Source organism: Leucopleurus acutus (genome assembly GCF_964270905.1).
Source record: "Leucopleurus acutus genome assembly, chromosome: 4".
Taxonomy (NCBI): Eukaryota; Metazoa; Chordata; class Mammalia; order Artiodactyla; family Delphinidae; genus Leucopleurus; species Leucopleurus acutus.
In genome coordinates, this window is record NC_139146.1 from 8,875,717 (window position 1) to 8,947,805 (window position 72,089).

Consider the following 72,089-nt stretch of genomic DNA (forward strand, 5'->3'; position numbering starts at 1 on the left):
ACATTTATCACCATTTCAGGATAATTTTAATAACTGCCCAATATCCCTTACAATTTGATATTCCTGATTTCATTTTAACTATTTAACTATAACCTACAGACTGCTTTAAATTTTGGTATCATAAATAAGGCTATGATAAATTTTCATATATGTAAAGCTTTTAAATTGTTTTCATTATTTCTCTAGGAAAAAGGCACATTTGTAGCATTGCCACGACAGAAATATGAATGTGTTTAAAGCTATCACTTCATAATGGGCTATTGCTTTCTAGTTTCTATTGGTAGTAACAATATATCACAGTATCCATTCCTTTACACTATTTCTTAGAACTGAAAAAAATACAAGAATTTCTTGTTGAAAAGCTAATATGTCTATCAGTTTAAGGTATTATTTTGTATTTTATGATGAAAAATTTAAATATACTTATTCTAAAATTCTGAGAATTACTAGAGCATGTCCTTTAATATTTTTTAGGCATTATTATTTTCTTGCTTGTAGGAATTCGTTTTTTCAAATTTAATTTTTTATAAATTTTAAAGTTTATTTTGGAACATCTGAAAAATACAGAAAATTATTAAGTAAAATATAAAAAATCATCAATAATTCTATTACCCAGAGATAAACTGTTAAACTGTGGATGTATTTTCTTTCTATGCCTATAGTGTGTATGTATATATGTAAAATAATTTTTAATAGAATTATGCTATGCTATACATAGTCTCAGGGCCTTATTTACCCACAATATGTTATATATTTTGCCATGTCATCAAATGTTCTTTTTTTTTGGGGGGGGATTTAAACTTATTTCTGATTATTACTTTAAATTCTCTGACAACAGCTTTACATAGTTTATTGAAGTATATTTGATTTATAGTTTTATATTAGTTTCAGGTGTACAACACATTTATTCAGTATTTTTATAGATTACACTCCATTTAAAATTATTACAAAATGATGGCTATATTTCCCTGTGCTGTCCAATATATCCTTGTTGCTTGTAGGAATTTTTAAGTTAATAATATTTAACATGTTTGCCATATATATCATTTGTCTTTTCTTTTTCGTTATGGTATATTTTTAATATACAGTATTATTAATGACAATAACCTGGATATAATTTCTTGGAAGAAAGCAGATAGAAGGTACTGCTATAAACATTATCAGTTTGCTGACAGAATCTAGTTATAGACTTTGTCAGCATTCAGGGATGGAAGGACCCTTGAATAAAGTAAGCAGAAAAAGCTAATAAAATATTTAGACTTTGCATTTAGAAATAAAAAGCTCATGAACACATTGAAGGAATAAAGGAGTAAATGCCTGTCAGAATGAAACACATAAAATGTTGTAGATGAATGTGACATGTAAAGAGAAGCAAAGCAGGAATAGAGCCAACTCAAGGGAAAACATTTAAACAGGAAGAAGGCCACAGTAGAGAGGGCTAGTGAGTGAACTCAAAAGAGGTTATAATTAATAGTTGCTAATGAAATAAGGAATCCATGTAAATTTTTGACAGAGAAATTATTTGAAAAAGATATTTTATATAAATTTAAGTCTTCAGACACTAGGGGCAAGTAAACAGATCAAATAATCACACGTGTCGGATATGTAGACAGTCATAATTTCCTTTTATATGCTCTAATACTGAACAATACCGATTTAGTTGTATATGTAGGATCATCTAAGACTTTCAAATATGCCTTTGAAAGCAAAATAGTCTTTTGTGAAATGCTCTCTTCACACACTTTTTTTATTCATATTTTTAAGATATGTGGAAAAGAGATCTTAACAAACTAGTAAACTTACCTCTAGTTTTCACTCTTACAGACGGATGGGTGGACAGGAACACATTGTTGATCTCAACTTGTTTGGAGTATAATTGTTTTACATTGTTGTGTTACTTTCTGCGGCACAACAAAGTGAATCAGCTATACGTATACTTATATCCCCATATCCCCTCTGTCTTGCATCTCCCTCCCACCCTCCCTGTCCTACCCCTCTAGGCCATTGCAAAGCACCAAGCTGATCTCCCTGTGCTATGCGGCTGCTTCGCACTATCTTACATTTGGTAGCGTATATATGTCAATGCCACTCTCTCACTTCGTCCCAGCTTACCCTTCTCCCTCCCCATGTCCACCAGTCCATTCTCTGTGTCTGCATCTTTATTCCTGTCCTGCCCTACATTCTTCAGAACCATATTTTTTTTAGATTCCATAGATATGTGTTAGCCTACAGCGTTATTTTTCTCTTTCTGAATTACTTCACTCTGTATGACAGATTCTAGGTTGATCCACCTCAATACAAATAACTCAATTTCATTTCTTTTTATGGCTGAGTAATATTCCATTGTATGTATGTGCCACGTCTTCTTTACCCATTCATCTGTCAATAGACACTTAGGTTGCTTCCATGTCCTGGTTACTGTAAATAGAGCTGCAATGAACATTGTGGTACATGGCTCTTTTTTTTTATGGTTTTCTCAGGGTATATGCCCAGTAGTGGGATTGCTGGGTCATATGGTAGTTCTATTTTTAGTTTTTTAAGGAACCTCCATACTGTTCTCCACAGTGGCTGTATCAATTTACATTCCCACCAACAGTGCAAGAGGGCTCCCTTTTCTCCACACCCTCTGCAGCATTTATTGTTTGTAGATTTTTTGATGATGACCATTCTGACCGGTGTGAGGTGATACCTCATTGTAGTTTTGATTTGCATTTCTCTAATGATTAATGATGTTGAGCATCCTTTCATGTGTTTGTTGGCAATCTGTATATCTTTGGAGAAATGTCTATTAAGGTCTTCTGCCCATTTTTGGATTGGGATGTTTGTTTTTTTGATATTAAGCTGCATGAGCTGCTTGTATATTTTGGAGATTAATCCTTTGTCAGTTGCTTCATTGGCAACTATTTTCTCCCATTCTGAGGGTTGTCTTTTCGTCGTGTTCCAGCGGGTGAGCAGACAAGTCTCTCGGGCTGGTAAGTGCTGGTCGGCACCGATCCTCTGTGCTGGAATCTCTCCGCTTTGCCCTCCGCACCCCTGTTGCTGTGCTCTCCTCCGTGGCTCCGAAGCTTCCCCCACCCCCACCCCGCTTCTCCCACTGAAGGGGCTTCCTAGTGTTTGGAAAATTTTCCTCCTTCACGGCTTTCTCCCACTGGTGCAGGTCCCGTCCCTATTCTTTTGTCTCTATTTTTTCTTTTTTCTTTTGCCCTATCCAGGTGTGTGGGGAGTTTCTTGCCTTTTGGGAAGTCTGAGGTCTTCTGTCAGCCTTCAGTAGGTGTTCTGTAGGAGCTGTTCCACATGTAGATGTATTTGTGGGGAGGAAGGTGATCTCCACATCTTACTCCTCCACCATCTTGAAGGTCCTCCCGAATGAAGAGTTTTGAATTAACTTCTATCTACTGTATGTGTATTGCTTTCCATTCAAATTCTTTAATAGCTGTTCCTCAGAGAGTTTAATGGATGTATCCAAAGTCACACAGGAAGCCAGACTTGGAAGCCAGGTCAGCTTAGCTCAGGCCCCTTCTCACAAGTCCTCAGGTCTCCCACCCGAATGAAGTCCTTTCTCAATGCTCTCCATAGATCAAAACATGCCTCCATTCATTTCTCTTCTTCATTCAGCAGTTTTCTCCCATAATGCTGACAGGAGGTGGAACTCAGGTGGTAATGGAAGCGATGGGGATTGGCATGATCAACTGGGTTTTATTCCAGTGATGCAAGAATAGTCCAACATCCACAAATCAATCATTCAAACCGAGCCACAGCATTGGTAGTTGTATTAAAAAGTGCCAAGGAAGATGAACTTGGGTCTTGTAGCACTAAACCTAGTGCAATTATCCCTCAGTATCCACAGGAGATTGGTTCCAGTACCCCCCCTGCAGATCCTAACAGATCATTTTAATGTCAACGAAGAATGCACAGAATACAATTATGCTTTCACAGTATGGTTAAAGAGCTAACAAGATGGACTGCCTGCTTTTGTAAAAGTGCACAAATAACTCTGACATAATAGCATTCACAGAAAACTCACAGAATTTTAATGTTAATATTTTAAAATTCATTATTAATATCAAAAAATATGGAATATGATCCTCTTTTTAGTATCAGAAATTAAAGGTGTTTAATTTACAGAAAATATATAAAGTTAGAAGAAACATTTACCCATGGAGAAAAAAAAGGAGGAAGGACTTTTCAATTATTCTTTAATATATACCAACAACATATTTGATTAAATTTTCTCATTAATATTAAATTAATATATTGTTACACATATAACTTCTACATATGCATAAATTATAAAAATCTCTTTACTGATAACATTTTTGCTTGAAATTTTGAATATGCATCTATTACATGGGTGAAAAAATAGCATTTATATACACGCAGTTGTAAAATGATGAATTAAGAACAATGTAACGAAAGCACACAAAATCTAGTGAACTAGACAAAGGTATTTGATGATCACAAACACTAAATTTTACTTGCAGCTTTTTAAAATTGAAATATAATTAACATATTCTATTTTTTTCTCGTGTATGTCAAAATGATTTGATATTTGTATATATTGTGAAATTATCACAACAATAAATTTAGTTAACATCCATCATCACATAGTAGCAAATTTTTTTCTTATGATGAGAACTTTTAAGATTTATTCACATAGAAACTTTCAAATATTCAATGCAATATTGTTAACTATGTCACCATGCTGTACCTTCAATCCCATGACTTATTTATTTTATAACGGTAAGTTTCTACCTTTTTACTACCTTCACCCATTTCCCTCACCTCCGACCCCCTACCTCTGAGAACCACCAGTATGTCCTCTGTATCTATGAGCTCAGCTGTTTTGCTGTTGCTGTTGTTAGATTCCACATACTGTAAGAGATCATGCAGTATTTGTTTTTCTCTGACATTTCGCTTAGCATAATGCCCTCAAGATCCAAGTTCCAAGGTCAAGATCCATATTGTCACAAATAGCAATATTTCATTCATTTTTGTGGATGAATAATATTCCATTGTGTGTGTGTCTCCCACATTTTCTTTATCCATTCATCTATCTATGGACACTTAGTTTGCTTCCATGTCTTGGCTATTGTAAATAATGCTGCCATGAACATAGGGGTGCATATATCTTTCTGAGTTTGTGTTTTTGTTTTCTTTGGATAAATATCTAGAAGTGGAATTGCTGGATCATATGGTAGCTCTATTTTGAATTTTTTGAGGAACGTGCATACTATTTTCCACAGTGGCTTCACCAACTTACATTTCCACCAAGAGTGCACAAGTGTTCCCTTTTTTCCACTTTCTCATCAATGCATGTTATTTCTTGACTTTTTGATAATAGCCACTCTAAATGGCTTGAGGTGATAGCTCACTGGGGTTTTGATCTGCATTTCCTTGACAATCAATGGTGTTGATCACTTTTTCATATACCTGTTGACCATCTATATGTTTTCTCTGGAAAAATGTCTATTCAGATCCTCTGCCCATTTTTTAATCAAATTGTTTGTCTGTTTGTTTGCTGTTGAGTTGTGTAAGTTATTTATATATTTTTGATATTAACCCCTTATCAGATATGTGATTTGCAAATATTTTCTCCCATTCCATAGGTTTCCTTTTCATTTTTTTAATGGTTTCCCTTGCTGTGTAGGAGCTTTTTAGTTTAATGTAGCCCCACTTGTTTATTTTTGCTATTACTGCTTTTGCTTTCTGTGTCAAATTCAAAAAATAATTCCTAAGACCCATGTCAAGAGTTTGCTACCTATGTTTTCTTCTAGGAGTTTAATGGTTTTAGGTCTTATTCAAGTCTTTAATCCATTTCAAGTTAAACATTTGTAGCTTTTGATGACTCATAAAGTTTGCAAATCCAGCATTAAGATGGTTGACCACTTAAGCCACCAAACAGACCTGTAATTATTTTACTTTTATCTACTAGAAAATTTCAATTAAAGATTTCAAAATTTCTTGATTCAAATGAAGTCCACATTATACAGTCCATGTTACATACGGTAGTGTATCTCATTTCTAATCTCTTCTTTGCTCTCCTCCACACTGCCACCCTATTTTCTTCTAAATGTTTTCTCTGGCATTTTTTACAATATTTACTGTATACATATTTCCCATAACTATACCATTTGAGCTTCCTTAATGAAATAGGCTTTATATTTCCTTTTTTATATTTAATATTGTATAAATATTCTATGTTTGGAATAATTAAAAACTCCGCTATAAATCTGTAATTGTGAAAGTGTAAAAATTCTGAAATAAAATTTTATTAAGTGATTTTCTTCTAAAACCAATAACCTGTTATTCTGAAAAAGACAATCTTTTCCTCAGTGACAGATTTAAATTTGTTGCTCAAGGACAACACACCAGGAATGACGGTCATTTCATCACAGACAAATTATGGTTTGTCTCCCTTTAAACTAGATGCCCAAACCAATAAGGTTCTTTCCTGGGTACTGTTGCCATATTGTCAAACAGGTTATGACTTGGTAAAAAACTGAAGTGAAAAAAATTTATTTTTGACTTGTTATGTAGCTCAAGATCAGAAGACGTTCGGCAGCTTTCCAATGCTGACATTAGAGCGAGCATTCCCTTGATTCAGCACATCATTTTCAAGAGTCTGTACACCTTTAAGACATTTTGGTTTGAAGAAAATAAGTAATATATTTTTCCCCTATTACATAATATTTATTTCAACAATAAAAAAGAGCTTCCTTCAAACATTAGAAACAATCTGTATTTCATTTTAGTGCTTGTGTTTTATACTTACATTTCTTTTTGAGTTATTATTTGTGTGATTTTTCCTTTTAGTGTGTTTGGTTGTTATCACTTTCTCATATGTCTCATATGTTAACGAGGCTGAAACTAGTTAGTTATTTTCTGCTTTTCAGAACAGTAATTTGAATAATTAAATAATTAAATAAAATAATTTAAATAATTAAATAATCAAAGTGGTGGTAGACTATCATATATGTATCTATATCTGTATATGGAATACCTATCTATATCTGTATCTGCATATGGGTATCTACACACACATCTATATATGAGATCTTGCACTCTCTCTATATATACATTTATATAGATTATTTTACATACATCACTGGCAAAGAAATTATTACTTTTATAGCATTCAAGTCACATTTGGGGCATTTTTTAAAAAATCATTTGTTGACAGAGAGATTCAAATAGAAGAAATAGAAATAACTGAACGTAATATGATATGACTATATTGCCATTATGTTGATTGTTCCATAGCATATAATAATGCTTTATTTGTACCATGCTGTAATTGGCACTTATACATTCCTTTCTCTGAGAGGCCATTAGAAGTGCAATTATGCCAAAATATGATGATATATTTCAGCACATGGAATTGAACCTCTGCCTTTGGCAATAGTCCCATGAGGTAAACACAGCTCTGTGAGCAAAATATTTATCAAAGAAAAAAGTAAAAGCTCATTTTACTCTTGTACTGTATAGTATTTGCTTCGCAGCTTAGCCCAGTTTAAAAAAAAAAAAGGGAACAGGCTGATACTTCTCCCTAGAAAGTAATCAGTCAGTGACTGATAAGATCATATTAGCAACAGGGGCAGGCTTATGATATTAACCATCTTGTGATCTTATCTGCTCCAGATAATTATTTTGCAATGGAAAGCAAGCAGTAAGCAATACCATCAGCCATTACTCATGGTAGGTAGAGGTTGTGCATTCTGCACTCCTTATGATAAGCCATTCTCTTTGTGTTGTTTTAGTGTCAAAGACAATCCCTATGCCTGTCAAAGATAAGCCATGCATTTTGAAACTCTTCATAATACTGTTTCATTTATCTAAGCCACAACCAAAATGATTTACAAACATGAAAAACGGATATTGGAAAAAAGATTTAATGACTTTTAGTTTCTATAATCAGATGTTGATGAAAGTCAACATCATGTTTGTGAGAATATTCTAGAATTCTTATGTCTACCTTACAGTATCTTTACTATAATAATTCCATAAACTTAAAATATGCCAAGAAACTTATACACTTACTTCATATATTTTAAGAAAAAGACAGAAGCTATTGATCACTTTTAATATGAAGATATCAAGAGGTGGAAAGGCTATAGATTGCTGGAGGGAAACATAGCTAAACTAGAACCCAGGTTTAAACACCACATGAAGAATAAATTCCACCTAACCAAACTGTATGTATAAACAGCTTGCACTGGAAATACACATCTTGGACATTGTCATGTTATGTGGCAATAAATAAGGAGGAAATTGGCAAACACAGCATTTGAGAAAAAGAGTCAAAGAATGTTAGACTGTGTGAGAACTCTACAAAAGATTACTATGTTCTGTGAAAAGATTCTTAGCAGTGATATAAAAGATGATTTAATATGTTTTGTGATAAACAGAGAATTTTTTTCCTCTTTCCCAAGAATAGAACCTGAAGTTTTGGCAGTAATGCTTTAAGATAGATGTAGAGAAACCCTTTCTGACTATGGGTTGGATCTTCCTGCTGCAGACACTCAAGAGGAGGTGTGAAATGCTTCAAAGAATCTTTCATTTCTCTCTGGTTGGTATGGGTTACATTATTTAAAACACAGAATTACAAGTATAAAGAAATGGATTTCAAAAATTCCTTTTGGCCTCCTGGAAAACAGGTTGTAAAAACACCTTGTATTGATAGGAAAGGGAAATAAAAGTAAATTTAGAGTTTAGGACTGGTCTTTTTATAGCTAATTTGTAATGAATTAATACACATGAAAAGAAAGTTGATATTGCAAAACAATGTAATTATTTTGGATTAAAGCAATACGTACTTTTAAGAGTAGTTTATAGACAATTCTGTTATACTATGTATAATTCTTCCTCAAGATTCCCCTCTTTTCTTTCTTAAATAGAAACAGACTATTTGCATTAATTTTAATGGTTCAACTGCTTGATTTCTCCCTGCATGAGACTGCATGCTTCAGTACCTCATACCTGCTGATATAATAATTCATATACTCTCAAGAGGTGTCAAGAAGGGATTTAAAGTAGAAGCAAAAAAAACATGAACTAAAATTAATGATGATCCCCCACCACTTGCTGATGAATAGTAGAACAAGGTCATTCATTTCAACACAGAGGAACTGTCTTTTCTCTTAATCTTTTCTGGTGCCTCTGGCTCTGCGGGTGTGATTACAAGCTCCTTTGACACTGCTGGGCAGCACTGAGTAGAATAATACTAAACCCATCCATTAAGAAGTAATAAGGCCATACTATGAAATAATAACTTATTGCATTGTAGTAAACAATGGTACCCAAATACATTGAATATGTTGAATTAATTCATGCAGTATTCAAAAATGTACAGTTTATAGAAAAATTTATATTGATTGATTAGGAACATGGCTACAAATATCAGAAAAGACATACCAACTCACTCAAAGAACTAAAATTTTAGCATACTTTTAAATTTTCAAGGATTTAACAAAATACATTGCTTTTGTTTCTCCTCAATGAACATTTCCCCACCAAAATTATCCACCTAACAATGAACACAAATGTGTGAAGTGACTTTTTCATAATTTTAGAACAAGAGGTTTCCTTGAATGTCACAGAACAGTTCTGCCTGCATGTCTTAGATGCTTTTTATTATTTATGGAAATATGTCATAAAACTGCCAATAACATCTCCTGAATTTGTTTTTCTATTCCATTTCCCTAGGCGAAAGCCCATAGGTAACAGGATCCATCCTCACATCGCCATTATTGCTGCTTTTGTAAGTAATCTCAACAATAACAAAAAAATGACTGTAGAATATTCACTGTTTAACTTACATCCACTGGCCATTTTGTGATATTTAAAAAATAAAAGACATGCACTAGTTGATACAATATTCCCTGTACTTATTTCCAGAGTATTTGAATTTCTGAAGTGGCTAGTTGTCAAATTTGTGAGCATTAAAATCACTTTAAAAATCAAAAAGCAAGAAGTCATTATTTAAACTATAGAGAAATACTTCAACTGACCAAGGATTGGGCACTGTATCACCGTGACAAATGGATGAGAGTGTCACTCGTCCCCCCCAAGTGACATGTACATGTCAAGTAAGAATTCTAATGTCAGGATCAGAGAAAAGACCACTTCACTAGTGTCCCATTATGATGTGACACCCATACCAGGCTCAAACATGCCACAGACTATTATCAACCTATCAAATTGACTTTGAATTATTAAACAGATGTTGAGACTATGCAAATGAAAGGATAATCATATGTCTTTGATTCGCTGATAAAAACCGATAACATGAAACAGTATATTTTAAAAATCTATACCTTTCTTTTCATTTTAAATCTCTAGAAACCCCCATTTTGACAGTTTTCTCATTCTCAATTATTTGGCAAGTTAAGTAGTCAGCAGATATTCCAAAATGTCACACTGGTGAAATCTTTGGTACTTTAAACAAAAATGTCTACTTGCCAGCTTTCTCATTAAGTGGACTCAATGTGGGATTAAGGATGTTATTTTTCATTTTTGAAATAAGCACAATTCAATTGGCTACATGATTGCAATTCACATTATTCTTTCCTTTATCACATGTAAATGTATTCATTATACATTTTGGTGGAGTGAAAAAGAAAAAAGATAGAATGACATATCATTGTCAGTAAAATAAAATGGATCTTCTTAGCCAATTAATATTTTCTTTTGTTTCACATCTCAAATATAATTTTGGTTGGCATCTATGTCTGAGCATATATACATCTTACTACCGAATCATGACAAGGATCGCTATTGAACTAACTCAGAAACTCATCATAAGTCCTTATCAAGTCAATTTCTATGTGGTCACTTTTTATAGTTGTAATTTGTTGAAATCTCATGGGCCTTGCACATTTCCAAAGCTGGTAGATGACAATTAAACTTAGTTTCAAGCTCAAGTGTAGGAATTAGTTTTAAATCACTAAATCAGCCCTTACATTCACCATGGAATCTACTGTATGAGTTCCATAGGTTCAACATACTCATCAATCTACTGGAGGGAGGTTGTAGTAGCTTCAGGCACCTTCATTGCCCTGTCCAGTGTCAGTACAGCCCTCTGATCATATCTGTTTGTGAAACAGAATTGTAACAATACTGCTGTACACACTAAGAGACTTGGCAATTGGTAATACCTCTGTAAGGATTTCTTTATTTCTATTTTATCTGCCCTTTCTCTCCGTAAATGCATCATTCAAAATACCAAAACTTTTCTAAAATATTTCTTAATATTTATTTTGATAATTACTTTCCACATTAAAATTAACTGATACAAAGTATATTATTGTGATCAATTTCACTCCCAACTTCCCTACATTCATTCATTCAATCATTCAACAAAAAGTTTAAAAGTTATTTACTGCATAGAAGGTGAGGCATACTCATAGATAATTGGGAGGTATAGTGACCAAAAGAAAAATAAATATAGAAGTCATTTAATTTTTATTCTTTTTCATGATTTATTCCCATTGCAAATAAACTATATATGGAAATACCTTCTTACATGTAACAGCCATTTGTATTTCATTTATTATAAAATACGTCTTGCCCATCTTTCTGTTGAGTTGTGGTCTTTGTTTTTTCATTTGGTACTACTGCTTTATTTAATCAGAATTTATTTATTTAATGCTATCTGTTGTACACATTGCAATTTTTTCCAGTTTGTGTTTTTGAAATTGATTTTCTTTCCAGTAATATTACTGCTATTCAGATAACTTTACTTTAGAGTAGCCATCGGTACCAATTTTTATGTGTGGGGTTTGTGGTTTTGTCTCTTGCTAAACACAACCATCCACACGCTGGTATTTTTTCTAATAATTTGGTGAGTTCATTTTTATGTTTAAGTCTCTGATGCAACCAGAATTTTTGATGATGCAAAAATTTGACGTTAAGATAATTCTATATATTCACCAGGTTTTTAACCATTTTTTCTAGCAATGTTACTTTGCAATTTTCTCCCGAATGCTCTGAAATTCTACCTATATTTACTGCTATAATTCTGTTATGTATTTAGATAAATTTCTAACTATTCTTTTTTCCCCACTTTCCTGTCTGTCTACATATATGCATAGTAGAAAACAATTTTAATTATAGTAGCATTACAATGTAGCTTAATAATGTAGGAAAAAAGTCTCCACCCTCTCCCAATTTTTCTTTTACTGAAATTTGCTAGAAATTCTTGTATATTACATGACAAAATCAACTTTATTGGTTTATAATTTACACACAATAAAATGTACATCTTTTACATGCAGAGTTTGATGAATTTTGGCTAATTGATACAGTCATGTAACCACCATAAAAATCAAGTTAGATTATCCCCATTGTTCCCTGGTGTCCCTTCCTAGTCACCTTACCAGGGCATTGAACAACCACTAATCTGTGTTGTCATTATAAATTTTATTTGACTCTTCCAAAGTGTCATATAAATAACATTATACAGAGTACCTTCCAGCACCTGCGGGCTGGAAGGAACGCTGCTCACAGCTCTCTGTCAGCACGTCTTCGTGTGTCCTTACCCGCCTTATCCTGCACTCAGTCGCCCAGAGCAACCTTCCTCTGCGACCCCGCATCTGAGGCATGGCTGCAGGCTAGAGGCTGCCCTCGCGGTTCCTGTCTGGCCCTCGCCCCCAGCACCCGCCGCCCGCGGCCTCATTGGGACGATGCTGGAGTCCACTCGCGGAACGGAAAAGCTTCACTGGCCTGAGCAAGAACTTGCTAAGAAGTCTATTCTAAATGCAGAAGAGTCCTTGATCATTGACAGCAAAAGAAGCATGCCACATTTACCTCCTGGAATACTAAAGGATATTTTCACAACTGGAACCAGTAGTTACAATGTCCTACTACAGAGCAAAGAGGAGAAAGAGCATCATTCACAAAAACAGTCTTCCTCCACCTACTCCAAAAGATGTAGAAAACCCAGCAATCTCGCAGCTCTTCACGTAGTAAAGATCTTCACAAGATAAAAGCCCCAGTGCCTGTGATGAGCAGTGGTACTTGGTACTGCCTAGAAAGGCAGCCTGTTGTTTTTGTGACTAGTTCAGTGTCAAGTCCTGTAAAGTTTACACATGGTATCTCTGTCACAGGAAACAGTGTAGTACTGCCACCTACACCCCAAAATGAAAGAAAGGTCAAGCGACGCCATTTCCCTACTTTTCCAAAGCCAAAGCCGCAGCCTCAGCTGTCTAGAAGTTTTGAAAAAGGAGATGAATTTTCTGGAAGGAAATTTTGTATACTGACTGCTATAAAGCCCACCAACTTGAAGAAAGAAAAAGTGAGACTCTTAAGTCTGACTTCACCTACAATCCTGTTTGAATATGCTAATCCTTCTCTGCTAAGTGTCTTAACCAAGCACAACAAAGCAACTGACCAGTTTCTTAAGCAGGTAAAATGCTACTTCAGTAGTGGTATTTCATTTTATGTAATGAAAACAATTATTTGCCATCTTATAGAAAGCCAAAAAGAGTTGTTTTAAAATATTCCAATTATTTATAGTTAACTCCCATCCAGAACATGTAAATATGTGACAAGAAATCTCCAAGTGAGTGTCACAACTCATATGTAAACTACTTTGCACTAATCAAAATCTACAAAGAATCTATTATATAGACGTTGTGTCAGGAAGCAACTATATTAGGAAAAAGCTTCATATTCTGGTTCCAAGCTTTCATTTGGGAGTTACAAACTTATGGCCCATTCGTCAGCCCACAGACAAGTGTTTGTGTTTTCTTTTTGATTTTGAATGCCTTAGATGGAGCATGCAGTAACTTGGGTTCTCCCTGTTATATTACATTCTCAGCTTGCTTTGGCCCCTAAAAGCATTTTGGGGTCTAGGCTTGATACTTGCCAAGGAACTTTTTTTTTTTTGCAGTACGCGGGCCTCTCACTCTTGTGGCCTCTCCCGTTGTGGAGCACAGGTTCCGGACGTGCAGGCTCAGCGGCCATGGCTCACGGGCCCAGCTGCTCCGTGGCATGTGGGATCTTCCCACAATATTAGATAGATTGGTAGGCTAATATTGTAACATTATAAAATAAGTATCACATGTCACCCAGTATTAATATTCTTGTTAAAAGTAGGAATAAGAGGGCTTCCCTGGTGGTGCAGTGGTTGAGAGTCCGCCTGCCGATGCAGGGGACACAGCTTCGTGCCCCGGTCCGGGAAGATCCCACATGCCGTGGAGAGGATAGGCCCGTGAGCCATGGCCGCTGAGCCTGCACGTCCGGAGCCTGTGCTCCACAACAGGAGAGGCCACAACAGAGAGAGAGAGGCCTGCGTACCGCAAAAAAAAAAAAAAAACTGTATTTTGTTTAACTTTAAAAAAAAACACAGCTTTTAGTTTCATTGATCTTTTCTATTGTTTTTCTGCTCTCTATTTGTGCTCTAATCTTTGTTATTTCCTTCCTTTTGCTAATTTTGGGCTTAATTTGTTCTTCTTTTTCTAGTTCCTTGGGTTGTAATGCTAAGTTGTTTATTTGTAATCTTTCTTTTTTCTTGTTAGGCATTTATCACTGTAACTTTCCTCTTAGAACTGCTTTTGCTACATCCCATAATTCTTGTATGTTGTGTTTCCATTCTCATTTGTTTCAAGATGTTTTTTGATTTCCCTTTTGATTTCTTCTTTTACCCCTTGGTTGTTAAGGAGTGTGTTGCTTGATTTCCATATCTGGTCTGCAGGAACCAGTCTAGAGAATAGGTAGTGGGGGCCACCCTGGTGCTGTTCCAGCCAGGAAACTGGTTTGGCAGAGGCCACTCTTAATCGCGGTGCATGGGCCTCTCACTATCGTGGCTTCTTTTGTTGCGGAGCACAGACTCCAGACGTACAGTCTCAGTAGTTGTGGCTCACAGGCCTAGCTGTTCCACGGCATGTGGGATCCTCCCAGACCAGGGCTTGAACCCGTGTCCCCTGCATTAGCAGGCAGATTCTCAACCACTGCGCCACCAGGGAAGCCCAGCAGTTTTTCTTAAAATGAGAAGATTCTCTAAAAGTTTCATCACGTTTGAAAATATTTTCCTTTTGTTATTATATTTAAATATGGTTTCACTCAGTTTAAAATTCTTTGGTCACTCTTTCTTTCCCCGAAGATCCTACAGTCATCATTCATTTTCTTCTAGCTCTGAATTCCCAATTTTAATATCTGAATTCAGACTTTTTTTTTTTTTTTAAGTTAGGAGATAACTTTTACTCCCTGTACTTTCAAAGGATTTATTCTTCATTTTACAAACATGGCACAGTTTTCACTGGTATCCAGTATTTCTTATTTGGAATAGTATATGATACATTGTGTTATGTACATTTTTAATTGAAGTAGAGTTGATTTACACCGTTGTGCTAGTTTCAGGTGTACAGCAAAGTGATTTAGTTATATATATATATATGTATGTTATATTCTTAAGTCTTTGTATATTTTTGGAATATTTTGTCATATTTTTTACTTTTCTGTAACCACCTTATTTGTCTCTCTTCCTCAAAGATACCAATTATGGATATACTGTGAATACAGATATACGGAGTATACCTACAATGCACATGTAAGAAATGTCTCTGTAAACAACTTAACTTTTTGCTTATTCCCCTCTATTTTGCTCACTTACACTTGAGCTCATGTTTATTTTCATAAACTGTATTGAGCAAAAATCATTCACTTTTTTGAGGCCTTAAAATAAATCTTTATTTCTGCAATAGTTTTATAGTCTCTTCCTCTTCTTTTCTGAATTTTTCTAGCTTATATTCTATACTTTTAGAATTCTAAATTTTTTTCCTAAGAACTTTACAATATATTATGTAGTTTTATTGACTTATGTAATTTTTAAAAGAAATCTCTGTACATGAATTTATTTTTATTTTTATTTTTTGTTGGCGGTATGCGGGCCTCTCACTGTTATGGCCTCTCCTGTTGCGGAGCACAGGCTCTGGACGCACAGGCTCAGCGGCCATGGCTCACGGGCCTAGCTGCTCCGTGGCATGTGGGATCTTTCTGGACCGGGGCATGAACCCGTGTCCCCTGCATCGGCAGGCGGACTCTCAACCACTGCACCACCAGGGAAGCCCTCAACATTTACTTTTTAAAATCTATAAAAATGGCATCAAATGATTTCCTGATAATTTCATTATAATAATAAACTTCAGAATTGATGCCTGGACTATAAAGTTATTTTTTACTCATTGTTAGTCTGGTAAGTTTATTTTTTGTCTAGGAAGCTTACAGAGATTAATTTTATTGGTTCTCTCTCCCACACTCCCAGATTCATAATGATGGAAACTACAAGATTATTTTGAGCACATGTACTTAAATAACCATTTAAAGCTCAACACAGAACTAAATGGATACAAAGTATTTTCAGATTTGAGTGTGGACTTGGGTTATTTCTCTTCAAAGATCTAAATGCTTTCAGAAATTTAAACTATCAGATTTCCCTGCCCTAAAACTCAATGATAAAATTTCCAAAAAACTGAGCAGTCAGGAATCAATATTTTACTTTGGTCACTACAATTTCGTAATGTATTAAACATATGGATTCCACTTTACTAGAAAATAATCACAAATGTATTAACCAATATATTTTTGTGAATTTTAGCTCAAGAGTTATGTTTTAAAAATTCAAATATATGTGTTTTAGACAGGCCAAAATGTAATGTATCATGTGCTATCTTCAACTTCTATTTTGGCACTCAGTAATCTTGACAATATGGCAGAAAAAGAGGAAACAGAGATAACACTCTTGTTTAGAGTGTGACAATATTGATTATGGATTTTTTTCCTTAATCACATTATTATCATGAAATTAATATTGAACATATGATATATAGGAAGACCTTTGTCATCCCACCTTCTTAACATTGATTCAACAGTTACACTATGAATAAGAGTTGGAATGATGGTCTGAATTTTATAAATGATGTTGACAAATATATTGAGCCTTAACAAAATATAACAAGTTCTATATTTCATATTTACATATGCCTTTTTAATTGAGCTCTGAGAATTTTAAAAGCATATTTTCCATATTATTTTTCTCTGATAAATCAACTATTTTATTCACTAATAAAATTTTTTTTACATAGAGAGAGAAAGTATATTCTGGAAAAGTAACTGAACTCCTAATTTCTGCGCAAAATAAGCACATGATATAAATGTTAAAGATGTAAAAATCATGGGAAGTATATAGTATAAATACATTGAAACATCTTATAGAGGTTTTAAATTAAAGGTGAATACTTGACATTCTGTACTAGAAAAGAATATTAAGATATAAATGATTAATGTAAATACACTTTATTTATATAACCATTTCATAAATTTGAAAGAAATAAAATTTAAATCAAAGATCAAATATATTACACATAAAGTGATTAAATTAAATTTTTACAAAATTAGGGTAAATAGTGTACTGGTTAAATATGAAAGTATGAACAGGATCTAAAGGATACCTCTTCAATCAGGAAATTAAAACTTCCAGGTTTGATGAATAATATTTGCAATATAAAATTATATGAAATGTGAAAGCAGAAATTAGGAAACTTATGAAAATCATTACACATGAAGCAACCTTGAAATCTATTCCTCCTATATTCCTATCTTATTCTGACTTCCTTAATGAAAGCTCATAAAATTCTCATATTGGATAATAAATGGGATTGGCAGAGAGAAAAATGGATATAATGACAAAGGAAAGATTTATTAGAGCAAGTTGAGACTTATCTCTTTTGAATTCAGTTCAGTTAAACTAGTATACGCTGGGCTTGTGCTGTGTTATTTACTTTACCAGGTGCTAAGTAGTCAAAATAAAAATATTGATCCTATCCTCATGTTCAAGAACACTAGAGGTGAGATTCAGACAATATCGACTGAGCAGACAAAAAGAGAAATTTGTAAATGGTTAAGCTTCTTGAATTTTGACAAGAATTGCTTCCAAACGGTTAAATGTGCCTTAAATCCGTATACATTTGATGTGACTAACAGTAATGATATATAATTACAATGTATCCACTACCACCCCTTTCTACTGTGACAGTGAGAGTCAATCTTTTTCCTTACACTCTAAAAAAAAAAAATTAAAAACTAGCATGCATGAAAAGTTTTCAGACAGAGAACAGAGACAAAAATTTCAGATTATTATTATTTTGTTCACTTGCCTATCAGACCATATGTAAATTATATCTTCGAAGAGAGTGTCCATGACTCTATAGGACCAGGCTCTGGAAATAACAGAAGCAGGTTATTCACCCAGACTCTTTCCAGGTAACAGTAGAACGATGGCATGGAAAATATACAGAAGTCCATGTGGCTATCAAGATAATTTTTCAAGATTTCTGGAGGAAGACTGCACAGTGGCTTGTTACATTATTTGAATAATATACATGGAATGATCTTAGAAAAAGGCCTAGGACATGGTAAATAATGAATAAATATTACTTATTATTAATAATTATTATTAATTAAATACGATTAAAATTAATATTCATAATAATTTCTATTATTAAATTCTCAGGTTGTATTAATTTTTTTCACTCCAACATTTCATTTTGTACTGTCAGCCAGAGGAGTTCATTTTGAATTTATATAATCAGGGTTACTTCTTCTGGAACTGCAACCAGAATTTTCTACTGTAAGTATTATAAAATAACATGCATATCGATAACTACCTTAAATGTAAATGGACTAAATGCTCCCACAAAAAGACACAGATTGGCTGAATGGATAGAAAAACAAGACCCATATATTTGCTGTCTACAAGAGACCCACTTCAGACCTAGAGACACATACAGACTGAAAGTAAGGGGATGGAAAAAGATATTTCATGCAAATGGAAACCAAAAGAAAGCTGGAGTAGCAATTCTCATATCAGACAGAATAGACTTTAAAATAAAGACTATTAGAAAAGAAAAAGGAGGACACTACATAAGGATCAAGGGATCAATCCAAGAAGAAGATATAACAATTATAAATATTTATGCACCCAACAGAGGAGCACCTCAATAAATAAGGCAAATTACTAACAGCCATAAAAGGGGAAATCGACAGTAACACATTCATAGTAGGGGACTTTAACACCCCATTTTCACCAATGGACAGATCATCCAAAATGAAAACAAATAACGAAACACAAACTTTAAATGATACATTAAACAAGATGGACTTAATTGATATTTATATGACATTCCATCCAAAAACAACAGAATACACATTTTTCTGAAGTGCTCATGGAACATTCTCCAGGATAGATCATATCTTGGGTCACAAGTCAAGTCTTGGTAAATTTAAGAATATTGAAATTGTTTAAGTATCATTTCCGACCACTACGCTATAAGACTAGATATCAATTACATGAAAAGATCTGTAAAAAATACAAACACATGGAGGCTAAACAATACACTACTTAATAACAAAGTGATCACTGATGAAATCAAACAGGAAATAAAAAAATACCTAGAAACAAATGACAATGGAGACATGATGACCCAAAATCTATGGGATGCAGCAAAAGCAGTTCTAAGAGGGAAGTTTATAGCAATACAATCTTACCTTAAGAAACAGGAAACATCTCAAATAAACAACCTAACCTTGCACCTAAAGCAATTAGAGAAAGAAGAACAAAAAAACCCAAAAGTTAGCAGAAGGAAAGAAATCATGAAAATCAGATCAGAAATAAATGAAAAAGAAAGGAAAGAAACGATAGGAAAGATCAATAAAACTAAAAGCTGGTTCTTTGAGAAGATAAACAAAATGGATAAACCATTAGCCAGACTCATCAAGAAAAAAAGGGAGAAGACTCAAATCAATAGAATCAGAAATGAAAAAGGAGAAGTAACAACTGACACTGCAGAAATACAAAAGATCATGAGAGATTACTACAAACAACTCTATGCCAATAAAATGGGCAATCTGGAAGAAATGGACAAATTCTTAGAAATGCACAACTGCTAAGACTGAATCAGGAAGAAATAGAAAATATGAACAGACCAATCACAAGCACTGAAATTGAAACTGTGATTAAAAATCTTCCAACAAACAAAAGCCCAGGACCAGATGGCTTCACAGGCGAATTCTATCAAATATTTAGAGAAGAGCTAACACCTATCCTTCTCAAACTCTTCCAAAATATAGCAGAGGGAGGAACACTTCCAAACACATTCTACGAGGCCACCATCACCTTGATACCAAAACCAGACAAGGATGTCACAAAGAAAGAAAACTACAGGCCAATATCACTGATGAACATAGATGCAAAAATCCTCAACAAAATACAAGCAAACAGAATCCAACAGTACATTAAAAGGATCATACACGATGATCAAGTGGGTATTATTCCAGGAATGCAAGGATTCTTCAATATACACAAAACAATCAATGTGATAAACCATATTAACAAATTGAAAGACAAAAAACATATGATCATCTCAATAGATCCAGAGAAAGCTTTTGACAAAATTCAACACCGATTTATGATAAAAACCCTGCAGAAAGTAGGCATAGAGGGAACTCTCCTGAACATAATAAAGGCCATATATGACAAAACCACAGCCAACATCATCCTCAATGGTGAAAAACTGAAAGCATTTCCACTAAGATCAGGAACAAGACAAGTTTTCCCACTCTCACCACTCTTATTCAACATAGCTTTGGAAGTTTTAGCCACAGCAATCAGAAAAGAAAAGGAAATAAAAGGAATCCAAATCAGAAAAGAAGAAGTAAAGCTGTCACTGTTTGCAGATGACATGATACTATACATAGAGAATCCTAAGGATGCTACCAGAAAACTACTAGAGCTAATCAATGAATTTGGTAAAGTAGCAGGATACAAAATTAATGCACAGAAATCTCTGGCATTCCTATACACTAATGATGAAAAATTTGAAAGTGAAATCAAGAAAACATTTCCATTTACCATTGAAACAAAAATAATAAAATATCTAGGAATAAACCTACCTAAGGAGACAAAAGACCTGTATGCAGAAAATTATAAGACACTGATGAAAGAAATTAAAGATGATACAAATAGATGGAGAGATATACCATGTTCCTGGATTGGAAGAATCAACATTGTGAAAATGACTCTATTACCCTAAGCAATCTATAGATTCAATGCAATCCCTATCAAACTAACACTGGCATTTTTCACAGAACTAGAACAAAAGATTTCACAATTTGTATGGAAACACAAAACACTCCGAATAACAAAAGCAATCTTGAGAACGAAAATCGGAGCTGAAGGAATCAGGCTCCCTGACTTCAGACTATACTACAAAGCTACAGTAATCAAGACAGTACAGTACTGGCACAAAAACAGAAAGATAGATCAATGGAACAGGATAGAAAGCCCAGAGATAAACCCACGCACATATGGTCACCTTATCTTTGATAAAGGAGGCAGGAATGTACAGTGGAGAAAAGACAGCCACTTCAATAAGTGGTGCTGGGAAAACTGGACAAGTATACGTAAAAGTATGAGAATAGATCACTCCCTAACACCATACACAAAAATAAGCTCAAAATGGCTTAAAGACCTAAATGTAAGGCCAGAAACTATCAAACTCTTTCAGGAAAACATAGGCAGAACACTCTATGACATAAATCACAGCAAGATCCTTTTTGACCCATCTCCTAGAGAAATGGAAATAAAAACAAAAATAAACAAATGGGACCTAATGAAACTTCAAAGCTTTTGCACAGCAAAGGAAATCATAAACAAGACCAAAAGACAACTCTCAGAATGGGAGATAATATTTGCAAATGAAGCAACTGACAAAGGATTAATTTCCAAAATTTACAAGCAACTCATGCAGCTCAATAACAAAAAAACAAACAACCCAATCCAAAAATGGGCAGAAGACCTAAATAGACATTTCTCCAAAGAAGATATACAGACTGCCAACAAACACATGAAAGAATGCTCAACATCATTAATCATTAGAGAAATGCAAAACAAAACTACAATGAGATATCATCTCACACCAGTCAGAATGGCCATCATCAAAAAATCTAGAAACAATAAATGCTGGAGAGGGTGTGGAGAAAAGGGAACACTCTTACACTGCTGGTGGGAATGTGAATTGGTTCAGCCACTATGGAGAACAGTATGGAGGTTCCTTAAAAAACTACAAATAGAACTACCATATGACCCAGCAATCGCACTACTGGGCACATACCCTGAGAAAACCATAATTCAAAAAGAGTCATGTACCAAAATGTTCATTGCAGCTCTATTTACAATAGCCCGGAGACGGAAACAACCTAAGTGCCCATCATCGGATGAATGGATAAAGAAGATGTGGCACATATATACAATGGAATATTACTCAGCCATAAAAAGAAACGAAATTGAGCTATTTGTAATGAGGTGGATAGACCTAGAGTCTGTCATACAGAGTGAAGTAAGTCAGAAAGAGAGAGACAAATACCGTATGCTAACACATATATACGGAATTTAAGAAAAAAAAAGTCATGAAGAACCTAGGGGTAAGACAGGAATAAAGACACAGACATACTGGAGAATGGACTTGAGCATATGGGGAGGGGGAAGAGTAAGCTGTGACAAAGCGAGAGAGAGGCATGGACATATATACACTACCAAATGTAAGGTAGATAGCTAGTGGGAAGTATCGGCATAGCACAGGGATATCGGCTCGGTGCTTTGTGACTGCCTGGAGGGGTGGGATAGGGAGGGTGGGAGGGAGGGAGACGCAAGAAGGAAGAGATATGGGGACATATGTATATGTATAACTGATTCACTTTGTTATAAAGCGGAAACTAACACACCATTGTAAAGCAATAATAAAAAAAAACCCATGAAATTAATGCATCCGAAATTAAATTTTCCAACAGCTGTCTTAAAGAATAATTCACATATAATAAGTTACACATATTCAGAGTGTATTGTTTACGTTCTGAAATACGGAAACACCCGTGAAACCCTCACTATAAAAAGACAGTGAACATATTCATTGTCCCCCCAAGGTGTTCTCATGCCCCTTCGTATTTATTTCCTTCCTCTTTATTCCTACCCCCTCCCTATCTCCAGGCATACTCTGATCTACTTTTCATATATATTTAGATTATTTTGCACATTCTGAAATTTTATAAAAATGAAATTATATAGTATCCATTCTTTTATGAGGGCTGTGGCTTCTTTAACTCAGTAAAATTAGTTTGAGATTTCATCCATCTTGTAGCATGTATTCATTTTTATTCTTGAGTAATATTCCAAAGTATTGATATACAGATTTGTTTATGCATTGAACCAGTGATGAACATTTGAACTGCTTCCAGATCTGAGTTATTATAAGTAAGGCTTCTATTAATATTCATGCAAAAGTACTGACATATGCTTACATATCTCATAGGTATATACTGAGGAGTAGAATGACTAGACATATGGTAGGTAGGTGTATTATTTAACAAAACTGTCAAACTATTTTTCTAGCTGATTGTCTCAGTGAATGAAAATTCTAGTTTCTTCTTATCTTCACTAACCTTTGGTATGTTTGGACTTTATAATTGCCATTCTAAGTGATGTGTAGTTTATTTAACTTGCTTTTTTAGAATAATCAGTATATTTGACTATTTTTCATGTGCTTATGTATCATGTGTTTATCTTTTTTGGTGAGTGTTTGTTCAAATCACTTGCCCATTCTAAATCGGCTTTCTTAAAATTGCATTTGAAAGGTCTTTACATATTCTGGATACAAGTAATTTATCGTATGTATGGTTTGCCAATATTTTTCCAAGTCTGTGTATTGTCCTTTCATTTTCTTAGCAGCATCTTTGTAGAGCAGATTTTTAATTCTGATGAAGTCCAGTTTACCAACTTTGTTTTTGTGTAGCACGTTTTTGCTGTTGTATCCAAGAAATCTTTGTCTAATTCATGGAAACAAATATTTTCTTCTACGTTTTTCTCTAGAACTTTTATAGTTTTGGTATTTACATTTAGGTTTCTGGTTTATTTTGGCTTAATTTTTGTAAGTGGTGTGCAGTATGGGTCTAAATACATTTTTTGTGTATGAATATCCAACTGTTCTACCACTGCTTGTTAAAATTCTCTCATTTTCCACTGAACTGCCTTTGCAACTATATCACTATTCCCTATCTTGTTCTATTGCTCTATTTGTTTGAATTTATGCCATTATCACACATCTTGATTGTTGTAACCTCATAATATGTTATAAAAGGTAGTGTTAGCTTTATAAATTTGTTCTTCTCTCTCAAAGCTGTTTTGGATATTACATAATTTTGCATTTCCATATAAATTTGAAAATCAATTTTCGATTCCTGCAAAGCACCTGCTGGGATTTTTATTAGGATTCCTTTAGATCTGTATATCAATTTGGACAGAATTGTCCTCTTAACAATATCAAGTCTTTGAACTCACGAACGTGGTATGTCCTTTACTTATTTAGATCTCTTTATCACACCAATGTAGTATAATTTCCAGTGCACAGGTCTTTCAAATATTTTGTTAGATTGATCTCTAATATGTTACATGCTTTGACACTATTGTATATGTTATTGATTATAAATTTAATTTCTGATTATTCATTGCTATTATATAAGATACAATTGATTTTTGTATAAAGATATTATTTCCTTCACTCACTTGTTAGTTTTTGTGTTTAATTCACTTATTCTTTTCAGTGGGTTTTATAGATTCCACTGAATGGATGATCATACTATTTGCAAATAAAGATACACAAGATCATCAGAAAAAAATCTCCCTTTTTTAATTTGGATTATTTTTTCTCATCTCATTATATTGACTAGAATCTCCAGTACAATGATGGATAGAAGTGGTGGGAGTAGTTGACCTTGTTTTCTTTCATATAACCAGAGTAAAAGATTAAGTTTTCACCATTAAATATGATGTTAGTTGTAGATTTTTTGTAGATGCCTTTTATCAGGTTTAGGAAGTCTCCGTCTATCTTAATGTTTTGATAATTTCTATCAGTAATGGATGTAGTATTTTGTTAACTGTTTTATCTGTATTTATTGAGATGGTCATTTTTTTCAAAATTTAAAAAAAATTGATATAATGAACTAATTGATTTTACAAGTGTTAAATCAACTTGAAGAAACCATACTTGATAACCGGGTATTATTTTTTGTACTGATAGATTCTATTTGCTAAAATTCTGATTATAATTTTTGCAGTTTTTTGCCATATAATTTTCAATTCTTCTTAGTGTCCTAGTCTGTTTTTATTGTCTTGGTGTTCCTGGTGTTATAGAATGAGTTGAGACAATTTTCTGGAGGAGTTTGTGTAGAATTGGTTTTATTTCTTCTTTAAATGTTTAGTTGAATTCATCAGTGAGGTCATCTGGGCCAAGATTTTTCCCTGTGGAGAAGCTGTTTAACTATTAAAGATATACTGTTCCTCTCTGGGCCCTTGGTGGCCTCAGATTTGTTAGTCTCAAGAGATTCTTCAGCCCAGTGATCTTCAGAGGGTAATTCTCCAGCTCAGAAAATGTTGAAATCTAGGCATCCCTTCCTAGGAACCAAAATCATCAGAATAAAGAATCTTGGCAGCAATATGACACAGCTGAAAATGTCTGAGAGAGCATATAAAAATGGAAGTAGAAAAATAAGGGCAAGAACCTGAGACTGTGGAGAATACACAGCAAAAACCTTTTCTTGTAGTGTCATCTTGAACCAGTTCTGGAAATCAACTCATGCTTCCAAAATGAACATAAAGTGACTCTGAACGAGGAGTCCCTGTCATCAGCCAGAGTCACACTCAGGTCTCATGTGAGGTAATCAGTGTGCAGGACAGTTCTGAGAGGACACAGAATATGGCTGAAGAACACTGAAGGGAAGACAGGCATTAGATGAGATCTGCTGACTAGCTGATTGTACCACAAGGAAATTCTAACATTTGTTAGAAGTTTAAAATATCTCAAATTATGTTAGAACTTTAAAAAGCAATATACAAAATGGATCTCCCTATGATGCCAGAAGTAGTATGTTACAAGTAACTTCATGATGAGACAATCTCTATATATTTATGTTTTATCTATATATTTATGTTTATATGTATGTTTATATTTACAGGTTGTAGATTCTGAAAAACCAGCACAGATGATTTGAAATACTGACCAGGCTGAAACCAATAATATTTTCTTTTTCTGTTGTGTTTTATGTGCCTCCTCTCTTCACTGGATAACATAAATTTTCTGCTATTTTCCTTAGCTAACAATATCAATGTTTGGGTCTTAAGTGTATTATGCATTGGGTGGCAGAAATATAACAGAGAAAGGAAATTTGCTTCTACTTTTTAAATGTTTGGATATTGAGGTTAATTAATGTGTAAGAAAGTTTACAGCATGAAAGTAGTTTATAGCAAGAGAGACAGATATAAAAAGAAAGGGAAAGAGAGAAACAGAGATGGATGTGAATGAGACCATTGTTTATTTTAACATGCTAACATTGTCCATCAGAGAAACTAGGTCAGATAATTGTCATTGTCTTACCGAGCTCTCTCATCCCTTGGAGAAGTATACTTAAGTGGAGAGGATAACGACAACAATAATAGCTGACATTTATTGAGTGTTTATTACTTGCCAGACTGTTTTTTCAGCATGAAATATGTACTCCCTCCTTAGATAGCTCTTATACTTGTATAGTACTATAATAGTCCTTTCAGGGATGTATTATTACTGTTCCTATTTTAACATGAGAAAACTGAGAGACCAGTGAAATTAAGTAAATTGTTAGGATCACAAGCTGGTCTGTTGTGGCTTCAATGTTCCAACCTATCTGCTTTGTGCCTTTAGCTTGCACTAAGTTATACTTCATAAATGTATTTCTCTGCACTTATAATTTGACAAGATATTGGTATAATGTCTATCTGTTCTGAGATAATATGAGGAAATTCAAATATGTATTAATTCCCTAACAAATAACTAGAAAATAAAGTTCAAGCCACTTAAAATAGCATCAAGATAACCTGTATGATACATATGGTTGAATGAACTATTTCTTAAATCCCTTATTATCTCTCTCATATATTCAAATACTGCACTCAAGCCATTCAAATTCAGATCAGCTGTAGTAATATGTGCCCAATTCTTCATTAAATACTTTTTTTGTTTATTTTATAAATGTTAGAAAAATACAATTTAAAATAAAATTAATTCAGTGCAGCAAGCAGGTAATCTTTTAAAGATGAAAGATATAAGTCGCCATGTAGAGATAACTGTCAAAATTATTTTTCCTAAAATATTACTGGAGACATTATAAAGAACCAGTAGAAATCCAAGAAAAAAAATCTGTTCATATATATAAAGAGATCAAGTGAATGTTTTCACTGGTATAATATTTTTAGTCTTTGCAAAATGCAAAACCAATATTCACATATCTTATAAAATGTTCATAGGTAGAACTGTGTATTTATTATTTTCCAATAATCTGTGATTATCAAAAAATGCTCTAGTATCTTTTTCCTATTTACCCATTCCATCATTTTTTCCCTCATATACCCTATATACGTACGTTACTCCAAACTTTTCTCCATGCTAATACACAAAATATACATGGAGGATATTTTATTGTTTAATAAAAACTGGTTCATGCTATATAAGTTTTCTCTTCCAATTTTTCATTGTATATAATTATGTTTTTATTATTTTAATTAATTCTTTTTATTGCCTTAACATTTATTTTATTGTTTTTATGGTTACAACTTGTTCAGAAACTCAAATGCGTTAGGCATTCATGTTGTGGATAGTTTTGGTACTATAAGCAGCTCTATAGTAAATATTATCTACTATAAAGTTTTTCAAGTATAATTTCTATTTTTATCTAGTATAGCCCCAGGACTGAAAATGTTGTGTCTAAGAGCATGAGCACTTACACTTTAATAGACACTGACTGTTTGATTTCTCAAGAAGGTGGGAAATCCTTCACATTTCTACTTAGTGCATTAAAATACTTCTCCCTCAGCATTAGGTGTTATCATTTCCCTTCCCACTTTATTTTATATTATCAGTTGTTAGAGTCATATTTTTTCACTTTATATCATATTTGGAATAAGGATGTCATTTATAATGAATATTAAATTTATATTTGCAAGGTGTTTCCCCTGATGTTACATAAAATAATGCTTTGTCTTAGATTTCATGAAATACAGTTAGTTTTAAAAAGCTCATTCAGGAGGTACAAAATGACTTAAGAAAATCTGCATGATTTGAAAATGCTGTGTAGTAGTTTAATTGGCAATTTAATTTTACTTTTTGGTAACACATAAAAAATAAGCCTCTTAATATGTATAACTGAATCACTTTGCTGTACACCAGAAACCAATACAACGTTGTAAATCATCTATACTTCAGTAAATAAATAAAACAATGAAAAAATAAGCCTCTTATAAACAATGTCATCTTCAATTCAATGAATTAAGCAATATTCCACTATGTTGTACTGTATACTTAATACCTACAAAACATGGGATCAGAAGAAAAGGTGAAAATAAAAATGGCTCCTCTCTCACCATCATTACAAATAATCTACATGCATGATAATAAATTATTCATTCCATCTTGAAAACTGGGTTAAAGGTCCTAGCTCATGGAGAACAGAGAGGACACAGGGGATACAGCAAGCATCCCAATGAATTGGAGCTGCCACTCCCCACTGGTCACTTTATGCTCTTTAGGCTATGGATCAGGGGGCAAAGGAAGGAGTTAATTTGCTGTCAGTGGTAATAGATCCTGATTACCATGAGAAACTGTAATTGCCACTATAAAATCATAGCAGAAAGAAAAGTATATGGAACCTATGGAATTCACTGGACACCTGTTAGCATGGTGTATATATGTCCTGTGATAATAGAAAACAATTGTGATAAGAAAGGCAAAACAACTAAGACTCAGATGCCTGGAGCGTGGATCTGTGAGTCCCTGACTTAGTCCATTTGCATAGCCATAACAAAATACCACAGACTGTGTTATTTATACACAATAGAAGTTTATCTCTCACAATTCTAGAGGCTGGGAAGTCCAAGATCGAGGCACCAGCAGATTTAGTGTCCAGTGAGGGCCCACCTCTGGTTTCACTGTGTTCTCACATGGTAGAAGAAGCAAAGGAGCTATCTAGGGTCTCCTTGATAAAGGCATTAATTCCACTGATCAAGACTCCATTCTCATAACCTAATCACCTCCTAAAGGCCCCACCTCCAAAACCATCTCATTGGTCATTAGGTTTCAACATATGAATTTGGGGGGAACAAAAGATTCAGACCATAGTAGTCATCTCACCATATAAGCACAGCTGCCTGATCAAAGTGCTGCCCAAGGGTAAGAGAAATCTAGAATACGTAAGGGAGAAGAAAGATGGTGAAAATTTTTCAGCTATAAAAGCAGCTGCAGCAGCAGGACTGTAGCTTGTTTCTTAAAGACACCACCTTGAAGAGGACGCTGATGGATTGTACCTTCTGTCTCAGAGAAGAAATAAGAGCACCTTGTATAACTGATTCATTTTGCTGTACAGCAGAAACTAACACAACATTGTAAATCAACTATACTCCAATAAAAAAAAAAGTAAAATTGATATTTGAACTCATATTAGTCTGATTACAACTTGTAAATTTTTGTCATTACATTCTACCTCTTAGTTTAAATGATTTATAAAATAGTACTGGGAAAATTAAAGAAATATTAATAATTTAGAAAAAGAAATGATTCTCATTATAGAAACAAAAACACAGTAAAATATAATTTGTTTAAATTTAAAAAATAGAAACATTTTGGAATCTGTGTTTCTTAAGTTATTGAGAAGAAACAATACATATACAAGACAATTTTTGAGATAGATTAGTAATAATACAAGACTTTCACTAGCAAACATTAAAACTCTAATTATATCGACTATACACAATAGGTATAAAAATGGGCAAAGAAATTAATAGAATATTGAGTTGAATTCTGTTGCATAACTGATTACAACAAATGGATTCACCATTTTTAAGAATTATTCAAAACCTGTAGACATCAGTAATGCTCTCTGTAATCCAGTGTCCATTAACACACCAACAGTTTTACGGATTCTCAATGAATATATTGCTAAGAAATTCCATTTAACTCTGTCTTAACTCTAGGTTTAGGCAGTAGTAAAGCTAAATTGGGCAAGCAAGGCCACAGTATTTTACAATGCTCTATTTTCCCTGTCTTTGTATATGTTATGTTTGTCTGTTTTCACTAAAAAGCAAATTCATATATAACATTTTGTGTTGTGAAGTTAATTTTATCAATTCACTTGATTATTCTGAATAAGTAAATAACAACTTTTTGAGGAAATTTAAAATGTGGGTTAGGTTGATCTTTTTTTAAGTTGATGTTTCAAGAGTATGTGTTAAGTTATCTACTTGGGTAATTATAAAAGTGTGTTCAATGTAGATACATGAATGTGTCATATTCATCTACTGCTTGCATAAAGATGAATAAAAATGAAATACAAAAAAAGGAAACATTTTTATTATAATAGATAATAATTGGCATAAAATATTTTTAACTTCTCAATCAAAAAATTACTGTGTAAGAAGAAGCTCTTCTGTTTGTGGTTGGTTAGTATGAGAGCAGAACTGTTTTGCATTTTAGAGGTTAGAATATTTAGGCCCAATTATTTTTATAGATGCAAGTGTAGTTTTTTCTCTTTCTTTCCCTCCCTCGTCCTCTTCCTTCCTTCCTTCCTTTCTTCCTTCCTTCCTTCCTTTCCTTCCTTGCTTTTTTCCTTCTTTCTTTCTCTCTCTTTCCCTTCCTTCTTTCTTTGCCCCACTTCCTCCCCTTTCTTTTCTTGCCCCTCTTTCTCCCTCCCTCCCTTCTCTCTTCCTCCTCTCCTCTTCCTTCCTTCCTTTTTTCTTTCTCTCTTTCTTTCTTCTTTCTTTCTCTCTCTTTTCTTTCCCTTCCTTTCTTTGCCCCACTCCCTCCCCTTTCTGTTCTTGCCCCTCTCTCTCTCCCTCCCTCCATTTCTCTTCCTCCTTTCCTCTTCCTTCCTTCCTTTCTTTAACTGAATACATATACTTTCCGATTACTGTTGTTTAATTTTCTCCTTATAAAACAAATTAACAAGAAGACCCCTTTTACTTATCCAAGTGAATCACATCCTTAATAGAAAGCAGACCCTAATTTTTATGCCCAGGGAAAGATCTCATACTTCAATAAGCAGGTAGTATATTTAGGTTTCACTTTTTTCTCCTTCCTTTCTATTTCCCTCAAGTCATTAGGAAGAACAGGGGTACTCTTTTCTCAAAACACCTACATTTAATTGTTGGCTATTGTTTGTCCCATAGGAAGACATGAACAGCTGGATTAAAATAAACTGTAATGACAGAAGAAGAAAAAAAAAGAAAGAGAACATTCTCATTTGGTGGATGATTTACATTGTTCAGGGGGTAAAAATCCAACAAAATTAAATAGGAGTTCTGAGGCTAAATAATTTATGTTGTGATTTTGCCAAAATTTTTTTATTTTTACTTCTGTCTTTCTTTGACTCCATCATGTTAACACTCTGAAATAAAGGCATTATTATCTGAAAGTCAATATACTGAAAAGTATCTATCAAAACCTCACCTTAGAGAAAAAAAACAAAACAAAACAAATAAAGCTACTGTAGTTGACTGAGCTTTCAGGCTACTGTTTGTTTATTAGTGGAAAGATTTCCCACAAAGCTTTGGCTGCTACTCAGAGTCCACATTTAAATGCATATAATTCAATAAGATCAAAGCACTATGTCTGAGAGTTAAAGGGAATGGATGCTGGAGGCAAAGGTTCCGAAGTTCACGACTCCTAGAAGGGGAGGGGAATGAAAGGCTCTCAGCAAAGAAAGCAGGAGACCTTCAAGATGGCAGAGGAGTAAGACGTGGAGATCACCTTCCTCCCCACAAATACATCAGAAATACATCTACATGCGGAACAACTCCTACAGAACACCTACTGAACGCTAGCAGAAGACCTCAGACTTCCCAAAAGACGCCCTCAGGCAACCTACATGCAGAAGCAGGGCCAAATCCAAAGCTGAACCTCAGGAGCTGTGCGAACAAAGAAGAGAAAGGGAAATCTCTCCCAGCAGCCTCAGGAACAGCGGATTAAATCTCCACAGTCAACTTGATGTACCCTGCATCTCTGGAATACCTGAATAGACAATGAGTCATCCCAAAATTGAGGCAGTGGACTTTGAGAGCAACTGTAGACTTGGGGTTTGCTTTCTGCATCTAATTTGTTTCTGGTCTTATGTTTATCTTAGTTTAGTATTTAGAATTTATTACCATCGGTAGATTTGTTTATTGATTTCATTGCTCTCTTCCTTTTATATATATATATTTTTTCCTTTTTCTCTTTTTGTGAGTCTGTATGCTGCTTTGTGTGATTTTGTCTGTATAGCTTTGCTATTACAATTTGTCCTAGGGTTCTGTCTGTCCTTTTTTTTTTTTTTTTTTTCTATTTTAGTATAGTTTTTAGCACTTGTTATCAATGGTGGATTTGTTTTTTGGTGGCTGCTCTCTTCTTTCATTTTTCTCAATTACTTTTTAATTTATTTTAAAGAATTCTTTTTTATTTTAATTATTTTATTTTATTTATTTTTCTTTCTTCTATTTTTCCTCTCCCTTTTCTTCTGAGCCATGTGGCTGACAGGGTATTGGTGCTCTGGTCAGGTGTCAGGCCTGAGACTCTGAGGTGGGAGAGCAGAGTTCAAGACATTCATCCAACAGAGACCTCCCGGCCCCTTGTAATATCAATCGGTGAGAGCTCTCCCAGAGATCTCTGTCTCAACGCTAAGACCCAGCTCCACTCAATGACCAGCAAGCTACAGCGCTTGACAACTCATGCCAAACAACTAGCAAGACAGGAACACAACCCCACCCATTAGCAGAGAGGCTGCCTAAAATCATAGTAAGTTCACAGACACCCCAAATCACACCACCAGACATGGTCCTGCCCACCAGAAAGACAAGATCCAGCCTCAAACACCAGAACACAGGCACCAGTCCCCTTCACCAGGAAGCCTACACAACCCACTGAACCAACCTTAGCCACTGGGGGCAGACACCAAAAACAACAGGAGCTACAAACATGTAGCCTGCAAAAAGGTGACCCCAAACACAGTAAGTTAAGCAAAATGAGAAGACAGAGAAACACACAGAGGATGAAGGAGCAAGGTAAAAAGGCACCAGACCAATGAAGAGGAAATAGGCAATCTACCTGAATAACGATTCAGAGTAAAGATAGTAAATATGATCCAAAATCTTGGAAATACAATGAAGAAAATACAAGAAACGTTTAACAAGGACCTAGAAGAACTAAAGAGCAAACAAACAATGATGAACAACACAATAAGTGAAATTAAAAATTCTCTCGAAGGAATCAAGAGCAGAATAACTGAGGCTGAAGAACGGATAAGTGACCTGGAAGATAAGATAGTAGAAATAACCACCACAGAGCAGAATAAAGAAAAAAGAATGAGAGGAATTGATGACAGTCTCAGAGACCTCTGGGACAATATTAAACACACCAACATTCAAATATAGGGGTCCCAGAAGAAGAAGAGAAAAAGAAAGGGACTGAGAAAATATTTGAAGAGATTATACTTGAAAACTTCCCTAATATGGGAAAGGAAATATTCAGTCAAGTTCAGGAAGCACAGAGAGTCCCATACACGATAAATCTAAGGAGAAACATGCCAAGACATGTATTAATCAAACTATCAAAAGTTAAATACAAAGAAAAAACATTAAAAGCAGCAAGGGAAAAACCACAAATAACATACAAGGGAATCCCCATAAGGTTAAGAGCTGATCTTTCAGCAGAAAGTCTGCAAGCCAGAAGGCAGTAGCAGGACATATTTAAACTGCTGAAAGGGATAAACCTACCACCAAGATTACTCTACCCAGCAAGGATCTCATTCAGATTTGAAGGAGAAATTAAAACCTTCACAGACAAGCAAAAGCTGAGAGAGTTCAGCACCACCAAACCAGCTTTACAACAAATGCTAAAGGAACTTCTCTAGGCAGGAAACACAAGAGAAGGAAGGGACCTACAATAACAAACCCAAAACAGTTAAGAAAATGGTAATAGGAACATACATATTAACTACTTAAATGTAAATGGATTAAATGCTCCAACCAAAAGACACAGACTAGCTGAATGGATACAAAACAAGACCCGTATATATGCTGTCTACAAGAGACCCACTTCAGACCTAGGGACACATACAGACTGAAACTGAGGTTATGGAAAAGGATATTTCATGCATATGGAAATCAAAAGAAAGCTGGAGTAACAATAATCAGATAAAATAGACTTTAAAATAAAGAATGTTACCAGAGAAAAGGAAGGACATGAAATAATGATCAAGGGATCAATCCAAGAAGAAGATATGACAATTATAAATATATATGCACCCAACATAGCAGCACCACAATACATAAGGCAATGCTAACAGCCATAAAAGGGGAAATCAACAGTAACACAATCATAGTAGGGGACTTCAACACCCCACTTTCACCCATGGACAGATCAACCAAAATGAAAATAAGTAAGGAAACACAAGCTTTAAGTGATACATTAAACAAGATGGAGTTAATTGATATTTATAGGACATTCTATCCAAAAACAACAGAATACACTTTCTTCTGAAGTGCTCATGGAACATTCTCCAGGACAGATCATATCTTGGGTCACAAATCAACCTTTGGTAAATTTAAGAAAATTGAAATCTTATCAAGTATCTTTTCCAACCACAATGCTATGAGACTAGATATCAATTACAGGAAAAAAATCTGTAAAAAATACAAATACATGGAGGCTAAACAGTACACTACTAAATAACCACGAGATCATTGAAAAAATCAAAGAGGAAATCAAAAAATACCTAGAAACAAATGACAATGAAAACACAATGACCCAAAACCTATGGGATGCAGCAAAAGCAGTCCTAAGAGCGAAGTTTATAGCAATACAATCCTGCCTCAAGAAACATCTCAAATAAACCTAACATAAAGCAATTAGAGAAAGAAGAACAACCAAAAAAATCCCCCAAAGTTAGCAGAAGGAAAGAAATCATAAAGATCATATCAGAAATAAATGAAAAAGAAATGAAGGAAACAATAGCTAAGATCAATAAAACTAAAAGCTGGTTCTTTGAGAAGATAAACAAAATTGATAAACCACTAGCCAGACTCACCAAGAAAAAATGGAAGAAGACTCAAATCAACAGAATTAGAAATGAAAAAGGAGAAGTAACAACTGACACTGCAGAAATACAAAGGATCATGAGACATCACCCTGAGAAAACCATAATTCAAAAAGAGTCATGTACCACAATGTTCATTGTAGCTCTATTTACAACAGCCAGGACATGGAAGCAACCTATGTGTCCATCAACAGGTGAATGGATAAAGCAGATGTGGCACACATATACAATGGAATATTACTCAGCCATTAAAAGAAACAAAACTGTTATTTGTAGTGAGGTGGATGGACTTAAAGTCTGTCGTACAGAGTGAAGTAAGTCAGAAAGAGAAAAACAAATACCCTATATATGGAATCTAAAAAAAAAAAAAAGATGCTGAAGAACCTAGGGGCAGGACAGGAATAAAGATGCAGAAGTAGATAACAGACTTGAGGACAGGGGGAGGGGAAGGGTAAGCTGGGACGATGTGAGAGAGTGGCATGTACATATATACACTACCAGTTGTAAAACAGATAGCTAGTGTGAAGAAGCCGCATAGCACTGGGATATCAGCTCTGTGCTTTGTTACCACCTAGAGGGGCGGGATAGGGAGGGTGGGAGGGAGATGCAAGAGGGAAGAGATATGCGATATATGTATATGTATAGCTGATTCACTTTGTTATAAAGCAGAAACTAACACATCATTGTAAAACAATTATACTCCAATAAAGAAGTTTTTTTTAAAAAAAAGTACTATGTCTTTTAGGAGTGGTTTATTTAGAAGATAAATTTTAACTTAAGGCAATAAATATATATTTTTTTCATCCTGCTGTCTATATAAAGTTGTAATTGGTTATTTGTGAAAGGTTATGAAATCCAGCCATGGAAAAGGATAGGAAAAGTTGTACTTTTTAAATTTCACTATAACTGCTTTCTATCTTTACAAGAATGTTTTATGGAATACAAACTGTAACTAGAATGTTGCAAAGACCACTGCAAAAATGCCCTTCTCCCACACTTTATTTGATGTTCTGACTATACAACTATAGGATGAGGAAAAATAATAAAATTGGAAATGTAGCCTGGATATAAACATGTTGTATTGTGTATATTGTGTGTATATATATATATATATATATATATATATATATATATATATATACACACACACATATGATTTTTCTGAAAATTCATTGCAGTTCCATAGTAACGTGTATTTACAATATGGAACTTGGGAATCTGAAGTTACAATTGACTCCCTTTCCTGTATTATTCTTATTCTTGGAAATATGCATATTGACAATCTGAAAATATTGAATTTTATAACATTCACAATACAAGATAATATAAAATATCTAAAATGCAAAATTTAGCTATTATGAAATATCAGCACACTATAAAGAAGAGTAAATGTGAGCCTGCCTATGAACACTTGAGCCCTGGCAAGTCAGAATTTTGTCTTTATCTTATGTGGTACTTTGAGGGCAGACTCCTGTGCCATCATGCAAAAGGTGCTAGGAGCTGGCACCCTCTCAATTCAGTGTTAAAATATGACAATCTCTGCCTTTTCAAGATAAGAAGAAATTAGAGCAATGTATTAATAATGGATGTCATCTGGATATTAAGGAAACTTGATGGAATGAATGGGAATGAAATGGAATGAATTCTTACAAATGACAAAACTGAAAGCAAATTATTGACCATTAATTTAATTTTTCTCAGCTACAGTTATTATTTACCTTTTCCATGATGTCTATATTCTGTGTGCTGCAGAATTGACTACTGTTTTATAAATTAGCTTTATATATTGTAGTTAACCAGTAAATAATTATCCACTAATTCTTCTCTGGACATCATTTCTATAAAATCCATTTATATCTGCCATATGATATGTATAATTTTAGGTCCCCTCTACTCTAATTGCTATTCTTATTCATGATTTTCCTTTGTCCAGGTTTATGTTTTTTGTAAAGTGTGTATTTTCTTTTATTTCCCCTATTAGTATGTGTCAATACACACATATTATGTATGCAATCAATTTTTAAAATCCATTTACTTTAGGTGTACTTCTAAGTACTTTTAAATTTAATCCATCAACTTTGGTTTACTTATTCTTAGACGTATTTATGTACTAAATAAATTTGTTTCCTAAAATTAATTCAACACTTATAGAAATTTTACTAATATTGGTCACTATTCAATCACGTATAATGCAAAAAAATATTTATTGAAAGCATAGTTATTTAAATGCATAAATATATCCATAAATTAAATTTAAGAGCTTGATACACTTATGTCAAGAAAATAAGAATTTCAACAGAAAATAAAAGGCATATGTTAAATTTTTGACAAAGAGAGAAAAAGTCAAATCAGTTTCATTGACTTTAGAACTGAATTCATTTCCCTTAAGTTTTGTGAGATGAAAAATAAAATCAAAGTTGGGTTGATTCACAATGAAAATTTTGTGGTTGTTTTGTCTTTGAAATTATCTCTGGATAGGAGGATTTAGGGGTCTAATAGATGGTGTAGCAAAGTTTGGAGCAAACTGTGGGGTTTGAAACAAGTCTTTGCCAGTTACTAGCTGTGAGGTCTTAGAGCAAATATAGGACCTAACTGACAAGGGTGATGTGTGATACACTTGACTTTATATATATGGTATGTTTAGAACAGTGACTGGCACATGTGTTCCAGCTAAAATTATCATTGCCTTGTCATTGTTTTTATTCTTTGCCCAAGTGCTGAACTACTTGAGAAATTAGGCAAAGCTCTAAGGCTTAGCAGACATAAGAGTGTCTTTGTTGGGGAACAAGCTGATACTGGAGATCCTGGCTCATATCTGAAGAAATTAGGTTTCCAAAAACTGAATCTGGGATTGAGACAGACTTCCCATCTTCTCATAGTCAGTTATGCACTAGGACAGAGGTCTCTACTACAGTTACATGGTTTACAGCTGAAAAATTTGAGGCATGAAGGGGCAGAGAGGAAGAGGAGAGCAGTGAACTACCAAATGAGAGAGGAAAAGAAAGGGCTACACTCCAGATCCTGCTGTCTCTTTTCTAAATCCCAAATCAGCGAAATTACTCCAGCAAAACACTACAGCACAGGGAAGCAAAGGAAACAAAAACGGAAAAGAACTTTGCACTAACAAGCTCCCTTGTCATAGATGGAAATTTTTAGGGAAGGAAATAAAGCCTTCCCACCGGCTCCAGAAAGCAATGGATCATTATGTCCACTATATGAAAATCATCTCATAATTGTATTGAAGGACAGACTTCAAATAGAACCTAATTCCAGAGAGGTCTTTGGGTTCTTTATGATAGTTTTATGGAAGACTGAAAATTTGATTGGGAAGTTTAATAAAGATAAGGAATCAAGTAATTTCCTCCATATGCATTTATTTACCATTGAACAGATATGTATGTATTACCACTGAGGATACAGAAACTATGAAAACAAAGAGTGTGGTGTTGAAGACTTTCAGTAGGTATAGGAATAGGAACAGATATAGGTAACAAGTATAGGTATAGATATAAGACAGGTATAGGTATAGACGTAGGGAAAGGTATAGATATGTTTATATATATACTTATATATAAATTCATTAATTTTGGAGCAAAAACATTTAACTGGCAGAAAGAATTGTGCTTAATACAAGGTTAGGAATGGTTTTCATTCATTTATCATTCAACAGGAATTTACAGTCTAAGAGCATAAGCAGAGATAAAGAGAAAATCTGTATCTTCAGATAGTTTTTATATCTATACCTAGAACTATATCAAGATTTAAATTTAATGTATTACATTTAATTATCCTAAATGCTAATTACAATTGCTAGTTACAAATTCTAATTGCAAATTTTGCTTAGAATTTCAAATGTATAATGTTGTTAATTAACTGTAAGTTTAATTTAAGGTGTAGAATTCTGAAAAAAAATGTTATTTGTTGGGAAAATATTCTTTCTACCTTTTTGGAAAGGGCTCAATATCATTTTTGTAATGCAGAGAATCTAAGCAAATCTAAATATACATGAATGAAAGTCTCTATATCATACCTCTAAAGAATGTGAGCATGTGATGGTGAAGTTTGTGGATGAATTTCTGTTATTTTGCTTTGGTTTTGTTTGCATATAGTTTTTAACATTGCTATTTTTATTGTTGTTGTTGTTGTTGTTTTTATTGCAGTACGTGGGCCTCTCACTGTTGTGGTCTCTCCCGTTGCAGAGCACAGGCTCCGGACGCACAGGCTCAGGGGCCATGGCTCACAGGCCCAGCCGCTCCGCGGCATGTGGGATCTTCCTGGACTGGGGCATGAACCCCGTGTCCCCTCATCGGCAGGCGGACTCTCAACCACTGCGCCACCAGGGAAGCCCCTAAAACTGCCATTTTAAAAGAGATTTTAAATAAATATGCTCACTATTTGTTAGATCTACTAAAATAATTATGGAAATTTTGTGATAATAATTCTAACCATTTTTAAAATATGGTGGGAGACTGGAAATTCTGGCAAAGCTCACTGTTTTGCTTGATGTTGGGACCATTAGCAGATTTGGGGCAATAGGAATCTTTTAGTAAATTACCATTTAATTTTGTTCAGAATTAAATATCACCCTGTCTAAATTCATTATCTTAAAAATTTCAATATTTCATAGCTTAGTTCAAAGGTCATAAAGTGTCTTAAATCACAAAATTATTGAAGGTAATGGCAGTAAAATGAGGTGGTTTTATTTACTATCCATGGTCAATAATTTTGAGGTTTTCTCTCAGTTAGAAAGCATTTAAGAATATACAATATTTAAATTTTATTTTGTTTTTATTAAATGTTTAAATTTAATATTTTTGAGAATACTCATTGCTGTTAAGTTTAATAAACTCATTAAATTTTAGTATAGATATAATTTACATGTGTATATATGTTTATATGACAAATATACATTTGTTATGAATTTGTATGTATTCATGCATATTTTAGATTTTAGAGATTGATAAAGTTGAAGAAATTTTGAAAAGTTTCTGCTTGTATCAATCACTGTTTTCTGGTTCAATAGTTACCAATGGTGCAACTTTGGACCTCACTGTTCCTTAGTTTCCTGACCTGTGAAATGGGGATAATATTTCTCATCTCACAGAGTTGATCCGAGCCTTATATTAAGTATACATGTAAATTCTTAGATAGTGCCTGACACAGAATGAGTTCTCTAGAAATTATAACCATTATCTATAGTTAACTATAACTAATTATTGCTATTATTATTCTATTATTTTAAACTAATTTGAAAACATAAGAAAGATATTACAAGGAAACTACCCCAGGCACTCTGATCTTAAAGATGTAAAATGTAAGGTTTAAAAGGCTAAGCAAGGTACCCACCCTCACAAAATAATTTAAAGATTATCTTAGAACTAAGACAAGGTTTCTAGACTAAAACTTGATCTGTTCCACCACTTTCTAACTTCCACATACACTAACGATTTTTCTAACCTTTATTAAGAGTGATCTTAAAGAAAGACTACATTGATGCTGAAGATTTACCCTTGTTTTGTATTTCCATTTAAACAAACCAGATGCAAATAAGTAAATCCACAGCCCCACAAAATTATACATTTACTTTTAGTACACATGAATCTAAATATAATGAATATTTATCTAAATATCTAAATCTAATGCAATAATATTAAGTTTAACTTGAATAATCTTGACATAAAAATGTATAGATATATGTATTACATGTTTAAAATTATACTTTGTGTGTATATATGTGTATGGTTTGTGTGTATTAGAAGAGTACAGAATGACACATAGTACACTGTACAATCCCTTAAAAATGTTGGAAATTACATCAGCTAATAGCAAAAATATTTATTAGTACTTATTTTTAAGAAATTTTATTTGCAGGTCTACAAACTCTTCTTATAGAAGTTTACCTTCTCAATCTTAATATATGGATAAATAGCTTTTATCTTCCCACAAAGCACACAGTCACTGCTTTGCTGCATAATTTTAAAAATAGTGTATTTTTATAATTATGAAAAAAAAAGAAAAGAGTCATATATTTTTTTGACCTCAGGAAAAAAATGAGTCATATATTTTTTCTATTATATAATTAAAACTATGCACTTAGGTTTCTCTTAGTTTGCTGCTATATATCTGTTGTATATATTTTATTAGAACTTCAATTGATTTAGAAGGAAATTGACATGCTGAAAAATTAAAAAAGGATAAAATAAATATTTTAAAAATCATCATGCTCCTGATCCGGGTCAGACTTAGTTTCCCCTTACCTTTCCTACATCACTCTTCTTAGAGAAGGAGTTAAGAAGTTTAGAGGGTGATTACATATCTTGAGATACGTGCTCCAAAAATAATGAAGGCATTAACAAAAGATTCCACAAATGCAGTTTAGATATCACCATTCACAAAAGGACATGTTTTACATTATTTTTGGAAATAGAAAGAATTCCTAGGTCACTTGGCAGAGACCTAGTCCATATTCATTGCATTTCCTATGTCACATGACTGTAAGAACGGACATACTATGAGGGTTTACTAATTGGTAGAACTACAGATGCTTGGCTTTACTGGTGTTACTACCAAAACTAATAGAAGGCAAAATTATATGATTAATGGTAAAGATTACTATCAGTCCTTACCTAAGAAAAATATTTGCCAGCAGTTTTTGTTTTAGCTTTTTTAATCTAACTGAATCAATATTCCCATAATATTTTGTTAGCCTACTTCTTATTCAGTGAAAATGATGAAAGCCTGTCATGAAACTAAAGTATTATTCTATTAATGGTTTTATTTTCAACAGTTTCATGAAAGTGCAAGTTCAATTTTCCATTCACAGGGAATTGTAGTTGGTTTCTTGCCATTCTCTAAACATTTACGGAATTCCATTCTATTTTACTACAAAAGGAATTTCATTATAGATAATTTCACAAAAATAAAATACCATCTTAATTTAGAAATAATTAAATATATCTTCTTCTCAGACAAATAAGTATGCTAAATTCCTCACCACTGTGGAAAAACATTCTAGCCGTTGAGTCTGTTGCCTCTTCATATAAAGAATGCCTGTTATTTAATGTCATCACACCAAAATTTGCTGCAATGAGAAACTATATAAAATATTAACCTGTACTTTAGTTTTGCAGATCCATAAATACTTGAAACACTGAGAACGTATTTCCTAAGACCTGTAGGTGGTGAACTACTATGTATACAAAGTAACTTTCTTGAAATTTTTTAAATTGAAAAACATTATACAAGCAAACAGTATAAAAAAAGTCAAAGACTACATTTGCTAATCTTTCCTTTCTCATTTTTTTTCCTCAGATGGTCCCTCAAAGAGGCGGCTTTTTCATCAAAAAGCTGTTGTGTTTTTCTTGGTCAATGCAAAAGGAAAAAGTAGGAAGGGTAAAGCAGAAGAAAGTTAATTGCACAGTTACACCATCTGCTTAACCTTGTGTCAGCCAGTGCCTCTCTGAGTAACGTAAGTGTGTGGGCAACATCCCTAAAGGGGAAGGCTGCATGGTGCAGAGTTTGCTTAGCTTAAATCTCCTTTCACAGAATTTGCAAAGCAATATAATAAGGTGGTTAGGAGCATACGTTTGACAGCAGACTGAAATATGTTCAAATTCAGGTTCTGCCACCTTGTAGATGTAAGAACTTGTCAATCTCCTTAACCTCTCATACCCTGAATCTTCAACTTAAAAATGAGACTAATATTCTACGTCAAATTCTTTATGAGAATCAAAATTATGTATGAAAATACACGGTGTGTAATGTCCCTCACATACTAAGCACATAAAACACTGTTTGTGTGTGCTGAAACAATGACTAGATATAATTTTAACTTGGAATTATAGCAAATGCATCCACTGTATGGTCATAAAGAAGACACAAACTTGACTGAAGGATATACACTTATTATAGAAATGGTTTTCTTGTTCCTTACTGCAAGAGCGTTTTTTCAAACACCTCACATATCTTCAACATTTTGGCACTGCGTATTCAGAGAGGAGAAATTTATCTATCAAGGTGTGGGTACCGGAGTGAATACCAGAGATAAAACTTGAGCAGATATGGTCATTAAGGATGTAATTAAAACATTACTCTGAAACTTGAATTCCACCTGTAATTATTGTGTAGACTTACTATGAGCTCTGGGTTCAAAAAAAGACACATCGCTGTTAATTTTCCAATACTTGAATTTCTGAATTGTCTTTTCGGACCATTTTGACTGACTTTTGGTTAACTAAGAATCCCAAGGGTTTAAGGGGTGCAAAGCTGAGTGGAGAGCAAGTTATGGGCAGTGGGTCTGGAGAAGAGATTTCACTGCTATGAGCAAATAGGCAAGGGCTGGGGGAGCCACTGCCTTGAGAACTATCCAGGGCTGGCTTTGCTTCTCAGACTCATTCAGGGTCCCTTTGATAATGGCTTTCACTGTCTAGGCTGTCCACATTTGGACAGTGCCTTACACAACCTTGCACACCCTGTCTGGTTCTTGGTGGGAGACCAGTCACACTCCTTCATACAAAGATGTCAGGCATTTAAACTCTTAGTGTTGCAGATCTTATTACGTCTGTGGCTTTTATGCAGAATACCTTCCTGCCTCAGAAGTTCCTCCCAATAATATTGTTTTAGTCAGTTATTTACTTTTTAAACAAATAAGCAGTAATGTAGCATTGTTTGCAGCATAAAGAATATATGTTCTTTCTGCTGGCAGCATAAATAATATATAATTTATCTTTTCAATATTTGGCTTGGCCACAGATTGTGTGCCATTTCTTATATTGTTATTCATTCAGCATTCTTTGCTCAAAAACTATGTCATTCTATGTTTAAAACCTGTATCATTTTTATAAATATGTATCTGAAAATTATGTAAACTTAAAAAATAATAATATGAAAGTATCTTTAAAAATAATAGGTTATTCTATTTAATAATTTGGATATATTTGGTCTCTACTCACTATTATATTTTACATATCTTATTTGCTAAGCTTTCTTGTGACCTTTTGCTTCTTTTTCCTTTACTTTTCAGAACTGATTGAAATTTCATGATATTTTCTACTACTAATATAAAGGATTTATATACTACTTGTATTCTTTCAGAAATTAATTTTAAAATGACATTTAAATATTTCTTTCTTACAAAACTGAGAATATTTATAACTCCCACCAAATGAGAAGCCAGATATAACCATTCCTCAAGTTTAATTAACACTCCACATATATCAAGTATGCTGATATTTTTCAAGAATGTTTCTTGTTTTCCTATTATGCTGTTTTTTTGGTGACTGATATTTCAACAGTTCCTCAAACTCTCTGCAGACTCTCCTGAGGAAATAATGAGGTTTTAATTTTTTTTTCTTTCTATTTAATCTCTGCTTCTCAAGTCAGTTACTTTATTCACATGGTTTTTCTGTTCACTCTTGTTTTTTTGAAATGATTGATAATTTTTAATTAGTCACATAGACATAAATAAAGCATTGGCTTTCTTGATTGCAAGCAAATTATTTCTATTCAGTTTTGAAAGTCTGTTCCACACCTATCTCTCCATTCTATACTACCTGGCTGTGGCTGTGTGGTTAAGTGGGCAGGGGGATTTAAACAGAGCCTCCAACAGAATGTTCTTAAAGAAAATAGCCAGAGCCATGTGAATAAAAAAGTAAGAAAGATTTAACCTAGGTTTGTAAACTATAATACATTTTATTTTTAATCTTTCTCTCTTCCTTTGTATGTTTTCTACCATAATTTTTGATAAGGTTCAAAGCAGCCTTTTCCTTTTTTCTCTCGTGTAGACATATAGTAAGAAGACGTGGAGGAGCATCACCGCTTTATTTATAGAGCACTTCACGAGGTCACACCTGGGACTACAGAGTGACAGGATGAGACTCTGAAGGAATCCTGGGTCCAGACTTTCCATATCCATCCAATTAATTACTCTAACTTTGGCCCCTTCCTTTCTCCTATTCTCAGCCCTGGCCATTTACAAATATCCTATTTCCTTGGGGGTCTTTTGAGAAGAAGAGCCCTCTCTGCCACATTCATCCTTCCCTGTGCCACTATGGTTTGCAGACTTCACCAGAATGAATTCTAGCTCAGTTTAGCGTGCCATTAAAAGACAGGCTGTTGACAATATGCTTTCCTACTTCCATTGCCTTTATGGGTTTCTCACTCTTCCTTTTGTTCATTCAGCTAAATTGCATTTTGGGAGGGAAGGAATGTGAAAGCTTATGTTTAGCATACAATTTTGAAGCAGAAGATAGAAATGGTCTCTTGATCAGGCCAGTCTGTTTGGATTATATGCCCTGATGAAAAAAAGCTTTATATAACTTAAATAATATGAATTGGCCATAGGTGTATAATCAATACACTCAACCATTTAGCTATTTTCATATTCCAATAAACACTTTAATTTTTAATGAACATTAAATGCTTAAAGTTCATTGAAATGAAATGGGGCTGTACTCTCTTATAATAAAGTATATTTATCTCTATTTACTCAAATCAGTTGTACTCATAAAATGAATAGGTGGACTTACCTGGAAGCCTATTAATTTCTAAAAGAATATCACCAAAAAGGAACTGTCCACTTTAGAAAGCAGGCATTTTCCAGAATTTCTTTTCTTTGCCATTTCTTTTATTCATCTTATGTTCTTTGTGAGAGCCCTTTAATTTATTTATGTAAGAAAGCAATACCCTGGTTAGTACTCATTAAAGAATTTTGTTATTTCCTTTCAACTGTTTGTCTTGTGATGTTTGATTCTCTTCTCTGTGTATCCCAGAGAAGGAGAAATAAAGCTGCTTGGCTAAGAACCACTGTTCAGAGATGCAGGATTTTTAGCTACTAATTAGGACTCAGTTATTTCTAGTTAATTTTCCTTATGTAATAGAGCTGAAAATCTGCATCGGCAGGATTCCGAAGAGTAAACAATGAATCACAGGGAGTTTTTAGAGGGTGTTAATGGACTGAATGTGTCCCCCCAAATTCTGCCTTCGAAGGATAATTAAGTTTAGATGAAGTCATGAGGATGAGCCCCTGGTGATGAGATTAGTGCCCCTGAAAGAAGAGACACCAGAAAGTTTACTCTCTCTCCACTCACCCACCCACATCTAGGAAAAGCCATGTGAGGACACAGTAAGAAGACAGTCATCTGCAAGCCAGGAAAAGGGTCTCCCCAGAACCTGACCATGCTAGCACCCTGATCTTAGACTTCCAGTCTCCAGAATTAGGAGAAAATAAGTGTCTATTGTTTAAGCCACCCAGTCTATGGTATTTTTTTTTTTTTAGAAGATGTTGGGGGTAGAAGCTTATTATTTATTTTTTTTATTTTTTGCTGTGTGGGGTCTTTGTTTCTGTGCAAGGGCTTTCTCTAGTTGTGGCAAGCAGGTGCCACTCTTCATCACAGTGTGCTGGCCTCTCACTATCGTGGCCTCTCTTGTTGTGGAGCACAGGCTCCAGACGTGCAGGCTCAGTAGTTGTGGCTCACGGGCCTAGCTGCTCCGCGTCATGTGGGATCCTCCCAGACCAGGGCTCAAACCCATGTCCCCTGAATTAGCAGGCAGATTCTCAATGACTGTGCCACCAGGGAAGCCCCACTCTATGGTATTTTGTTATGGTAATCCAGGCTGACTAAGACAGAAGGGCAAATCTACTGCCACCCTCTTGATTCCTGCAATCAAATTCTCATCACTGAGGATCCAGCAACTCATCCAGCAAGATAGTACAACAAACTTGAAGCATGTTATTCTGAGATGCTATCACTGCTGGGCCTTTAACAGGATAACCCATGTGTGTTTGTTTTCATTTGTTTGTTTAGATATGATAGCTCCTGAATCACAACACCCTCTATGCTTTACTGACTTATGTAAAAACCCATTATTATCATAGAGAATTTGATCCTCAAACAACTCTAATTATAAAGATTGTATAACAGTTTTGCTTAATATTCTTGTTTCTCATTCTTATTATACAAAACGTATGTAATATAGCATGTCTTCCCATGAAAGAAAGAAAGAAAGAAAGAGAGAAGAAAGGAAAGAAAAGGAATGAAGGAAGGAAAGAAGGAATGAAGGAATGAAATAAAGAAAAGGAATGAAGGAAGGAAAGAAGGAGGAGGGAGGGGGGAAATGATTTTAAAAAATAAAACACTGTATGGTTTCTTTACTGGTTCTATTTTATGTCCTCAAACTTGTTGCTAATTCTTGCACAAATATTATAAATTTACTTTAAAATATTGAATAAATTCGAGCACATGTATTGGGTGAACCCACGCCAAGATACAAAAACAATACACAAATCATGTTGTACAAGTTGTAGCCCAAGAGGAATCTAATTAGTGGACTATTTTTTTAATATCACAACCATTTTGGCTGCTTTTACATCGAACGTTTCTATAGTATTTTAGTAAAGATATTAGTATCTTATGCATTCACTCACCTGGAAGTGAGTGAATCAAGTCGATTTTGAGTCTACTTCTTTACTATTTGGCTATATTAATATAACAATAAAGAACAAATTACTTTTGTTTCCACCTGGTTTCATATTAGTAATTAAATGTAAATTTCCCAAATACGTCTAGTGCATTGATGGATGGTTACTTGCTTTATGGGCTGCATTTAAGTTGCTGGGGTGCAATCCGTAACACAATATAAATCAGTCAGCATGAGGGTAGACATGAATATTGATTCTGGTGGTGAAAATTCTCAGGTGATGGTTTTTAGAAAGCCACAGATTAAGACTAAGTCTATATAGAAATATCATTGAGGATTTATTGATCTTCGGCTAAATATGTATACTAATAATGGTAAACAACTTTTCACTGTTGCCAGGGGACTTAAGTTACATGTTTTAGGTCTAAAATCTTAACCATTCCTAATACACAAATATGTAACTATATATTTTGACAGACTAGAAGTCATTGTTGCTGCATATAAAATCACTGACATCTTTGTACAATCTCAGTGGCCTAAAAAGAGGACCTGAAAAATATAATTGCTTTGTAAGGATATAGACAGTGGCAAAGAGAAAACAAAAGGGAAGTACTGTTTTGGTTGATTCACAATGGATGAAATCAGAAGTATGAGTTGGTAAGATTTCTTTTTATCTAGCTCATTTGCTGGAAGAGATAAGAAATCTACAGAATATTGATAGTAACATATGAAAAATCATATAGAAATGTTGTTACTACTTCTGTCACTGTTTTGGCTGCTTTGCTGCAGCTGCTACTAAAAGTAGAATTTTTTTAAAAAATTAATTAATTATTTTTTTGCGGTACACAGGCCTCTCACTGTTGTGGCCTCTCCCGTTGTGGAGCACAGGCTCTGGACATGCAGGCTCACCGGCCATGGCTCGCGGGCCCAGCCGCTCTGCGACATGTGGGATCCTCCCGGACCGGGGCACGAACCCATGTCCCCTGCATCGGCAGGCGGACTCTCAACCACTGCGCCACCAGGGAAGCCCAGAAATTTTAATATGGGAAAATGTATGAACAAAGAGGAGAAATATGCTAAATGAATAAATAAAGCTTAATTTACTCTTCATGAGAGGGCATTTTATATTGTGGCATCACCTTAATTCACTGTACATAAAAGAAATGAGCATTGAATGTATAGTATTTTAAATGATGATAGTGGTACCATGACAGTGAGCGCTTAGGGAGTGTGTCTGCCCTTTCTTGTCTTCAGCCTATTCTCAGTAGAGCAGTTGGCATGAGCCTCTCAAGTGTGCACCACATGGTGTCTTTCGTCGAAGGCTTCTAGTAGCTGCCCATGGCCCTCAGTGGAACCATGCTCCTAAGAGTGACCTGTAAGGTCAACATTCTCTAATCCCTTCGTGGCTCTGTCCTCATCCCCTGGTCTCTCATTTGCTGTCCATATTCCAGGCACTTGGTCTCTTTGTTGGTTATTGAGTATCCTATTTACTCTCCTCTCTTTGGGTTTCTACATCTCATCAAACCACACCTCATCATTAAAGTATTCCCTGAGCACCCCACATAAAATTGTCAATTACCGACAAAACACACACAACAGTTCTGGAGACAGCTGTGCCCATTTCCCTTACCCTGCTTTATTTTTGTTCATTGTACTTCTTGTCATTGGGTTTATTATGCATTTAATTATTTGCTTATTTTTATCCCCATGCCTCCCCAGGAAATGAAAGCTCCCCAAGGGCAGAGAATTTGACTCTATTGTTTACTGCTGTGTGTCCTGTTCCTAGAAGATAGGGTCTCAATAAATACTGTTAAAAGCTTAACACTACAGAGCACCAACATTTCCCACACTTATCTAATTTAATCTTCCTATTATTATGAACTACATTTTACAGAGAAGAAAGCCCAATTTTAGTTAAATTACATAAATTCCCAAAGATCACCACCTTGCAGTTGGTCGATCCGGGCTTCTACACACTTAGTTTGATTTATTGCTTAGTATAGTGGTTTCTCTACTCTCTGCATTGCGAGTCATTTGGTAATTCAAAGAATGATCTAATGACCAGCCTAATAATGCAAAATGAAATAATATTCACCATATATCTTCTGCCTTAGTCACTAATCTCAGGGCCAGAAAAAATTAAGCAACAATAAGAACTGAAGCTATTTATAGTTCAAGCCTCAAACAGTGCCATTTAGTTTCGGTTTTCTCTTTTATGTGAAGAGTATATTGTCCTACATTTAATTCATGGAATTACACGCAGCTTTGCTATAAGGTAAAACCAATAAACATTATGTTTTTCTCAGCACTGTCATCCCTAAATTTCTATGCCTTCTGCTGTTTTCAAACTGTGCCTAGTTCAATAGTTCAGAAAAGTTGTGAGATTCTCCCCACCAATTACCCAACATAGAGTATGTCAATTCCCACAAATGTTTTACACTAGATACTGCCATATAAATGGATGATCTACTTTTTTCATGCCTTCCCTTATCTTTCCTAGCCATGAAGGTGAGATACGTCCAATATGCCTTAAAAATATCCCATTTAAATGGTGTCCTAGTGATTCCAACTGCCGTATCTTACATCAAGCCTTACACTTTCTTTTTGAAAATTAAATGTAATCATGGATGTTGAACAGCACAGTTTAAGCAATCATTACAATAGGCTATAAATTCTTTGTTATTTAAAGACTGGAAATATTAAGACATCAATCAACACTCAGCAACAAGTGTAAGACAAAAATGTAAGAAGAGATATATTTACAAGGATATAGATATCCACAGCTCCCCATAACTATCAATTCTCAACTTCATATCAATTGCCATTTTCCCTAATGTGGTAATGATTACAAATATGTTGGAACAAACTAATATCCAGATCCTGCAAATTTACTCAAATTGTTTATCTTTCTTGACAATGAAATATTTGAGAAATAACTCTACCAAATTTAATCATAAACATTTCTGAACTAAAATGGAATAGTACCATATAGCTTATATGAGAAGAGATTTTACAGTTTATGTAGAGTTTGTGTGACACAGCAACTTAGGTAAGTGCCTGCATTAAAACCTAGTCAATAATGACTCTTTATTAGCTAAGTATAATTAGGTCATCTTTCTTTTAACTTTATAAATTTTTTTAAGAACATACAAAGCATCTTGTGTTAAATGAGAGAAAAGATGGATCTAACTGTTCTAAAAATTGGGATAAAAGAAGACATATTATAGCACATTGTGTTTATTCCCCCCCCCCCCGTTTTTGGCAATTGGTGAATCCACTGGTTCATTGTATAGTCACAAATATACAAATGTACTTGTAATCGTTAATTTTATGTGTCAACTTGTCTAGGCCATGGTGAACAGATATTTGGGCAAATATTATTCTTGATGTTTCTGTGAGGGTGTTTTTGGATGAGATTTAGACTTAAATCAATGGACTCTGAGTAAAGCAGAATGCCCTCAATAATGTGTGTGGGGGGGGCTCATCTAATCAGTTGAATACCTGAATAGAACAAAAGACTGTCCTCCCCTCATCCCACCCCCAGCAAAAGGAAATCTGCAGCAGACTGCTTTTGGACTTCAACTGCAGTTCTCTAGCCTGTCAGCCCACCCTGCAGGTTTCAGACTTGCCATATTCTATAATCCCACAAGGCGATTCCATTACAAATATATAAAAGCAACTTAGGTAAGTGGTTGCATTAAAACATAGACAATAATGGTCCTTTATTATCTAAGTCAAGTTGAGCTAATCTTTCTTTACACTTTACATTGTTTTGAGAACACACACAGCACACGCACACGCACACGCACACACACACACACACACACACACACACACATTCTATTGGTCTATTTCTCTGGAGAACCTGGACTAATACATTATTTATCCAGAGAAGAGATGAAAGAAGTGGATAAAGGGTATGGGAAAATATCTAAGCTATTCATTTAACACAAACCATTATAAAATATTAGAGTAAATTTCTATAATCCTAACATATTGCAAAAAACATCAGTACAGAGCTTTAATGAATTTTCAACCTCTTTTTTCTGTAACAAAGTACAGAGATAATGATTATTATTGGAATTTTGCCATAGAATCATTTAGCTCCCCTCTTACATAAATATTTATATGTGTAACAATATAGTATGATACCATATGACACCAAATCAGCCTTAAAGTGTTATTTGTTTTTCCGTGATTTTTATTATATATTTTTTTCAGATCATTAAATATTTTTTCTGGGAATCTTATAAAACTATCTTATAAAACCATCTTATAAAACTAAATATTTCCTAAGAGTCCTCATGGAACTGATAGGTTAAAAAATTAAAAATAAGTGTTATTTGAGGCAATGGGAAATGTAGGCTATGTGTATGAAGCTACAGTGTACACATGATGAATTAAGAGCAGTAAGTATTAAGTAGAAATAGATTTCCAAACTTTCTAATATTTAGACATTCAGACTCTTTTCAACCAAATAAAAACGTAAATTAATATCAGAATGGCTTAATATTAATCCATAAGGTTGATCTATGAAAGTTAAGAATTTGAAAATATATAACTATTTATGACAAAAGAATCTTTATTTAACTTTTTCTTTTTTTAAATTTTAGCTAAACTATAAATCAGGGGTTTGATGTGCATGTTTATTTTCCTTTATATTATTAATGTACAAATTGATATTAACAAATAAAAATCACTGTTTTTGTAAAAGTGTTCTATATGTGTCTAGTGTAATGTGCTACAACCTTATACACTATTATTGTTGCTGAGTGCATTTTTTTATTTGGCCAACATGCACTAAAAGAAATCCTTGCAGTAAACAGAAATCCTTTTATAAAAGCTTTCTACGTTACTGGAGTCAGACTGTCTGGTACTTAGTAACCCATTCATGACCCATGGAGACATTCAACAACAAAAAAAGAATATTGAGGGTGACAATTCACGACAAAATACATCGTGAAAAACAATGACTAAACTAAGTGATGTTATATACAAAGGTATTTAATGAGAAGCAGAGATCTCCAGCCATTGTGTGCCATCCAACTATTCCACCATATCTCAGGGAGAGAGTTTTTACAAATGTTTACGTAGAATGCTTGGCAAAAAAAGAGAATATAGATGTGAACATGACAGAGGGCTTATGCTGTTTTGGAGTAAAGTACAGGATTGTCTTCAAATTTGCTGATGAGAAAATTCATAAGGGAAAAAAAAAAGAATGGCAATAAATTAAACTTGGGCCAAAATATATTTTGGGTTACAAAGAGAGGTACTTTTAATTTAATTATGCCTTAGTGAAAAGACCAAACCATCCCCAATTTAATGTGTATTCTTTTTCATCCAAACCATTCTTTTCAAATACAGAAACCAAGTCATTGTTTTTAATGATCATTACTCTAAGTTCCAAGGAGAAGAGAGAAATGGGTTGTGAAATTGGAAATTCCAAATGTAGAAAAGAGATAAACCACAAACACCTGAACACTCAAAGGATAAAATGTTTACTGGCTACAATTTTCTTACTTAGAACAGCAGACAATAGACAAGTTCTGGAACATCTTGCTTAGAAAAGCTGTGATAGATATAGAGAATACCACCTCTATTCCTGCATATCTTTGTGACAGATATGTGTAAGAAAGTAAAGTCCTGAGGTCTAACCATTAATCTCTCATGATGTAAACATCATTTCACCTTCTGTCTATTTTTTAACACCTTTAATAAAACGTATGCTTTCACCAAATCGGAACAACACTTTTTGATTATCTGAAGAATAAAAATTGACTCCCGTAAATATATTTCAATATATTTCTAATAATAATAAATAAACATATAAAAGGTAAAAGATTCAAAGATGTATTGGTTAAATTTTCTGTAGAAGGAAGATAACTTTATACTATTTCATATTTAAGTGATCTTCAAAGTTATTTAAGAAAATAGTCTCATTTAATATTTATTTCTTGCTTCAAGGGAAAAAAGATTTACATAAAGAAAGAAAGAATATGAGAGAATGAATAAGTGTAAAATACAATTTTATTTTTTTATTAAATGATCAAAAGATAAGTTTTTGCTTAAAGAAATAGTAACAATGTGTTGGAGTTTATAACATGTATTAGTGAAATGAATAACATCAAAATCATAAGGACTAAGGCAGAAGAATTATGAATACTTTGTTATAAAGTACCTGTACTAATTGTGAAGCAGTAAAGTATTATTTGAAGATTAATCTATATTAGCAAAAATGTGTATTGTAGACTCTAGAACACCCACCTAAATGTTCAAAAAGAAGGATATTGAAGGGTAAGCTGGGACAAAGTGAGAGAGTGGCATGGACAAATATATACTACCAAACGTAAAATAGATAGCTAGTGGGAAGCAGCCGCATAGCACAAGGAGATCAGCTCAGTGCTTTGTGACCACCTAGAGGGGTGGGATAGGGAGGGTGGGAGGGAGACACAAGAGGGAAGAGAGATGGGAACATATGTGTATGTATAACTGATTCACTTTGTTATAAAGCAGAAACTAACACAGCATTGCAAAGCAATTATACTCCAATAAAGATATTGATATGTTAAGAAAGAAGATAAAACAGAATCATATAAAAGGCCCAATTTAAGTAAGAGATGTCAGAAACATATAAAAATGTAGGAAAAAACAGTAACAAACATTTTAGATGTTAATTTAACTATATCGATAATCTCTAAATATGAATGGTATAAATATACTAATTAAAGACAGAGGTTGTCAGAGTGGATAAAAAGAGGCCCAATCATATATTTATAAAAATTCCACTTTAATTGTAAAATCTCACAGTTTTACTTTTAGTTAAAAGTAAAGGAATGGCAAAATATTTACCATGCTAACAGTAATAAATGAAAGCTGGAGTTGCTATGTTAATTTCAAATGAAATGAATTTGAGAACAATAAAAATGATGGAAGATTAAGAGGAATGTTGCATAATGATAAATGGGTCAATCCTGTCAATTCTCCCCAAAGATGTAACAGTCTTAAATGTGCATCTATATAACTATACAGAATTAAAATATGTGAGACCAAAACTGATAGACTGATGAAAGGAGAAATAGACAAACCCACCACTATAGTTGGACACTTCAGCTTTTCTCTTTCAATAATTCATAGATCAAGCAGGCAGAAAATCAAGAAAGATATAGCTGACCTAAACAGCACTATCAGTAAAAATAATCTAATTGACATTTATAGAATACTCCACCCAAAAACAGAAGAATACACACTTTTCTCAAGCTCATATGCAATATTCACTAAGAAAACATTCTGGGCTATAAATATACCTTAAAATATTAAAATAATAGAAACCAAAGTATGTTCTCATCACATGGAGTTAAATTAGAAATCAATAATAGAAAGACAGTTGGAAATCCCAAATATTTGGAGATTAAGTAACATATTTCTAAATAGTATATGGGTCAAAGAAGAATTCTCAGTTAAAACTTTTAAAAAATATTTGAACTTATGAAACATAAAATAAAAGGTCAAACTCTATAGGAAATTAGTTCTAATGCTTTAGAAGTACATATTTTAGAAAAATAGAAAGATCTGAAATCAATAATTAAAGCATTCACCTTAGGGAATTTTGGAAAGAAGACCATTTTAAGTTAAAGAAAAGAAATAATTTAAAAACAGCAGAAATCAATGAATTTGAAATCAGGAAATCGATAAGAGGAAATGAATGAAAGTAAAATCTGAACCTCTACTTATGCAATCCAGTAAAATAAGTAAGGAAGTCACAAATAAATATCAAAAATAAAAGAAGTTCATTATTACTGATCACATGGACATTAAAGAGTGATAAAGGAATACTATTAACAACACTGTGTTCACAAATACACTAAATTTGATGAAATGGACTAGTTCCCTGAAAGACCCAATCACCTAAAGCTCATACAAGGAGAAATAGATAATCCCAGTAGACTTATAACTGTTCAGGAAATTGAACAAATAATTAATAGCCTTACAAAAAAGAAAGCAACAAACTCATATGCTTTCACTGGTAAATTCTACCAAATATTTAATGAAGAAGTGATACTAATTCCTCACAATCTTTTCCAAAAAATAAAAGCAAAGCAACCCCTTACTAACTCATTCTGCAACACCAGCATTACTCTCATAACACCAAAATAAGATAAAGACATTACAAGAAAGGCTAATAGAAAACCAGCACCTCTCATGAAAAGAAGTGCAAAAATCCTCCAGACAATACTGAAACTGAGTTCAACACTAGATTAAAAGAATTATACACCATGACCAGATGGAATTTATTCCACTTATACAAGGCTGTATATCAACACTATAGCAATAATGAACAATCAATATAATCCATTGAATTAATAATATAAAAAATAAATATAACCCATTGATGATTTTACAAGACTCAGAAAACTACAAGTAGAAGAGAATTTCCTCCACTTGAAATAAAACTTCTACAACCCTACAGCTAACATCAAACATATGGTGAGAAACCAGATGCTTTATCCCTAATATCAGAAACAATACAAGGATGTCATCTCTCTCACCACTCCTCTACATTTTACTGGAAGACCTAGTTAGTCTATTAATACAAGAAAAGTAAACAAAATATATAGAGATTGGAAATAAAGAAATAAAACTTTTCTGTTTATAGATAGTACGATTTTTAAAAACCCCAAAGAATTGACAAAAAAAATCTCCTGGAACTAATAAGCAGGTATTGCAAAGTTGTTGGATATAAGGTTAATATTCAAAAAGTTGATAGCTTTCCTATTTCCAGCAATGCACAACTGGAATCTGAAGTTAAAAAAAAAAAACAATAACACCAAAAATAATGAAATACATTGGTATGAAACTAACAAAATATATACAGAATCAATACACACAAAATTACAAAATTCTAGTGAAAGAAAAAAAAGAAGGTGTAAAGAACTGGTGAAATATTTCATGCCTATGGGTTGGAAGACTTGAAATTATTATATATGAATTTCTCCCAACTTGATCTATAGATTCAGCACCATCTCAATCAGAATCACAGCACTCGTTTATTTGTGGATATTGACAAGCTGACTGCAAAGGCAAAGAACCCAAAATAGCCAACAAGATACTAAAGAAGAATAAAAGTAGAGGGCTTGCATTACCAATTTCAGGACTTTGTATAAAGCTATCCTAGATAGGATGGCATGGCATTGGGGAAACAATTGAAACATTGGTCACTGGAACAGAAAAAAGAGCTCATAAATAAACAATACAAATATAGGCAACTGATCTTTGGCAAAGGAGCACAGGCAATTCAATAAAGAAAGGACAGTCTTTCCAACAAATACTACCAGATGAATTGGACATCAATATTCAAAACACAGAATAAACTTACAAACAAACATTATGCCTCTCACAAATAGTATCTCAAAATTAATCATAGATCTAAGTTTAAAATGCAAATCTCTTAGTAGAAAATAGGAGAAAGTCTAGATGACCTTGAGTTTGATAATGAGTTTTTAGATACAACACCAAAAGTACCAACACCAAAAGTACAACCCATATGGAAGAAACTGGTAAGTTGAATTTCATTAAAATTACAAACTTATGCTCTGTGAAATATACTGTCATCAGAATTGAAAGTAAAGCCACAGACTTGGAGAATGAATTTTCCAAAGATATTTTTGAAATGTCTTGGATCCAAAATATGTAAAAAACTTTTATAACTCAGCAATAAGAAAACAAGCAGCCCAATTTAAAAAATGGGCAAAAGAGCAGTCAGAGACCTCACCAAAGAATATATACAGATGGAAAATAAAACATGAAAAGATGCTCCACATCATATGTTATAAAGAATTTTGAATTAAAACCATAATGAAATACCACTACACAACTATTACAATAACTGAAGTTAAAAAAATAGTGGTATTGGGCTTCCCTGGTGGCGCAGTGGTTGAGAGTCCGCCTGCCGATGCAGGGGACACGGGTTCATGCCCCGGTCCAGGAAGATCCCACCTGCCGCGGAGCGGCTGGGTCCATGAGCCATGGCCGCTGAGCCTGCGCGTCCAGAGCCTGTGCTCCGCAACGGGAGAGGCCACAACAGTGAGAGGCCCCCGTACCGCAAAAAACAAAAACAAAAAACAAACAAACAAACAAACAAAAAACCAAAAAACTGGTATTACAAATTTCTGGCAAGGATGCAGAGCAACAGGAACTCTAATTCATTGCTGGAGGAAATGTAAAATGCAAGACTTTGGAAGACAATTTGGCTGCTTCTTACAAAGCTAAATGTAATCTTGTCACATGATCTTGCAATCAAGATTCTAGATTCTTACCCAACTGATCTGAAATGTTACGCCTACACAAAAAGCTACACATGAATATTTATAGCAGCTCTATTCATAATCTCTAAAAAGGAAGCCACCAATAGCTCCATAAATAGATACGTGGATAAACAAGCTGTGGCACAACAATGTAATGCAATATTATTGAATAATAAAAGATGAGTTATTAAGCCACAAAAAAACCCCATGAATCAACTGTAAATGCATATTGCTAAGTGAAAGAAACCAATCTGAAAAGGCTACATATTATATGATTCCAGTTAAATAAAAATTTGGAAAAATCAAAACTACAGAGACAGTAAAAAGATTGATACTTCCCAGGGATTTGTGGTTGTCAGAGTATGTTTGAATAGGTGAAACACAGGGGATGTTTTAGAGTGGTGACTCTATCCTGTATGTTATTGTATCTGTGGGCACATGATGTTATCCATCTGTCAAAATAAATAGAACCTTATAGTACAAAGAGTAAACCTTAATGTATGCAAATTAAAAAAATAACTTAGTAGGCTGAGGGATCCCAGGAAGGAATGTAAAATAGGGCAAAACAATCTAACTGTATTGAAAATGTCTGAAATGACGTCACTGAAGTGAACAAGGGAAAATGTGTTGACCAAAGGCACTTTGGAAATGAATCACATAAGTGAATTTAAAAACAAAAGAAAGTTTCAATCAGCACCATACTCTAGCTGATAATGGCGTGCCCCATGAGGTTATGGATTAAAAATTCTGATATTCCTATACATATATGCCTGTATTGGTATTGAAAAGTAAGTAAGTGTATGACTGATGGGGAAAGCCACATTTCTCACTATAGCAGTGAGAGATTACAGAGAAGCAAAAGGGGGAAACCAGAATAATCCATGCAGTAATCAAACAGAGTTGAAGACCACAGTATGAACTTGTATTTAACTTAAGTTCAGATGTATACAGATGGAGATATTTATGGATTTCTGTGTATACACAGGTTAGTATTCACACATATATTTCCTTGTTCTGGTACTTGAGAGGCCCTAGAAATCATGATACCCTCATAGCAACAAGCAGACCCAGCACCCAGACCTTGGCTTCTGATTCCACTCTTTAATAAAAAGAACGAGGGCTCCTGTGAGAAATGACTAATTCTAGGACCAGGGCAGGAGACACACAAATGAGCCTGGAGTAGCTTATAGTGACAGAAAGTAAGGAAATGCTCAAAAGAGAGAGACAGAGAGAGAGAGAGGGAGAGAGAAAGAAACTACACACACTGATGGAGCTGTGTAAAAGTAATACAGAATTTAACAGAGAATTCCACAGAAAGAGCTCCCAACAGCCAAAGCAGGAAAAAATTAGATCAAATAAATCATTAAAGTACAACTGGATTATAACCCAGGCATAAAATAAACATCCACGATTCCACCCTGATAAAAATAAAAGATTAAATAAGTAATGGAAGGGTAGAGATAAATCTCTCATGCAACAGAATTCCAAATACATATGTAGATACTGTGCCCTTAGCATGGGAGCACATACCTCTCTACTCCATACATGTGGACTGCATATAGTGACTTCTTTAGAAAGAGTACATTATGGACAGGGGGAAAGAATAAAGAGTAATTTTACTGTGGAGAAACCTGACAAACTACTTCAGCCAGGTTACCAAGGTTAACATCAATAGTGATAAGTCTTGTTGATAGCATGTGACCTTGATATGAGGGAAAGAAAATGGCACTCTTCCTCTGTGACTCTCCTACCCCAAATTCACAACCCCAGTGTAATCGTGAGAAGAACATCACACAGATCCCAACTGAAGAGCATTAGATAAAATACCTATTCTCAATAAATGTCAAGGTCATTAAAAAACCAGGAATGTCTGAGAAACTATCACAGATAAGAGAAGCCTTCATAGACCTGACAACTAAATGTCATGCTGTATCCTGGATGGGACATGTTGTAACAGAAAAGGATATTAGATAAAAACTAAGAAACTATGATTAAAGTATAGACTTCAGCCAATGATAATGAATCAATTGATTCTTTACTGTGACTAATGTACATACCAATGTAAGATATTAACAATAGGGAAAATTTGGTGCAAGGTATATATGACAACAGATTGCAATATCTTGCAATGTTTCTATAAATCTCAAAAATATACATTCTAAAAATTAAAGTTCATTTAAAATATATGGTGGTGTACTTTTCCTAAGGTTACTTATCTATTTATTTTTACTTGGCTTCATAGTGTTAATGAATAGTATCTGCTCTCAAATATCTTAATCTTTAAGGATCTGACATTCAATCATTGTCAGAATTCCATATGAGATATTTAATATTTGAGGAAAATTCATTAAAATATCAGTTTGTCATGCCTCATGTAGATTATTGATTATCCAAAAATATCCAAAAATATATCTAAAAATATATCTAAAATCCAAAATATATATCTAAAATTATCCAAAATATATCCAAAAATATATCTATTACATACCCAGTTTATAGTCATTATTACTGATACTGTATGTACAAAACTATTATGCTCTCTTCACAGAGCATCTAGTCCCTGGATCTAGTTAATTATCCAAAAATATATCCAAAAATATATCTATTACATACCCAGTTTATAGTCATTATTACTGATACTGTATGTACAAAACTATTATGCTCTCTTCACAGAGCATCTAGTCTCTGGATCTAGTTAATTTTCCAGTAACACAGTTGAAGTTAATCACCTGAACTACATTATTTTGGATTTATCTTGAAACATTTGAAAGCATTATTATTTTACCATCTTAAAAAAATATTTATTAACAATTAAAACTCATGCTCCTTAATATTTCTTGTCAAAGAGAATTCTTTTTAACAAAACAAATATATTGTTTTAATGCACTATATAAGTGCATATAGCTTCATCTTTTTAAACAATCAAAATTAAGGAATTAATACTATTTACTTGTTTGTCTCAACTATTGGGATGTTCAGAGGAGATATTCTTCTCAGGCAATCATATTTAATGTATACCTCATATTTAATCAGACTTATTTGTCTCATTTTTATTTGCATTACTTCAATTATTTTATTTTATTGACTCAAAAACTCATTTTTGTAAAAACTTTTAACCAAGAGAATCGAGAAGATGGTGGAAGAGTAAAACGCGGAGATCACCTTCCTCCCCACAGATACACGAGAAATACATCTACACGTGGAACAACTCCTACAGAACACCTACCGAACGCTGGCAGAAAACCTCAGACTTCCCAAAAGGCAAGAAACTCCCTACGTACCTGGGTAGGGCAAAAGAAAAAAGAAAGAACAGAGACAAAAGAGTAGGGATGGAACCTGCACCAGTGGGAGGGAGCTGTGAAGGAGGAAAGGTTTCCACACACTACAAGCCCCTTCGGGGGCGGAGACTGCGGGTGGCGGAGGTGGGGAGCTTCGGAGCCGTGGAGGAGAGCACAGCAACAGGGGTGCGGAGGGCAAAGTGGAGAGATTCCCGCACAGAGGATCGATGCCGACCAGCATTCACCAGCCCGAGAGGCTTGTCTGCTCACCCGCTGGGGCAGGTGGGGGCTGGGAGCTGAGGCTCGGGCTTCGGTTGGAGCACAGGGAGAGGACTGGGGTTGGCGGCGTGAACACAGCCTGCAGGGGTTAGTGCACCACAGCTAGCCGGGAGGGAGTCCGGGAAAAAGTTTGGACCTGCCGAAAAGGCAAGAGACATTGTCTTCCCTCTTTGTTTCCTGGTGCTCAAGGAGAGGGGATTAAGAGCACTGCTTAAAGGAGCCCCAGAAACGGGCTCGAGCTGCGGCTAACAGCGCGGAACCCAGAGACGGGCATGAGACGCTAAGGATACTGTTGCTGCCACCAAGAAGCTTGTGTATGAGCACAGGTCACTATCCACACCTCCCTTCCGGGGAGCCTGTGCAGCCCACCACTGCCAGGGTCCCGGGATCCAGGGACAACTTCCCCGGGAGAAAGCACAGTGCGCCTCAGGCTGGTGCAACGTCCCACCGGCCTCTGGCGCTGCAGGATTGCCCTGCATCCGCACCCCTCCCTCCCCCCGGCCTGAGTGAGCCAGAGCCCCCGAAGCAGCTTATCCTTTAACCCCGTCCTGTCTGAGTGAAGAACAGACGCCCTCCAGTGACCTACACGCAGAGGCGGGGCCAAATCCAAAGCTGAGCTCCAGGAGCTGTGCGAACAAAGAAGAGAAAGGGATATCTCTCCCAGCAGCCTCAGAAGCAGCAGATTAAAGCTCCACAATCAACTTGATGTACCCTGCATCTGTGGAATACTTAGCAGACAACGAATCATCCCAAATTGAGGAGGTGAACTCTGAGAGCAAGATTTATGATTTTTTCCCCTTTTCCGCTTTTTGTGAGTGTGTATGTGTATGCTTCTGTGTGAGATTTTGTCTGTATAGCTTTGCTTTCACCATTTGTCCTAGGGTTCTATCCGTCCATTTTTAAAATTTTTTCCTTAATAATTATTTTTTACTTTAATAACCTTATTTTATTTTACTTTTTTATTTTATCCTCTTCCTTCCTTCCTTTCTTTCTTTCTGTCTCTTTCTTTCTTTCTTTCTCTCTCTCCCTCCCTCCCTCCCTCTCTCTCACTCTCACTCTCACTCTCACTCTCTCTCTCTCTCTCTCTTTCTTTCTTTCTTCCCCCTTTTATTCTGAGCCGTGTGGATGAAAGGCTCTTGGTGCTGCAGCCAGGAGTCAGTGCTGTGACTCTGAGGTAGGACAGCCAACTTCAGGACACTGGTCCACAAGAGACCTCCCAGCTCCATGTAATATCAAACGGCAAAAATCTCCCAGAGATCTCCATCTCAACACCAGCACCCAGCCTCACTCAACGACCAGCAAGGTACAGTGCTGGACACCCTATGCCAAACAACTAGCAAGACAGGAACACAACCCCACCCATTAGCAGAGAGGCTGCCTAAAATCATAATAAATCCACAGACACCCCAAAACACACCACCAGACGTGAACCTGCCCACCAGAAAGACAAGATCCAGCCTCATCCACCAGAACACAGGCACTAGGTCCCCTCCACCAGGGAACCTACACAACCCACTGAATCAACTTTAGCCACTGGGGACAGACACCAAAAACAACAGGAACTACAAACCTGCAGCCTGCAAAAAGGAGACCTCAAACACAGTAAGATAAGCAAAATGAGAAGACAGAAAACCACACAGCAGATCAAGGAGCAAGATAAAAACCCACCAGACCTAACAAATGAAGAGGAAATAGGCAGTCTACCTGAAAAAGAATTCAGAATAATGATAGTAGAGATGATGCAAAATCTTGGAAACAGAATAGAGAAAATGCAAGAAACATTTAACAAGGACCTAGAAGAACTAAAGATGAAACAAGCAATGATGAACAACACAATAAATGAAATTAAAAATACTCTAGATGGGATCAATAGCAGAATAACTGAGGCAGAAGAACGGATAAGTGACCTGGAAGATAGAATAGTGGAAATAACTACTGCAGAGCAGAATAAAGAAAAAAGAATGAAAAGAACTGAGGACAGTCTCAGAGACCTCTGGGACAACATTAAACGCACCAACATTCGAATTATAGGGGTTCCAGAAGAAGAAGAGAAAAAGAAAGGGACTGACAAAATATTTGAAGAGAGGTTGAAAACTTCCCTAATATGGGAAAGGAAATAGTTAATCAAGTCCAGGAAGCACAGAGAGTCCCATACAGGATAAATCCAAGGAGAAACATGCCAAGACACATATTAATCAAACTTAAAAATTAAATACAAAGAAAACATATTAAAAGCATCAAGAGATAAACAACAAATAACACACAAGGGAATCCCCAGAAGGTTAACAGCTGATCTTTCAACAGAAACTCCGCAAGCCAGAAGGGACTGGCAGGACATATTTAAAGTGATGAAGGAGAAAAACCTGCAACCAGGATTATGCTACCCAGCAAGGATCTCATTCAGATTTGATGGAGAAATTAAAACCTTTACAAACAAGCAAAAGCTGAGAGAGTTCAGCACCACCAAACCAGCTTTACGACAAACGCTAAAGGAACTTCTCTAGGCAAGAAACACAAGAGAAGGAAAAGACCTACAATAACAAACCCAAAACAATTAAGAAAATGGGAAAAGGAACATACATATCGATAATTACCTTAAATGTAAATGGATTAAATGCTCCCACCAAAAGACACAGAGTGGCTGAATGGATACAAAAACAAGACACATATATATGCTGTCTACAAGAGACCTACTTCAGACGTAGAGACACATACGGACTACTACTAGAGCTAATCAATGAATTTGGTAAAGTAGCAGGATACAAAATTAATGCACAGAAATCTCTGCCATTCCTATACACTAATGATGAAAAATCTGAAAGTGAAATCAAGAAAACACTCCCATTTACCATTGCAGCACAAAGAATAAAATACCTAGGAATAAACCTACCTAAGGAGACAAAACACCTGTATGCAGAAAATTATAAGACACTGATGAAAGAAATTAAAGATGATACAAATAGATGGAGAGATATACCATGTTCTTGGATTGAAAGAATCAACATTGTGAAAATGACTCTACTACCCAAAGTAATCTACAGATTCAATTCAATGCCTATCAAACTACCACTGGCGGGCTTCCCTGGTGGCGCAGTGGTTGAGAGTCCGCCTGCCGATGCAGCGGACATGGGTTCATGCCCCGGTCTGGGAAGATCCCACATACCGCAGAGCAGCTGGGCCCGTGAGCCATGGCCGCTGAACCTGTGCGTCTGGAGCCTGGGCTCCGCAACGGGAGAGGCCACAACAGTGAGAGGCCCGCGTACCGCAAAAATAAAATAAAATAAAATAAAAACTACCACTGGCATTTTTCACAGAACTAGAACAAAAAAATTCACAATTTGTATGGAAATATAAAAGACCCTGAATAGCCAAAGCAATGTTGAGAATGAAAAACGGAGCTGGAGGAATCAGGCTCCCTGACTTCAGACTATACTACAAAGCTACAGTAATCAAGACAGTATGGTACTGGCACAAAAACAGAAATATAGACCAATGGAACAGGATAGAAAGCCCAGAGATAAACCCACACACATATGGCCACCTTATCTTTGATAAAGGAGGTAGGAATGTACAGTGGAGAAAGGACAGCCTCTTCAATAAGTGGTGCTGGGAAAACTGGACAGGTACATGTTAAAGTATGAGATTAGATCGCTCCCTAACACCATACACAAAAATAAAGTCAAAATGGATTAAAGACTTAAATGTAAGGCCAGAAACTATCAAACTCTTAGAGGAAAACATAGGCAGAACACTCTATGACATAAATCACAAAAAGAACCTTTTTGACCCACCTTCTACAGAAATGGAAATAAAAACAAAAATAAACAAATGGGACCCAATGAAACTTAAAATCTTTTGCACAGCAAAGGAAACCATAAACAAGACCAAAAGACAACCCTCAGAATGGGAGATAATATTTGCAAATGAAGCAACTGACAAAGGGTTAATCTCCAAAATTTACGAGCAGCTCATGCAGCTCAATAACAAAAAAGCAAACAACCCAATCCAAAAATGGGCAGAAGACCTAAATAGACATTTCTCCAAAGAAGATAGACAGACTGCCAACAAACACATGAAAGAATGCTCAACATCATTAATCATTAGAGAAATGCAAAACAAAACTACAAAGAGATATCATCTCACACCAGTCAGAATGGCCATCATCAAAAAATCTAGAAACAATAAATGCTGGAAAAGGTGTGGAGGAAAGGGAACAGTCTTGCACTGCTGGTGGGAATGTGAATTAGCACAGCCACTACGGAGAACAGCATGGAGGTTCCTTAAAAAACTACAAATAGAACTACCACATGACCCAGCAATCCCACTACTTGGTATATACCCTGAGAAAACTATAATTCAAAAAGAGTCATGTACCAAAATGTTCATTGCAGCTGTATTTACAATAGCCAGGAGATGGAAACAACCTAAGTGTCCATCATTGGATGAATGGATAAAGAAGATGTGGCACATATATACAATGGAATATTACTCAGCCATAAAAAGAAATGAAATTTTGCTATTTGTAATGAGGTGGATGGACCTAGAGTCTGTCATATGGACTGAAGTAAGTCAGAAAGGGAAAGACAAATACCGTATGCTAACACACATATATGGAATTTAAGAAAAAAGTCATGAAGAACCTAGGGGTAAGACAGGAATAAAGACACAGACCTACTAGAGAATGGACTTGAGGATATGGGGAGGGGGAAGGGTAAGGTGTGACAAAGCGAGAGAGAGGCATGGACATATATACACTACCAAACATAAAATAGATAGCTAGTGGGAAGCATCTGCATAGCACAGGGGGATCAGCTCGGTGCTTTGTGACCACCTAGAGGGGTGGGATAGGGAGGGTGGGAAGGAGACGCAAGAGGGAAGAGAGATGGGAACATATGTATATGTATAACTGATTCACTTTGTTATAAAGCAGAAATTCACACACCATTGTAAAGCAACTATACTCTAATAAAGATGTGAAAACAAAAAAAAAAACACTTTTAACCAAAACTTTGTTGTAATAACAGGATAAAATCATTATGTGAAAAATAATGTCTGTATGTTTCATATGGGAAAGTGGTGTACATCTTCCTTACGTGTTGGGAGTTACCCTTGTAACTCTGTATTAAAATATATCTTAAAACAAACAGAAAAACAAAATATATCTCTCCTCAGACTGTTACATTTGAATTATATGTCAGAACAAGAACTCAGAGGACAAAATTTGATTACCTCTGAATTAAGCTATATTGAGAAGAATACCCTTTTGACAACACATTGTTTCTGCGTTATATACAAATAGAATTTTGTTCTCCTATGAAATGTAGTAATGAGTTTTGTTTGGGGAATGACTAATTTGGAGGTATTCATTGCCATCAAAGAACCACAGCAAATTTATATCAAAAGCCACTAAACTGTACAAGTAAATATTAGTTCATTCAATTTCTAGCCATTTGCAATTAACTTTTCCACGGTGTCGTTTGACAATTTTGTTAGATGGAACTGTTTCCCCTCCTGTTCTATATATCTAGGAATCTATCTTAGCACTGTGCAAACAGAGGATTCAGTACAAAGAGAGGTCCCACAGAAATCACATGGCCTAGTTCAACCAGGTGTGGGTGTCGGGAGGAGGCTAAATAATACAAGACACTTAAAGGGTGGCAATTTTGGAAATAATGATTTGGGTTTGGCTGATTGATGAATTCAGTATACAATCTGTATAGTTCAATTAAAGGTGGTTAAATTTAGCATTTTTAATTTTGCACGAAAACATATAAATTAATAGGCCTTTAATATTCTGGGTAGAACTACAAAAAACAATCAACAGAAGATGCAAGGAGAGAAGGTTTTTGAAAACCATGTCTCTTTTCAAAAGCAAGAGAGTAGTTTCCCCTTACTCAGGGACTTTATGGAAATGGAACCTGGGTGGGTCCAGGGCACAACAGTGTTTGCAGAAGACACTGGACTCCCATTCATCCAACAGACTCTGAAGTGAGGTGATCAATGATAGTTCTCTCCATTTTGTTGTGTAGACAGGCCAAAATCTGAGATAGTTCTGAGACTTGAGAGAAGAGTTTAACAGGAAAATGCAGTTTGAGTTCCACCTGTATTGTTGTCATCTTGCCAATGTGGATTATAGGAAATGAAATAGAGTCTTCAAAAACTATGAACTTTAAAAGATCAGTAAGAGTAAGATTTTTACAGTGAAAGCATAGAGTTATCATTTACAAGGTAGATGAAAGATATTTCTTTAGTGAAAGTAAATCTAAGTTAGCTAAAAGTTAATCAATATATTTTAATGAAAATTTGAAAAAGGAAAAGAGCTCACAAACATCCAGCTTCCTCTGTAAACCAAAGCGTTTCTTAAGGAAAACTGTCCTGCACAGTTGAAATCTGCTTGCTTTGTGCCTCACTACCTACCACCTCACACACCAGAAACCCAGTCTTCTTGATTTCAACTACTGCTGATTCCCCTGTAGGTGCAGTGCTACCTCATTGCACACCCTAAGCCTTGGGATAACTTCCAGAGATGGAGATATGCAGTTCCAGCCCTCTAAACAATAAGCTGTAAGTGGCAGTTCCTTGTCTGGGCAAACCATTTTGTTTTTTGATCTTGATCATTCTCTGCGCAATCTGGTTAGTTTTACCTTTGGCACTGCCTAGAAAAAAATCAAAATGGTCTTCCCAGAACTCTATCCTACACTGTACCAAATTAATACACATGTTTGTTTACTAAGTCTCCTAACTTCAGGCATTCTCACTCCTTTGCATTATTTTGACTGCTAAAGACTTAAGTTAAACAAGGGTAACGCACACATCCCTACACACATGGACAGTGATGTTTAAAGTTCATCAGCAGGTACGCAGGCTTTCTGAAGAGCCCCATTAAATCACTCCCTCAGTAATAACTACCACAGTCCTACATGAGCACTTTGATTCCCAATAAACATAGTTCAATACATATATTAAAGTAAATTCACTTTCTTTGAGAGTTATTGATAATTTCCACTTCCTTCATAGTATCATCATGATATATGCCCTGCAGTTGACATTGCCTGATTGATTACAACAGTTCCTAAAAATGTATTAAAGGGTATGTAATAAATACCTCTTCTAATCATGTTATTAGATAGGGAGAAAAATATTTTCATAATTAAAAAAAAAAAACATTGAGTCAAATACCTGTCTCTTATTTTGTGACCTCCAGTATATCACTTAACTTACACATGGGAAAATAATGCATACCTCAGCATACATATTTTTTTAAATATGTATTTTTTAGCACAATTTTTCTTTGAATTTTATTTTTTATACAGCAGATTCTTATTATTCATTTTATAAATATTAGTGTATATATGTCAATCTTAATCTCCCAATTCATCACACCACCACCCCCAGCCACTTTCCGCCCTTAGTGACCATACATTTGTTCTCTGTATCTGTGTCTGAATTTCTGCCCTGCAAACTGGTTCATCTGTACCAGTTTTCTAGGTTCCACATATATGTGTTTATATTCGACATTTGTTTTTCTCTTTCTGACTTACTTCACTCTGTATGACAGTCTCTAGATCCATCCACGTCTCTGCAAAGGATTCAATTTCGTTCCTTTTTATGGCTGAGTAATATTCCATTGTATATATGTACCACATCTTCTTTATCCATTCGTCGTGTCAATGGGCATTGAGGTTTCTTCCATGTCCTGGCTATTGTAAATAGTGCTGCAATGAACACTGGGGTGCATGTGTCTTTTTGAATTATGGTTTTCTCAGGGTATATGCCCGGTAGTGGGATTGCTGGGTCATATGGTAATTCTATTTTTAGTTTTTTAAGGAACCTCCGTACTTTCTCCATAGTGGCTGTATCAATTTACATTTCCACCAACAGTGCAAGAGGGTTCCCTTTTCTCCACACCCTCTCCAGCATCTGTTGTTTGTAGATTTTCTGATGATGCCCTTTCTAACTGGTGTGAGGTGATACCTCATTGTAGTTTTGATTTGCATTTCTCTAATAGGTAGTGCTGTTGAGCAACTTTTCATGTGCTTCCTGGCCATCTGTATGTCTTTGGAGAAATGTCTATTTAGGTCTTCTGCCCATTTTTGGATTGGGTTGTTTGTTTTTTTAATATTGAGCTGCATGAGCTGTTTATATATCTTGGAGATTAATCCTTTGTCCATTGATTCGTTTGCAAATATTTTCTCCCATTCTGAGGGTTGTCTTTTCGTCTTGTTTGTAGTTTTCTTTGCTGTGCGAAAGCTTTTTAGTTTCATTAGGTCCCATTCGTTTATTTATAAAGTGTGCAGGACACTGCTTGGGATGTAGTAAGAGTTTAAGAAACAGTTGCAGTAACTCAAAAAACTGCACATTCATCTGTAAATTGTTTTTTTGATGACATGAAAAAATACCACCTAATGAAATCAGTTTCCAAGGGAGAGTATCCAAAGGCAGCTGTGTTAGTAAAAGCAAATTCCTTTATCAATGTCACGAGAAACACTGGATTGTTAGCTTAAATAACCGCTCTGCTCTTAAAAGAATGCCAGCAATTGTTTACAAAGTATAGATAAAATAGAACTGAAATGTAAGAACAGGACCAGAGACTGAATCTTTTACTCTCCCTTATTTCCTTTTTTCAATTGCACCAAACATATCTGCTAGAAAGGAAAAAAAAAGTTGCACTCTAGATTCAAGTTACTGATAAAGTACATACCTGGAGTTTTAGAAATAGTAAACCACATTAGCTAACCACATTTTTCAAAGGAATAAAAACAGATGAATGATGTGAAATTGGTTTCCCATATAAAATTGGAATAAGCAGATATTTTGTACCCATTTAAAGAGGTGTACTTATGGCCTTCATGCTCTGTTGTAGCTGCACAGTGTTAAGGTGTTAACTTCTACTCTCATCTGAAAGATAACAGGTGGCAGATGTGGAAGATTTTAAACTGCCAATCATTTAGAGAGCTGCATTTGTGTGAATTAAATAAGCACCAGTTATTAAAGCTAGGCCTTGACATCCAGGAGAGCCTGTGGTTGTTTAGATGGCAAGTGCATTCTGTCTGCCCCAGAATGATGCATCAGCCCTGAATATATCTGTTACAGTCAGAAGCCAGTGAAAGGGAAATAATATTCCAGATTGCCAAATGAAGTTGTTACTATTTTTTGGCCAAAGGAATTCTATTGACTGATGAAAGTTTGCATTTGTCACTTAGAAAGGGTACTGTAAGTACCGTAAGAGAAGATATAAATATCATTACACGTGTGAGCCACTCATTTAAAAGGCTTTCTAGTTAGAATGCTCTGATTGTACTGTAGCTAGAATTGAATATATCCAATTCCCTGAGAATGGATAATAATCATAGTATGAGATGTGATAATATAGTCTCAAATATTTTGTCTAGTTAAAATAGTGTTTGCCACCAAAATGGGATAGATAATCTATGCCACTTGAAGAATTTCCACTTGTCTAAATTAATTTATACATTTTTTGTTGGGCATTATATCTTTTGTGATAAATTTCTAAATGATGTGCTGTTTCAAAATCTTAATGTGGTCTTCATTTCTAGCTGTTGCTCAGTAGTACTGGTTTGAATCATAGTATTCTACTAAAAATAAATCATAAATTGTGATAGGACTGTGGTTATTCATATGAAATCACCAAAGGTCATTCTAAGAAGTATAGACAGCTATGTATCTGTCTTATCAAAGACAGGGAAGGAAATTGAGGAAGGGAAAAAGAAAGTTAAGAGTTTGCTTTTCTGTGACCCTTCCTTATTTCTTAGTTAGAAGAGGGTTAGATTATCATAAGCACTTTTTTTCATTATTCAAAGTACCCTCCATCAGAAAGAAAGAAAGAAGCCATGGGGCATACCAATACATCAATTTTGATGAATGCTAATAGGTAAATTTAGCTAACAACTTTATGCCACACTACTCAATGTCTTTGAGAACTGTGGAACTAAATGTTTCATAGGGTTGAATTACACTATTAAAATATGCTACCTCTAGGCTTATTTCTGTCCCTCTGCAAACCAGGTTTATCTCATCACGTAGACAATATATAATGTGAAAGGTTTAATCAATGTTTAAATAGAAATGTATTCAACAATTTTGTTTACTCTTTTAAAGCTAGTAGTACATGGATGAAAATTAATTCTTTTATACAGATAATTAAATCCAAAGAAAGCGTTTGACCGAAAAATTCAAATTATTTAAGTTAAAACACGTTTGTTTCCCAAGTTAATTCAGTAATTTTACATGAAGATACAAATCAGAATCTAAATCCTCCCATAATAATATACTAATAAACTTATACCTTACACTTCTAACCTCATTATGTCTGTCAATCTAAATTATGTCCAATTTCAGTTACAATTTAACACAAATGTGTGACATCTAAATCTAAAACATTAAAGTTTTGGAAACAATTTATAAAACTACATTTTATTTGTTCATACAGTTTAAAACATGTAACAACAGAGTGTCATATATAGTAAGGCCATACTTTTACAACTATGAATCAGGCATTAAAGTTAGTTTAAGTTGTGTATACAAATACATTCACATAGTATTCATTTGAATGAATTAAATATATGGTGAATTTTAAAGTTTTTACATGTTCTAAACAAAACAG